Here is a 72,089-nt window from a genome sequence, read left to right on the forward strand (position 1 = left end):
CAGAGAGACCTGCCATTCTGGTGATTGAATCCACTGAGATCGCCAGTGATCCCATGGAAACTGCGGACCCTTCTGACATACCAGAGAACCTTGTGATGGGTGACGACCCCCTTCCTGCCGCAGTCATTCCAGAGTCCCCCGCTGCCGCCGCTGAAGTTACCGTTAATGAAATGATAGCTGATTCATCCACCTAGGGAATGCCCTAGTTTTCTCTTTGTATCAAATACTTGTCATTAACTTGCGACCTGGGTTCCACCCTGTTCATGTATTTTGCTGTGTGGCTACATTTTATATGTCTGTCTTTTGCCATACTTTTCCTACTTCCATTATTTCTTTTAGTATGATATTTGAATTAGTATGCTATGTTGTTCCCTCTTTATCTTTTGGTTCTATCTATCCGCTTGTATGACACCTCTCTCCTTATGCAAATCTCTCCTTATGCTATGTTATTCCCTCTTTAGTATGCTATGTATCCCTTGCATTTTGGGTCCGTGGAGGGCTCATCCTGCTCCGCGGGCTCGACCAGGCCTTGGGGCTACTCTCTTTGCCCTACTTATCTCTTGCATCTGTGATCCGCGGAGGGCTCATCCCACTTCGCGAGCTCAATCAAGCTCTCGAGGCTGTTGGGGTCACTCTTTTTGCCCCATGTATCTCTTGCATCTCGGATCCATGGAGGGCTCATCCCACTCCGCGGGATCGACAAGGCTTTGGGGCCACTCTCTTTGCCCCACTTTTCTCCTGCATATCTAATCCACAGAGGGCTCATCCCACTCCGTGGGCTCGATCAGGCTCTCGAGCCTGTTAAGGCCACTCTCCTTGTCCCATGTATCTCTCGCATCTCGGATCCGTGGAGGGCTCATCCCACTCCGTGGGCTCGACCAAGCTTTGGGGCCACTTTCTTTGCCCCACCTTTCTCTTGTATCTCTGATCTGCAAAGGGCTCATCCCACTCAGCGGGGTCGATCAGGCTCTCGAGCCTGTTAGGGCCACTCTCCTTGCCCCATGTATCTCTCGCATATCGGATCCGTAGAGGGCTCATCCCACTCTGTGGGTTCGACCAGGCTTTGGGGCCACTCTCTTTGCCCCACCTTTCTCTTGCATCTCTGTTTCGCGGAGGGCTCATCCCACTCTGCGGGCTTGATCAGGCTCTCGAGCCTGTTATGGCCACTCTCCTTGCCCCATTTATCTCTCGCATCTTGGATCCGTAGAGGGCTCGTCCCACTCCGCGGGCTCGACCAGGCTTTGGGGCCACTTTATTTGCCCCACCTTTCTCTTGCATCTCTGATCCGCGGAGGGCTCATCCCACTCCGCGGGCTCGATCAGGCTCTCGAGCCTGTTAGGGCCACTCTCCTTGCCCCATGTATCTCTCGCCTCTCTGATTCACAGTTTATATTCCTCTTTAAACACTACACATAAGAGACACATTTCCATTCACAAAAGTGTTGCGGTTTTATACATTTACATACAGCTCTAGTCCTCTGCTCTGAACTTCCTTACATTGCATGGGACTCCATTACATTCAGTTGTAGAATTTTTTTCAACATTCTTATGTTCCAAGGCTTGTCTATCGGTTTACCCTTCATGGTCTGCATCCTATAGGTACCAGAATCTCCCACTTCCACCACGGTGTACGGCCCTTCCCAGTTATGACCCAACTTCCCATCCCTATCTTTTTTTGTACTCGGAGTTACTCGGCGTAGCACCAATTCTCCTATTTTGAAACGCCGTGGTTGGACCCTTTTGTTGTATTGCCTCTGGAGCCTTCTGTGATACTCCTCTAGTCGAATGCGAGCTGAGTCTCTTTTCTCTTCTGCCAGATTCAAGTCACCTGCCAATATTCGCCAATTCGACTCCTCCTCCACAACCTTGGTTCTTGTAGCGGCCCATTATATAATATGGGACTTAGACAAAGACAAAAGGGGAAGGCAATGTAACAAGGAAGGCCGGGAAGTACGGGATCATGTCCGCGAAAACCTAGAGAGTGGACGTAACACAAGTACTACTGTAAGATGGGCCGTGGGATGAAGGGAATGGGTACGGTCTGGATTGGTGTGACCCAATAGAGGAGTGATGACCGAGTCAGCAGGACAAGGGAGGGAAGCATTTTAAGATGCTACCCTGAGGAGCAGGAGATTCGAGCCACGGAACCCTAAGAGCCGGACATGGCCGTGGTACGGCAAAGAGGAGAGCCGTCAGATGAGGAGACAGATGGATGACACATAGAGGAAGGGGGAGGGGTATAAAAAGAAGGAGATGAAGAGAGAAAAAGGAGGCCGCATTTGAGAGAGAAGAGGAAAAGAAAAGAGAGAAGAGAGAGTGAGAGATTTTAGGTTCATACATCACCTCACTTTGACCATCTCACCATGATATAGATGCTTTAAACTTTTTTTAAATTACCTCGATTAGGTGATCACCCATTTCCTTCTCTAGTAAGCTTATTGTAATCAGATGCATCTACTATTAGTCTGGATAGTGCATTTTAGTTAATATAAATGCATTAGCTTACTTGACTCCATTCTCTTCTATTTTGTGTGTTTGTGATGGAAGGGATATGATTTATGGCTCCTAACATCAGGATATTTAAATTATATGGGTACCTGACATGTGGAATGACACCACATGGCAGGTGGCACTAGTAGTTAAAAATTTAATTAGATTATATGGGGTACCTACCAAGTGCACCTGCTATGTGTTTACCTTGATATTGTTGTTTAAAAATTTAATTAGATTATAGCTACTTTTTCAGAAGACTAGTAATATGTGGTAAGGTTTGTGGTACTTAAATTAATTGGATTTCAGGTTCAGAGATCTGATATTCTCTCCACGTGGAGTGGAATACGTCTTTTGGCCACTGATCTTTCATCGAAAGACACTTCTAGCATCTCCAGGGATCATATTGTAAATGTCGAATGCCCTGGATTGATAACAATCACTGGTGGAAAATGGACTACGTACCGAAGGTGCTATATCTTTCTTTTCTGTATGGTTAGACTTAAGGTTATTTAATTAGGTTGTAGACACAAGTTCAAGATCTTTGAGATTATAATTTGGTGAGTCAATTATTATCTAATAGCATGACATAGCTAGTAAGGTGTTTATACTTGAAATTTGAGAGAAACACAACTAGTCTATACATAGCATGACATAGCCAATCTTGGTGTTGGGTGTAGACACATTCTTGTTATAATAATACTGAAAGGGATGACCAATCAAATGATCTCGACTTTTATGGTGTCCGAACATATGTTATAGAGTTACGATATATATTTGGGAAACGAGTTTGGCTTTTCAAGTTCAAGGTGGGTTTACACACCATTATATAAAGAAGAGGTTATGGCAGTGTGGGAAGTGGCAGTGCTAAAGGGTTGGTTGTTATAATTATACACATTATAATAGTTCTTTTTGTGATAAATAGGTTATTTGTTTTAATCTAGGATGTTAGTATGCATAACCAGTACAACCGTTCACCCCTCGTCGTCAACCATTGTGCTGGTTCAAAATCTTTTCTGCGTATCCAGGCTGACATGGTATAGTTAATTAAATTATTCATTTTAGATATTAGAAATAATTTTTTTGTCTTCTTCTAGTACTAACTTTGGGAGTTTGTTTGTCTTTTGAAATGAAACAGTCGGTTGATCCTGAGACTCAACAAGAGGCTGGGATGATTGCAATGGGTGTAAGTGTATTTATGTCTCTTGGTAGTGGTGCTGCATCATGTATGGTGGCCTATCTTAGTTGAATTCTTGCTTTCTTAGTTGTGTTCACTGGATTTTAATTTTGACATGACAAAACTATTATATTTTTGGTTTCACATTTTTTTTTTGGGTGATCTAATGGATAACATCTTAATGTGCAGATAATTTTACGTGAAAAGAGAAGTGGTATTATTTTTTGTGAAGAAATGGTGATAAGGAATTGCAAGAGGCTTCCAACGAATCTAAATGTTGTTGGTCAATTTTTTATTTTTTTGTGAAGACGGTTTCATTCGCAAATTATTTGAGGGATGTTTAGAATTGTGTTTGTTTAAGTTAATACTTTTATTAAGATGACTTTAGAAAAAAATTATGAAAGGGGATGATGCAACTCTCTTTTGTTTCTAATTGAGTGAATTGACACATTTTTATTTATTGAAATTTTGTTGTGTATTATATATTATTAAATAATTGATGTTCTAGTTGTTTTATTTTAGGTTTATTTGTTGAATGGTAATTGGATGGGAGGGGGGACAGGTGAAAATTGTGCAAATGGTGCAAAATTAAAGACAATATTAGTAATGAAAATAGTCTCATATCTATTACCTCTAGCGGCGATTAGAACGTTGTTTAAAACACTCAAAATTCAAATATTTTAGAGCTTTAACGATGATAAAAACGTTGCTCAAACACTCAAAATTCAAATATTTTAGACCTTTGACGACGATAACAATGTCGCTAAAAACACTAAAAATTCAAATATTTTAGACCTTTGGCGACGATAAAAACGTTGCTAATAACACCAAATTTTCAAATTTTTTGGACTTGTAGCGATGATCAAAACATTGCCAATAATATTAAAATTTTCAAAATTTTTGGGCATTTATCGACGATAGAAACGTTGCTAAGTAAGGCCTCATTATCGATGATTTGGCAAACGTTGCAAAAACATTCACCTTTTGCGATGTTATTGTATTGAGAACGCGAAAATAAATTACCGACGAAATTCGGACAATGGCAACAGTTACCATCGTCGCTGAAGGTGCCATATTTAGCGACGTGAAAAAAGCGCAGCTCTATATAATTGCCGACTATATCACTGGCTACGATATGGAAACATTCCAAAAATTGTGGCTAAATATCATGGGCAACGTTTTGTCAATATTCAGCGACGTTTATTTTTGTCGCTAAAGACCTTGTTTCTTGTAGTGAAGGTAATTCTCTAGCAGTTGGTTGAGCTGGAATTCAAACAGGGAGGCAACTTGATGCTTCTTGGAGTCAGACATGGCTCCCAAGTAGAGTTTGCTCTTTGAAAGATTAAAGAACTACCCAGCTGAAAACAGGTAGAGATAGAACATCTCTTTAAGAAGTTCAAGTCCACGAATGTCTCCATTTGCAAAGATGAATATATCTTTAGCAAAAAGAATATGCGTAGGGCTAGGGCAATTCTCAGTTGCTGTCATATGCTTAATTTTCCCCATATGGAAAAGCCAGTTTATACCTTGCTTAAAACATCTTCTACTATGTTAAAGAGGATAGGAGAGAGTGGGTCGCCTTGCCGCAAGCCTCTTCCAGCTCTGAAGAAACTATAAGGATCCCCGTTAATCATAACAGAGATATGATCACTTTTTAGAAGAGTAGAGATCCATGAGCACCAAGTATTGTTGAACCCAAACCTTGAGAGGACTTTGTAATGTGGATTTCCCATCATTGATTAGATGACACGTGTATGGGAAATGACCCACGACTATAGATGTCCAGAATAAAATGAGAACCATCGGATCAGTTCTGTTAGTAAGTGATCTCGTGTTTATCACGAGTGTTTAGTAAGCATGTGGCAGACACGTGACTAACTGCCTCTAAGCATAACAGTTCCTGAACAGAAGGAAATTGAAGAGGGTGATCTTTGATGATAATGAAGGAAATGTAATGACATATCTTTAAGAGTTACCTTTTAGATATAATCTTCCCATATACGATGGGATATTATGATCAACAAGGAAACCTACCTCTAATAAGATATGGTCTAGATTCAGATTTCCCTAAAGAGAGAATTCCTAATAGGAAGGTAGAGTCCAAAGATGGAAGGGAACTCACAAGCGGTGAGGTTAACCCTAACCCTATAACTCTCAAAGCTCTTCCTATATAAACCATAGGAATTTGCTCGTAGGAACTACGCAAAATAGAGTTTGATTCTCCTAAATAAACAAGGATATATGTAGCCAGCCACCAGGCAGTGCAACCCTAAACTCTAAATCATCTCATCCCTTCTCTATCAAGAAAAAAGCTCCTGAATCACAAGGCACATAGGAGGATCAGGGGATACTTAGAAAATCCCCTACATCTTGTCTGGAATTGATCCGATAGAAATTTCATATCCCTGCTAATATTGGTCTTGAGTGGGGGAGATTATTTAATGAGTTGGCCTACAAAGAAGTAGCGCTCATCACAACCGGTCAATTCAGGGCCGGACTCACTCTTCCCCTCCACCCACTATTAAGAGAATGTTTGATTCACTTCAATCTTGCTCTGGGTCAAGCAGCACCCCTGTTATATAGAACTGTCATGTACTCTGCCATACTGGCCAATAGACATGGATTCGTTCTGAATCATTGGGTGTTTGGGTATTTTTATGAGGTCCGCCGTATTCGGGACAAATCTTACTACTACCTCATGACCAGAGACAAGAATTCTTATATCGTCTTTTTCGAGGGAAAGTAGAGTGACGAGGGTTGGGCTGATCACCACCTTTGTGTGTTAGGTGATGTGTGGGACGTTCGTCCTCTAGATGCTCATAGTGAGCCGGTGGAGATTCCTGTTCCCAGAAAACACACTCATGCTCATAAGTTTATTTTCTCGTAAATTTTATAATCATCATAAGAGTTTTTTGACTGAGTTCTTTTACTATTCTTCCTTAGATGACTCTTCCCCCTGGAACCAATTAACTGTAACTGATGATGTTACGGTGGATTTCATCAAGAAGATGCCCAAGGATCAGAGGATGCCCTCGGTGATAGTTCTGAACCACACCCATCTTTTTGAATATTTCAACATGTCTGTTGAAGAACTGCTGGCACTTTCCCCCAGCTTTTCCCCTTTTGGGATAAATATTATGAATTTTGGGAGTACAGTACTTCCTCCTGTGGATTAGGATGCTGGACTTTTTCCTCCTCCAGTTCAGGATGAATCCTCTTTGAGTACTAGAAGAAGAGGAAACCATAAAGAGAAGAGTTCTGTGGAAACCTCCAGCGATGCTGTGACATCGGGTTCAGTTTAGGAGCCTGTTGTCAGTGATGATTGTGTGATCACTGGAAGGAGGGGCCCTGAACTACCTCATGAACTTCTGGCTACTAGCAATTTTAAGAGGGAAATACGTGCGTCCAATCTTTCAAAACTGAAGAGAGCTGATCCTGCTCTTGCTTTTGATGTTGCCCTATCTGGTAAGAAAATGAAATTTGGCCCTCTCTCTGTGAATGAAGAAACACTTTTTAAAGTTCCTGTGACTATTCCCCATTCTGGTAAGTCTTTTGAGAAAGTAGCTGTACCCTTACAAGTTCCAGACCCTCCAATAGGTTCTGAACAGGCTAGTGACTTTGTACCTTTGACTATTGATCCTTCCCTCCCCGATGACTGAAAGGGGAAGGGCGTTGCTCAAACAACTGCTGTAACTGTTGCTCTCCCCCCTCCTTGATTCGGAGATAGGAGGGGGGCGAGTAACGACATTCCCTTCTAGCCACAATCTCCAGATTCTCCTAAAAGGGAGATGATCTTGGAGATGAGGCGTTGGGGCCGAACTGATGAGCTTCCCGTCACCAACAAGCACTTGGTTAATGATGTTGATATCGCGCTTAGAGTTCTGGAAGCTGTGCGACTTCCTATTGATAAAGTTGAATACAACATGGCTGGTAGTCTGGATCTGTCATTTCACATATCTGCCGTTTATCTTGCCAAGGTAAGGATTCCTTCTCTGTACAATGTTCTGTTTCTCTCATTGTGTTGCTTACACATTCTATATTCTTTTCCAGTAAGTGAATAACTTTTTGGCCATGAAAGAACCAATCTTTGGGGCCTCATCCGGTACAACCACTGATGACATGATTACTGGTGAGCTGATCTGGGTGAAAGAAGCTGCTGAGAAAAGAGCTAAGGAGCTGCAGACCCAGGTTGACCAGCTTTTGGCAAAAGAGAAGAAATCTGATGCTGGTTTCAGAAATTTGAGATATACGATCTCCAACCTCTGAAATTCTCTAGATAAAGCCCAAAAAAGAAGCTTCTGATGCTACCTCTTGGAAAGTGAAGTTCTTAGAATTGCGCTCCCAATTCACCACCCTGGAAGCAAAGCATGACCAAGTCCAATGGGGGCTTCACCATAGGAATACAGAGATGAGAACCCTTGGCCAAGCTATTACTTATACCAATGAAGTCATGACAGGTTATGAAAGGGCTCTCAAAGAGAAGCGTCTACGTTATGAAAAGAAGGCTGGTGAGCTATTGGCAGAGACCTCTGAGTTCTATTCTAAAGTGGTGCAGGAGGTAAAAAAGAGGTCAGCTGAAAATGCCATTCGTTTTGCTCTGAGGGTACTTGATGTTTCTGAAGAGTCCTTCAATGCAGCCAAACAAGTTAAGTTTGAGGAGGCTATTGAGGCTACTGGGTATGTTTCTCAGTTGGATGATCAGGGGAGGGTGACCAACCTTTTCATCTTATTTCCTGATCTGAATCCCAGTATCTCAGCGATTCAGAATGAACTTATACCTGATGCCTCCTCATCTTCTGAAGAAGACACCGATGATGACTTGCCTCCCGTTTAGCTTCCTTTTTTGCCTGTGCCAGTTTCAGGTGAGTGTTCTGTTCATCCTTCAACCGTTCTAGCTAGTCCAACCACACAGTCAGTTCTGGAGAGTGGTCCAGGAGTTCTTAATGCTAGTGCAGCAGTAAGTATTGATGCTGAACCAAAATTTGATTCTACCCCTGCTCAATAGGCTAAGTAAAGACTTAGCTATTCAGTTTATGATTTAGAAAACATTGAAAACATTTATTTTGAAACAATTTTTCTATAGGTATGTAATATTGAGATATGTTGCTCACATTCTATTTACTTATTGAGCTCTGTAACTCTTCTAGTTTATGCATGCATTTAAAACATTCTATGTTATATAGCATATAATGACATGTACTACTATGCATATTCTACCCCTGATGCCCCCAAAGTTTATTTGGAACAACAATAAGTGACCCTAATAGGCTAAATAGGTTAAAATGATGTATGACCAGAATCTGATCAGGATATAATGAGAGCTAGCCAAGTTTAACCATAACTGAAAATTCGATCATAATAGAGACACAATATCACAGAATAGCCATGTGTCTATGCAAAGGTAACTGGGTGCCTTGAGCACAACACTGTGTTTAATAACGATAGGTCCTGTCTATTTAAAAAATAGATAGGCTATCGACAAAACAACAGTGGGGGAGTCTTCCTCAGCGTGATCATGCCGATATAATTCCAGGCCAATGATTGCGTGCTAGGATCTAGATCCAACACAGATCTTCCCAGCAACTCCCATTAGTGATGTTTTTGGAGCACAAGGAACTGGCATATAGTTCGAGCTCCTAAAAACACTATCTCTGGTTCCAAGTCAAGTTGGCATACAATTTACTAAACAATTAGTGTGGTTAGATTCCCTACAGGCTTAACCCATCGAGGATAATCTCAGTCTTAAAGAACTGGCGTACAGTTCAGGCTGCGTGGGGGATGAGAAAGGAACTAACATTCAGTTCGTCTCCCCCTAACTCAGTATCTCTATTTCCAAAGCAAATTGGCATACAATATTCTTGAATAGATAGTGAGAGAAGAATTCCTTAAAATATGCTGGTTGGTAGCCAAGTGCAGTGCGGCGCCTTCCCGCTTTTCGTCCAAGAGATCTATTTCTTTGCATAATAACTCTTCATTGTCTAGGATGTGCACAACGTCTGATTTTTGAGTGGGAGCTACCAGTTTGGGAGGTATGACAGCTTCAGTTCCGTAGGTTAGTGAAAATGGGGAATCACCAGTCGATCGTCTGGGTGTAGTTCGGTATACCCATAGGACCTTAGGTAGTTTCTCGACCCATAAACCCTTTGCGCCATCTAATTTGTACTTCATGTTATCCAAAATAACCCTATTGGAGGCTTCAGCCTGACCATTGCCTTATGGATACCTTGGAGTTGAGAAAAGATGGGTAATGTGAAACTCCTCACAGAGTTCAGCAACCAATCCGCCCACGAACTGTTGCCCATTATCTGAGATGATAACTTTGGGTATGCCAAACCTACAGATAATGTTGTTCTAAATGAACTTTTTAACGTCTTGTTCCCGAATGAAGACAAGGGGAACTGCTCCTACCCACTTGGTGAAGTAATCCGTCGCGACCAATAAGAATCTAACATTGCAGGGAGTGGGTGGCAAGGGTCCCACAATGTCAGTTCCCCACTGTGCAAATGGCCATGGACTAGCCAATGGGTGCAGCTTTATTGCTGGAGCATGGATAAACAGAGTATGTCGTTGACACTTTTCACATTTGTGGGCAAAAACTTGTGCATCCTTTTATATATAAGGCCAAAAGTAGCCTTGCCTTAGGATCTTGAGAGCGAGTGTTCTGCCCCCAACATGGTTGCCGCAAATTCATTCGTGAACGTCTCGTATGACCTATTCAGCGAGGTTTGGGGAGAGACATCAGAGATGAGGTCCCAGAAATGACTTCTTGTAAAGATCATCTTCAATGAGGGTGAATCTTTGTACCTTTGCGAGCAGACATCTTGCTGTGTTCTTATCCTCTGGGAGTGTTTTGTCCTTGAGGTAAGACTTGTATGGATCCATCCAGTTTAGTGTGGTGGCTGGAATAACATAAACTGTTGTAACAGGGAGTGCTTAGATGCTAGGTTTGTCTTAGAATTCTATAGGGATTGAGTGAGACTCGTTGTTGCCCAATATTGAGGCAACATATGCCAAAGCATCTGCGTGTCAATTTTCTGATCGAGGTAGTTGATTAAACTGAATATTCTCAAACTTGTTTTGAAGTCCCCTTACCAATTCCAAGTATTTAGCCATTCGTTCATCCCTGGCCTCATAACCTCCATCGACTTTAAACACAACTAGCTGTGAGTCACTAAAAATTGTGAGGTGTGTTAGGCCCAAGTCAAGAGCCATCATGAGGCCAGCAAGTGTCGCCTCATACTCTACCTCATTGTTAGAGGCATTCCAACCTAACATGATGGATTTCTCCAGTCACATGTTGTCAGGAGTAACTGACACATCTCCAACTCCTACGCCTCTATCGTTTGAAGATCCATCCACAAACAGTCGCCACCCAGAGCACAACTCCTAAGGGTCTGGATGGGTGTGTGGGATTTCAGGTAGGATGCTATCATCTGAACTTGGGATTGTTGAGTCGTACCCAGTGTATGTCATTGGGAAATCTCCCAAGAATTCTACTAGTGCCTGTCCCTTCTCAGAGATTCGTGGGACGTAGATAATATCATACTTTGACAGTTGCACGGACCATTTAGCTAACCTTCCTGACCTGTTTGGCCTTTACAGAACTGATCGTAATTGGTACTCTGTGATTACTCTGATAATGTGGGACTGGAAGTATGGTCATAATTTCTCCGCCACAAAAATAATGGCTAAAGCGACTCTTTCAAGCTTAGGGTACCTTGTCTCTAATGGTAGGAGCGTTCGGCTCAAGAAATAGACAGGTTTTTCAACTTTCTTTTTGTCCACACGTATCAGTATAGAACTGATAATGTAGTCAGATGAATAGAGATAAAGACCCAAAACTTCTCCCTCAACTGGTTTGGAAAGGATCGGTGGTGCCCCCAGGTATGTTTTGAGTTGATCGAATGCTTTTTGGCATTCTTCTATCCATGCAAATGAGGTATTTTTTTCGCAGTAACTGAAACAGAGGTTTGCACTTATCTGAACTCTTAGAGATGAACCTGTTCAGAGCTGCTAACCTGCCTGCAACTTTTTGAACCTCTTTCATGTTTTTGCCTCGATTCCTCGCTTGGTAACCAGGTACCCTAAAAACTTCCCTGATGAGATAGCGAAAGCACATTTTGCAGGGTTGAGTTTTATGTGATACTTTTGAAGAATGTCAAATGCATGTTGCAGGTGGGAGAGATGATCTCCATGTCTTAGGCTTTTGATCAAGAGATCGTCTACATACACCTCCACAATGTCGCCTATCAATCCTTCAAATATTTTGTTTACCAAACATTAGTACGTGGCTCCCACATTTTTTAGTCCGAACGGCATGACCTGATAACAGTACAAGCCATCATCGGTTGTGAAACTAGCATGCTTGTGGTCTTCCTCATGCAATGGGATCTGGTTATAGCCAGACGACCCATCTGTGAAAGATAACAGTTCCTGTCCAGCCGTTGTATCCACCAATTTGTCAATCCGTGGTAGAGGGTAATTGTCTTTTGGACATACGCGGTTCAGATCCATGAAGTCGATGTAGATTCTCCATGACCTATTCTTCTTACGTACTGAGACAATATTAGAAATCCAGGTGGGGAAATTGATTTCCTTGACAAAATTAGCTACCTTTAGCTTTTCAACTTTGGCTTTTAAGGCTTTGGATCTATCAATACCTATTTTTCTCGGGTTCTCCTTGATTACTACTGCATCACTGCGGACATTGAGCCAGTGACATGCCACATGGGGTTCAATTCCTGGCATTTCTTTAAATGACCAAGCAAACATGTCTTTGTGTTCTCGGAGGAAGTGTATTAGAGCCTGACACTCTTCAGAACTCAATAAGGTGTCGATGAAAGTGGTTTTTGGCGAGCTTCCTCTCACAATTTCCACTTCCTCTAACGGTTCCAGTGAGGGGGGGATCCTCCCTCTCTCTTAGGACCAGGTCCGAGAGAGGGGGATCCAACTGTAATTGTTATTTGGCGGATTGCCCCACCTCCATTGGTTCAAAAGGGAGTAGGGACTGCTTTGTCGCCAGAGTGTAGCATGTTTTGGCAGCCACCTGATCTCCTCTGATTGTCTCAATTTTCCTATTATGTAGGAATTTTAGACACTGGTGATAGGTGTTGGGAATAACGCGGAGTCTGTGTAGCTAGGTCCTGCCGAAGATCATATGATAGGGTATGTTAGCTTTTACCACAACAAAATTTATGACGAGGGTTACCGGACCAGTATCTATGGGTAGCTGGATCTCCCCAACTGTTAAAGCTTTGTCTCTACTGAATCCATACAAGTTGGAGTTAGTGGCGACCATCTCAGAATTCGGAATCTATAGTTTTTTGAATGTGTCATAGTATAACACATCTGCTGAGCTTCCCAGATCAACCAATATGCAGTGCAAATCGTAATATCTAAAAGGAAGTGTGAGAACCAATACATCCTTATGTGGACTCTGGATGCTGAGACAGTCGGCCTCAGTGAAAAGGATGAGTGGATTTTTGTAGGGTGATAACCCGTAAAAACTAGATTAGATTACTCTAACCTTATTCTTACGGTATCAATATTTTATTTCCTACTCTCACATGTATATTCATGCAATATATAGAGTACGGAATCGTTCCACTCTTAACTCTCAAGACTTAAACAAATTCAATTGAACAAACACAAAGAACAATGGTGAGAGTAATGTGTTATGTGAAATTTTTATTCTACGATTATACTACGGATTCAATTTATACTAACAAGACGCGATAATTCAAATAACAAGGTATGAACTAAAATGATTCAATGATAAGGAATTAGGGGATTTGAATCCACCTTAACTTCGACTTAATTTACTAATGACGATAAATTAAGTAATCCGAATTGAACTGCTCTAGAAACAATTGGTTCTTCCTAATCCCTAGTGTTCATGGTAAACTCTACCAACTAACATCTAGCATGTGAAGTATTCAACCCCATTCTCATGGTGGACTAATTACTTCTAGAGTTGAATGGGAAGTTACGACTATTCTACGCTAATCGAAATCAAGCTTCATCAAGGTTTTTCAACCCCCTCTAATAGAGGTTTAGCCGAGAATCATAAGACTATCATTTCTCATGGAATCTAAACAAGACATAATATAAAGATTTGAACTTTACTTGTTTAAACTCAATTCGAAACTACTTATGCAATAATTGAATTAAACTAATAATGACAAATAAGTAAATCTAAGGATTTAAGCTAATAAATAAATGAAAATGAAACTAGATTATGGAGAACTAATTAACTTTATTTATCTAATGAATAGCAATAACAATAATTTAATACTGAATTTAAGGCAAGAATAAAAACTAATTAATTAATCTAAAACTAGATCTAGAACTAAGGTTTAATGGCTACTTTTCTTATCCTAACCTAATTTATTTTCTAACCTAACTATCTACCATTAACAAAGAGTCAAGCTTTTGTTTTTATACTTTCAGATCCAAAAATCGTGCATGGGCTTGGAGCCATGTTTTGGGCCGGATAATCGGGCCCAAAACCCAATTTGTTTAGTCCAAAATGGGCTCTTCAGCTGCAATTGGCTTCGACAAACATTTCGTCCACTTTTGCTCCTCTGATTGGGTCAAAGCTTGGACCATTGAAAATCTCTTTCCGAGCCGGTTGTTTTGATGTAAGGTTGGCCCAATTCCGAGGTCTGAGTCCAAAGATATGGTCTTCGGAAGTTTTACTGACTTTGTGCACTGTTTCTGCCCGCGTGGACTTTGACTTTTCATCTTTTGACCGGGCTTTACAGAGGCTTTGTCTTCTTGAAAATTGGCCTTTAATCATAGAACTCCTTAGCAACCGACCTTTGCTCTTTTATCTCGCTAAAGTGGCACATTTTTGCACATAATGGACTTTGAAGCCTAAAATGCATAAAAACACCTAATCAGTATTAACTCTTACTTATTATTCACATAATTGGTCTAAAAGTACGATTGTTAAGGGGTTAAAACTACAGTTTTGGGCTCTTATCATAGGGTAACGCGTTGACTTGAGCACCCGTAGTCAATTCGCTATTCATGATCCTTATTTGCTTGGCAATGCACATTTGGTATCAGGCACCCTTTTTAGTGACCTTCCCACTTCGTTTGCTTGCTTTTCCTGAAATCATATTTATCTGGAGCCATCCATTGAGTGGTCCATTACAGAGGATCCCGAACCGACTTGTCGATCTCCTTGGGAACGTCTTGCATTCACCGCTTTCGTGCTTAAAAAAACTGCTTTCAAATACCCCTTTCAATCGGATCATGTAGTTCATTTTTCGAGGTCCCAAGGCTCGCATGCGTGTGACCCTTACTCTTATGGAACTCGCAATAGGTCCTATGGTCTCTGGTACCCAGGGAGCCTGGCTTGAGTGGAGCTGGCCACTTGAGGTAACTCTGGTTCTTGATCGAGTTCAGGACCTCGTCTGGCATTTTGGTAAGAGGGCAAAGTTTCTATCCATTAAGGGAAGAGCTTCTTCAGCTCCCTCCATCTGCGGCTTCTTTTGTGGTTTTCCATCTACATTACTAGCCACATTTTAGTACTGCCCTCTGGGCATTCGTCCCTTGGATGGGGATTCAGCCCTTTGGAGACCACGATGATGGTCTCTCTTTGGCTTTTAAGGTGAAGAGTTGTCATTCCCCTCGCGTGGGACCATAAGGGTTGTCCGATTAGTCTTTTTTGCTTCCTGACATCTATTCAGGACATCCTCCTCCCATCTTGTATGAGTTTCAACCCTGTCTAAGAGTTCCTCCAAATCACAGGGTGGTTTCCTGGAGAAGGACCCGAATAAGGCATTGTTTTCATCCAACCCTTGTTTGAAACCTATTATACAAGATTCTATCTAGATTGGAATTTCCATGAATCGTTGCATGTAGGACCTCAATGCCTCTCCGTCCTTTTTCTTAATGTTGAACAGTGCATTGATCTATTTTGGTTGGTGCTTGTTGCACGAGTACCTGTCTATGAAGGTCCTAAATAGTTCTTCTGAGGACTTGATCTGTCGCTCAGGTAATTTGTGGTACCATTGGAGTGTAGATCCAGACAGGGAAGCTTTGAACTCTTGACACATGACGTGGTCATACCTTTCATATTGTCCCATGGTAGCACGATATCTGAATATGTGATCCACCAAATCTAACTTGCCACTGAAGATACTGAACTTCGATTATCTGTAACCGTGGGGATAGGGCTTCCTCATTACTCGTGATGCGAAAGGAGATCTACCTGCCCCCATTATGGCGGATTGAACAAGGGAGTCTTGAATTTTCTTCCTTTGCCTGTCATCCGATGCATCTGATGGATCAGGTCATTTTTCTCAGTTTCCCATGCACTTTCTTTTTGTAGAAAGTTTTTTTGTTTTGGGTCCTTTTTCGATGTAGTCACAATCCTAGTCAGTTGATTCCGGCTTTGATGCTGTATCTGAGTCCTCATTCGACTTATTGTATTTTGACTCTGATGGTTCACATCGAACTGGATCCCCACGCCTTGAGTTCCTAGCACGACCACCTTCTGGAAGGCCATCATCATCGAGATCGATGAGTGGCTCCTTCCCCATGTCAGATTGATACAAATGTATCAGCAGCTGTAACTCTCACTCAAAGTTGATTCTTTACTGTTCCAGAGATTGTACCACCTGGCTCGCCTGAACAAACTCTGGGTTGGTGAGAACAACATTCTCACCATTTTGACGTTCTTCTTGAGCGTTGTTCCTAGGGCCTGCACCGGGAGCAACTAGTCCATCGGTGCTGGTCACAGGTCCTTGGAGGGGATTATTCGCATCATGGTGACCGACATCCTCCTCCCCTTCAGGCATCTCGTGCTTTTCTTCTCTAACAGTGACGTTACACGTGGTAGCGCCACCCTTTGTTTTCTTTGCTCCTGCTAACACAATGGTAAAAGTTTTTAATCTAAATCAGTTGTTCGAAATGAATGTTTACCTGCTTTCGTCCCCACAGGCAGCGCCACAAGATGTAGGGGATTTTCTAAGTATCCCCTGATCCTCCTCCGTACCTTGTGATTCAGGAGCTTTTTTCTTAATAGAGAAGGGATGAGATGATTTAGAGTTCAGGGTTGAACAACCTGGCGGCTGCTTACGTATCTCCTTGTTTATTTAGGAGAATCAAACCCTATTTTGTGTAGTTCCTAAGAGCGAATTCCTATGGTTTATATAGAAAGATCTTTGGGAGTCATAGGGTTAGGGTTAACCTCACCGCTTGTGAGTTCCCTTCCATCTTTGGACTCTACCTTCCTATTAGGAATCCTCTCCTTATGGAAGTCTGAATCTAGACCATATCTTATTAGAGGTAGGTTTCCTTGTTGATCATAATATCCCATCGTATATGGGAAGATTATATCTAAAAGGTAACTCTTAAAGATATGTCATTATGATTCCTTCCTTATCATCAAATATTGCCCTCTTCAATTTCCTTATGTTCAGGAACTGTCCATATCAGTTCCTAACGACTTGGAGAACTGTTATGCTTAGAGGCGGTTAGTCATGTGCCTGGCACATACTTACTAAACACTCGGGATAAACACAAGATCACTTACTCACAGAACTGATATGATAGTTAGCGTTTCATTCTGGACATCTATAGTCCTGGGTAATTTCCCATACATGTGTCATCTAATCAATGACAGGAAATCCCCCTTACAGACTTCAAGAAGGAACTCCCAACTGAGTGAGTCAAATGCTTGGGGTCGGGATATCCAATTTCATTACCACATTTCCACCCCTTTTCTTTAGGTCCAGCTCATTCATCATTTCTGAAGCCAAAGCAATGCCTGTTGTACCTGTTTGTCCTTTAATGAAGGCTAATTGCTCTCCACTTATAATGTTGCTTATGATATGCTTAATTCTTAAAGAAAGAATTTTAGTGATAATCTTGAAGAGAAAGTTACTTAAGCATATAGGTTTGAAATGGTTAACAGTAATGGAGTTGGCTATTTTTGGCAATAGGACGAGAAAACTAGAATTCATAACTTGAGGGAGAGTGTTGTCCCTAAAGAATGAAATGATAGCTTTGTTAACATCTTCCCCAATTATACTCCAGAAAGAGTGATAAAATAAACCCTGGAAGCCATATGGGCGTGGGGAACTGTTAGCATCCATGGCAAGCACAACTTCTTTGACCTCATCCATGGTGGGGATGGTAGTGAGAGTAACATTTTCCTCAGCTGTAACAAGCTTTGGAATGAGTTTTAATAGGATTGGGCTCATGTTCACTTATGAGTATTTATATTTTTCCTCATAAGCCTCCATAATGAATTTCTTAATCTCTGCCTATTGCGTCAGCGTGTTTCCTTGGGCATCTTGGATCTCCACAATTTGAGACTTACCTAATCTCATCATTGTTGTGGCGTGGAAATATGCTGAGTTTCTCTCCCCTTCTAGAGCTTCAGTAACTCTAGCTTTCTGTCTAAGTGTCATAGTTTCCACATCTTTAGCAGCTTAGATCTCCGTAGCCTTTTTCACCTCTTGGTTATGTAACTCATAGTTAAAAGGATCTTGTTCCTGCTCTTGAAGGATGTTCTCAAGCTCATCCTCAAGTGTTCTGAGATGTTGTTGCGTATTACCATAGACCCTCCAACTCCATTCCTTGAGAACTAATTTGAGTTTTTTCAACTTTTTTACCACTGCTTTAATGGGGGCATCATGCAAAGGCTCCTTCCAACTCCTTTCTACCACTTCTCTCAGATTTTCATGTTGACCCCATGCTTGCTTAAATCTGAAGGGAATGTTTGAAGGTTTTGAGTTTTTATATTCCAACCAACAATCGGACAATGATCGGAATGTCTTCTTTTCAGAATCTTACTTCGCCAACCTGCACTGACATCAATCCACCCTTGGTTTACAAGCATTCTATCAATCTTTTGGTACATTATTCTATTCCCCATTCTTTTATTGCACCAAGAGTATTTGAATCCCATAGAGGTGGTATCGAACAGAGCATTTGAGTGTATAAAAGTATTAAAGTTTGACATAGCTGCTAAGCTAGGAATACCCCATCCTTTACGCTCACTTACTGCAAACACTATATTAAAATCCCCCACAACAGCCCAAGGCTTAGCAACCAATCCTAGTTGTGTAAGCTCTGACCAGAGTGATCTTCTGATGCCATATGCACTATTGGTGTGAACAAAGGACAAAACAAGGTTTCTAGATTTCATTGTGATATGCTGTTATGAGAGAACACACAGAGTCACTGCAGTACCCTCCCTCCAACAAACCCAAATATTTCCCACTTTACTAGGAGTATCATTATGCAAAAAACATAGAGTTGAATCACAATCTACAAAGCTCTAAAGAAAGCTTAGTAGGTGGTCTTATTAGTGGCTCCGTAATACACAAGAATTATGGTTTATATTCTTTGACAATTTCCTCAAGGTACGCCCAAGGATTTTGTCTTCTTATTCCTCTCATATTCCAAAATAGTGTATTCATGATTACTAGTTATTTGGAGATTTTGGCCCTAGTAGAAGGTGGGGATAGGACCTGCACCTGCCACATAGGCTTATACCCTTGCTTGTTCTTAACTTGCTCATCTTCCTTTTCCAACTGATCCGCCCATTTTCTTGACTCCAAGAGGTTGTCCGCTTCCTCCAGTGCTTGAAATATGTTACCTTGTAGGTTTGGGTTGTGCTATTTAGGAGTATTATGTTGGCTCATGTCATCAGGTTCTCTCTGTTCATTTTCTATAGTCTCAACCATTTCCATATTATGTCTCTCATTAACATCCTTTATAGTGTGTTCCTTATTCATATCCTTTTGCGTTTCAACCATTCCAGTACTTTGGACTGGTGAAACAGATACCCCCATAAATTCAGAATTGGGCTTTATAGCTTCTGATAGGGTTATATACTAAAAGCATTACTTTTGTATTAACTCTAATTCTTTATATTTTGAATGAGAATCATATGGGCAAATGTTATGCATATTATATATGTTATGAGTTATATGCATGCGTCTAATACTTTATGTTATAGATGATATGGTGTGTGGTGACACACAGAAGATCATATCATCAGTACCTTATAAAGTATAAGTAAACGTTCACAACCTAGATGGATTTGGACAAACCATTGGTATGGTTGTAGTATAATCTGGTATTAGTCTATCTTGACTACATGATTACACTAGTACACTTTGTGTGTATTGAACATGACCAAGTGAGGTTGTTTCTCTTTATACTGACTATATAAGAGAACAAACACCTCTGTTATTATGGATGCTTGTCCTCTTAATCCAGATATAATAACGGGCACTTACGTGCAGTGTACATTTCTTTAAATTATCAATGAGTGAGATTCATTTGTGAATCAACAAACTCAATAGATTGGGTAATGACATTGTATGTAAGGTATGCTGATGATTATAGAAGGAATCTATGACCTGTAAGAAGTCGGGTTGATGATGTCCCCTTGAGGAGCTCATAAGGATTTTCATGTAAACCCTATAGGTGGATTTAATCCGACATGACAATAAGGTTGATTGGTACTACTCAAGGACATAAGAAGTTGATTAATATAGTTGTCAGTAACTTGACTTAATTAACGGAAATGTGATATCTTAACACGGAGAGATCAACGAGCATATAATATGGAGCCCATAACCATAATACACATAATTTGGGATTAGGGCGGTAGTGTAACAATGGCCTTTAGTGGAATAAGCCATTTGTTGACGGACTTGGGCTGTGTGTTCTGGGTGAACATGGGAAGCCCAAACCCGTCAGGAGACCTAACCCTAATTTCTCCTCATGGTCCCTGTTGTAGCCTATATAAAGAAACCCTTTTCTCTTGGCTGAATTATTAAGTGATTGCTAAAGAGAGGCAAAGAGAGAAAGAAAGGGCTGGTAGATCGTTGCCCACACAACGTACATTCCAAGGATAGGAATACAATAAAAGATCAAGAGGTTGTTGATTCATAGAATTCGTATTCTCAGAGATATCACAGCTGTTCAAAGGTATGATTCCTAAACAAAATCGTGAACACCCTTATTCCGCTGCGCATTGGTTTTCACGGTTTGTAGTCGATGACTTGAAACCATAACGGTTCCTACAGCTTCCCCCCACAGTTACGCCATTTTCATTGTCAGTTCCCAATTCCGCTTGAACATGGTTCTTCTTCATCCTACTGCCTCCCGAAACCACCACTATCTCCCCTGGCCTTGCTGGTTTGAGACTACTGTGGTTATAGTTTCACTTCTATTGCCCTCTGCCATTTCAGCTTCTTGCTTCCTTGGCACATGCTCTTCCATAATCAATAGCTGAGTTTCAGAGTTAGGAACGTCCACATTCACTGTTCTGTTCTTTTTCTTCCATTTATTCTTTTGGTTTCTTGTCATGGTTTTCTCTCTCATCCCTTGTCCTTTTTCACCCACAGACTGAGTTACCACTATTTTTCCTGTTTGAGCCATATCCTTTTTCAAAAATCTACAGTTACTACCGTGTGGCTAACTCCTTTGCAATGGGTGCAATAGTTAGGAAGTTTTCCTAAGCGAATTTCTTGCCAGAAGGCAACTCCATGTTTCTTTGATTCCACCCAGATCTTATTTGGGATTTGTTTGGAGAGATCAATGTCAATTAAGACACTCGCAAAGTACCCAAGATTTCTCATTGTTGTGGTTTCATCCACATGCATTGGATGACCTACACTACACCATTTTGGCTAAAAAACGACATCAGTCTCGGGGCAAAAACCACGGTTAATGGCCCTTGTTCTATCATGAGTGTTTTTTGCCGTCATTGATGGACTCATTGGCCGTTGTATTCTGTTTGCTGCGAGTGGGCTTTCCCTGGGCTCATTCCCACCCTCATACCCAATGAAAAAGTACAACAAACAGAAAAATTTAGTTCTCAACGCCGCCACTGTTTCTCTCCGCCTCAACTCCACACCAAAGGCCACAACTATATCTCAACTCCACACCCAGGCCAGATTTACCACGTTTCTCAGGTACTCCCTCTATTTCCTTACCTCATCTATTTATCTATTCAGGGAGTTCGAGGGTATTAATCGATTATTCGTGTTTTTGTGTAAAATTTTCCTTTTGTTTCATCAATTTGAGTTTACAAAGTTCAACTTTACTGAACTTTGAGTTAAATTCAATTTCACGTTGTTTTTTTGTTAACTAATAGAGGTATGAATTATGATATGAGAAATTAGTAAGACAATCTTGTTTCTTCTTCACTTTTATTATTGTAGCTGAGGATTTAAAGGTCGAATTCAATGTTTGTGATGTTTTGGTTCTCAGAATTTTGGTTCAAGATTGGAATTCAGGAGACAAGTTCCAATATCTCCCATCTTCTTCAAGGTTTGATTTGTTTTTTCCTGAATTTTTTCTGGTAAATTTAGCTTCAAAAGTCCAGTTTCGAAATTTCAGTTTACTTGTTTGGTTAATTTATAGAAAAATTATAACCCTTTGTATTCTCTCAACTGTAGCCAACACTTTGTTTATCTGATATTGCGAATTTAAGCTCAAAGTTAGATGGTTTAAATTTGAAAGTTTTGCTTGCTATTCGTATCTATGTAATAGAAGGTATTCAATGTTTTGCTTTCTTGTAATTGTGCATGTTTTTTGTATGGATATACCAGTTTCCAATTTAAACTATTAGTTATAATATCTTTTTCTGATTTTGGTTGAAATTTGAAAGTTCTAATCCGTATGTGATTAAAGTTATTTTTTCTTTTATATATTTGATTAAAAGTTATTCAATTAGTATATTCATTAGTAGTTAGAGAAGTTCTTTCATTTTTACGTTAAGGCTAGTAGTTTATATCCTTATGTTTTTTTGTGAATATTACTTGGAACTTGAGTTTTTTGTAGAATTCATGAAGGTTCCATGTATTGAGCGGCATAAGTATTAGTGCAATTTCTCATATTGAATAACTATTATTATCTAACTATATATTCATTTGAACATAATCTGATGAGAACTCAGTAACTTTGCTTTGAAGAAAAAGGGAGTTTGATTCTTGTGACTAGGCTAGTCTGAAACAATTAACAAATGAGTTTGGTGTCTTCAAGACCACTCTTATGGTTGCAGCTCATATTGGGTTTGTAATGCGGAGAAATGATTTGGATAGGTATATAGTTAAGTAGTTGAAATGTATGTGTGAAAGATTTGGATGGGTTTTAAATGGTGGAATTGTGATTCAAATAGTGAAGGAAGGCGATAGTAACTCGGCCAATAATTCCTTATCATATTGGGAGGCGGGAGCTTGACATTGTGATATGGAATGAGCACATCTCATTTACTACTTCAAAGGTTGGGTCACTTGTTGATGTGCGAGTAGCGAAGATCCATATGGGCTTTGTATTTTCTATTATCTCCTTCAGGTTGGTGAAACACATAACTAACAGTTTAATACTAGTTTTGGTTTTTTGCTTGACATGGCATTGTTGTTGTACAAGAACACAAGGTGTGAGTAAGGGCGTGTACACATCTCAAGCAGAAAGTCGGAAGGATTTTGGCCATGACATTATAGGAAATTAAGAAGCACTTTCTTATCTTTGCACATCTAACACCTTATGATTTGTATTTATCGATTCCTTACTCCTTGCTTCATCAAATTTGAATAATGTTAAGCTTTAGTATTCTAAAGACAGTTGTAGTTGCACATTTAGCTTGTACTCTCTACTTTGGCACTATTTCACTAATAATTAGTTTTTCATTTATGGTGTTTATCTCTAATCCTTTGTTTGCTATTATTTTCAGCTCATGTACACTTGTACAGATTCAGGACCTTGACAGGTAAACATAACCAGCTGATGGGTCCCAATCAATGTAAATCATTAGTTTTATTCTATTTTTTTTATTGAAAAATTAACAAAAGTCAGCCAAAGAGAGAGATGGGCGTCATTTTTTTTTTCTTGTTAATTATGTAGATTCCCATGGAGATCAGATCACTTGTTGTTAGATTTGAACCTCTAAGATCAGATGGCTCCCTTCATTTGGTAATAATATGGTGGACATTTGAACCTCTGATTTTGTTCTTTCAATGTTTGTACATTCATTTATAAAAGTCTGACAGCACTTTGTACACTCTTCTATTCAATCTTTTGGCAGATGTATGCAGAGTTGCAGTATCTCTCACCTTTTTTACCTACACATGAAGCACACTTTCTTTACTATCATAGGCCAAGAAACTCAGCCAAGAACTTGGACTTAAAACTCGTCAAGTTAAGTTATGGTTCCAAAATCGACAAACTCGGATGAAGGTGGGTGTTCTTAGCTTTCATTTCTACTTTCTTTATTATGCACGTTTTCCAAGAAACAATAGTATCCATGCGTACCAAAAATAAACTTATGGACGGATAAGAATTGAGAAAAAGCTAAGCTCATTACCTTGGCTCAACTATTTGGTTGATTCTCATTAATGACCAATTCTTGTGCCTCTTCCTGTTTAACGATTACTTAATGTGATAACACAATATAAGCTTTGCTGTTACTTTAAATTTCACAACATTTTTTATCTTGTTATGTTTGATGTTTATTTAGGCACAACAAGATAGAAGCTAGAATGTGATACTCAAAGCCGAAAATGGGAACCTAAAAAATGAGGACTTTAGGCTACAAGCCTCGTTGAGGAGCATATCCTGTCCTAACTGTGGAGGTTCGATGTCATTCAATGTCATTCAATGAACAACATCTTTGGTTTGAAAATGTCTGACTCAAAGAAGAGGTATTATTTATTCCTTTGCTCAATATTTCTGTTTATAAATATATTGCTAGCTAGGCGATTCAAGTGACAATGAATGGTAAGTACATTTTAGTCTTATTGCACCACACTTTGGCTTTGTTCTGGGCTCAAAATTGTTAATTACAGAAAGAATTTGGAAGGTGAAACGCTTTAGTATGGAAAGGTTTAGTTTAGTTACTCTTGTTGATGCATTCTTAGATGTTGTAAGTTCTCAATCTCAAAGAAATGTACATTTAAAGTTGTATAATACGTGATACTTTCTAGATAGATTGTTAAGTTCATAGTCTTTAGTGTTGAACAAATTTCACACTAAAAGTAAGTTGCCTTTTTTTTGTAATCTTTTTGTTTTATGTCATATTCTTTCTTGTTCGATTTTGTTGGATTAAATATGTCTACTATATATGAAGAGCAACATGATGTTATATCCAAAGTAGGATCGTGATTCTCCGACTCCAATAGTTGAAATTCAGTCTACCTATGTCTTGCATGGCCTATGATTAGACATGTACTTCTATTTTCAGAACAAATGGATGGATCTTTTCCCTTCCATTATCTCATTAGCAAAGACTGCTCAGACTATAACATCTAGCATATCATGTCATCCGTGGTGGTGGTGTGTTCATTCTTTGATCCAAGGAAACCAATAAGGGGGTAGGTGCTAGCTCATGCTGCCACAATTAGGTTAATGCTTAGAAAGGGCAAGGGTGAACAACGTATTTGCAAGGTGTTCAACTCTCCAAATCTGCCCGAGTCGAAGCTATATCCTCAGACCTGCATCATCATATGCTTACCATCATGACCAGACCAACATGAACACCAAGTGAAACTATTAATTGAAATCATAGTACTTGGTGGCGTCCATGGCTGTGGTGATCCTCTCTCCTTGTTATTTGAGTATTTGAAGGCTTTATATTAAATGTTACTTTGCTGAAATTGGAGTTAGATAGTTTGTTATATGTATCAGACGGGAGTTCTCTTGCTGGGTTCCCTCGAGTCCATCTCTATATCATGTGAGTCGCAAAATGTTTGTTGTAGAGTTCTTGTGTTTTGGAAGACTGCTTGGTGATTGTGAGGGTTATTGCAAAATGCATACTACAACATGGTGGACGAGATTCAAGACCTTGGTGACGTTGAAGTGGGTGGTATCATTCGATGGTGAAAAGTTTATACTCATGTAATTTAAATTTATTTGTTGTATGAAAGACACTTGTATATACAAATGTTTTACTTGAGTTTGACTTTGGTGAAAGTCGAAGTATTAAATGAATCTTTTGTGCTTTTGTTCAGTACTTGTATTCCATTTTAATTTTATACAGTTACAATGCACAGTTCATATTATGGTTAAAATGACTATCGGGGGAATGCAGGTACTAAAATGAGCACCAAAAAACATATATGATTATTAATAAACAACGGCCATAGGATGTCGTTAATGTACATTTTAAGATGGGACGAACTTATAGAAAACAAGTGTCAATAGCCATTGTTTAAAAAACAAGTGTTAAAAGCCGTCGTTGTATTATTGGATAAACAAGTGCCCCGGGCCGTCGTTTTTCAAAAACCACAGCCATTTTTATGACGGCCCTAACAACGGATTAAAGCACACGTTTTTGTCCTAAAATGACAGATAAGGGCCATCGTTTATTGACTGATTTTTTGTAGTGCTAGAGTTTTGCCCATTGCCAGCAAGTTCTTGACTTCTCAATATTCTAGACTCAAACCAGGAAATCTAACCCAAACCATCGCATGGGATTGGGTTTCCTTCTCTGTTGAGAAATTTGGGGTCCATTTACTCAAATGCAGAACTTGAGAATCGAACAGCTAAGATCCTTGCTCCCAAAGTTTTATGTAATCCTCTTCCTTGTCAAAGTTAAACATCAAGTACCCCCTTCCCAAGGGTGTTACTAAGCATTCACCCGACAGTGCCCATTTTTCTACAACCAAAGCTTTCACCTTGATCAAATCTATTTTAACCAAGTCGAGCCTTCCAACTAGTGTTTTTAAGCAGTACTGAATACCTCTGTCAACTTCCTCTTCAATCAGACAAATTGTTGGGTACTCACCTTGCATTCCTGGAGTTGGAAGTGAAGAGGCATCTATACTCCTACCATACTTTGGTTTTGCCGCAGTCGCAACATACGACTTCCTTGTTGATTCCTCCCTGTGTCTAGGAGTATGCCCAAGACTTTTTGGTACTGTTACCACCTCTATGGCTGCATTTTTAGTACCTTGTTGTGATAAAGCTTCAACACTATTCTCGTTGATAGATGAGTGATTTGTTAGTGGTTGTGGCTTACTATAAGATTTGCTTGGATTCTCAAACTTGTAAAGATCCATGTTTGATATTTCTTTTTCAGAACTCGCACTGTAGACAATGTAGGATTTTACCCAAAGAGGAATGGAACGTGAGGATTTGGAAATTCTCCAAGCTTCAAAATTCACACTGTTTATCAGTGGAGGATTTTACCCAAAGGGAAGGAAAAAATAGCACCAAACTTTTCAGAACGCGCACTGTTAAACAATGGAGGATTTTACCTGAAATGGAAGAAATTATGAGGATTTAGAGGATAATAATTTCTCACGAAGGTTTTTTTAACTAAAAGTGGCAAAATAATAGAGTACATGATCATTTGAACAACTTATGTTATTTCACACCTAGTCACCCAATACATGGTCCCCATTAATTCGTGTTGTTCATACCCAGTCACCCAATACATGGTTAAAATCAATTCCCAGCTTTAACTGGGCTTGAAAAAGCCTTTTCTTCTTGATTCTTGGGTTTTAAACATAGAACTCTTCTAGCAATCATCTTGACTCGTTTTCCATGCAAAATGACGTCTTTAAGCACATAAACAGCTTCAAGACCTGAAATACACAAAAACATGTAAACAATACTAACTCTTATTTATTATAAACATAATTGGCCTAAGTCAAATACTATTAAGGGGTTTAAACCACACTTTTGGGTGCTTATCACACCACCCCAAAACATCATTTTTCTTGTCCTCAAGCAAAGATGAGAAAATAAAAATAGATAAGTGGCAAAAAATGTGGTCTTAACCAATCTCGTTTCGCATTTGCGATTGCATTGACCATATACAATAAGTCCTTAAACCACAAGAAATTCCCTAGTGGATGAGTTATAGTCTCGTGAGAGTTTTCCAGAGAAAATACTCACAAACTTCATTTATACTACAACGACTAAATAATAAAAACAATGTCCCCTAAATTTATCTCAGAATCTATACATCTCACTAGCATTTAAACAAGGATCATCAATCTAAATCCTAAATTAATACATGCATAATAATCAAATCATCTTAAGATAAACAACTATACAATGAACTATCCTATGAAATGCAAAGCACGTCTTTTTCTGAAACTTTTGGAACATCGTCTTTAAGTAGGTTCTCACAAGGAATGTATCAAGACACATAACACTGATTTTTCCACTCAAGTTTGCTAACTCTAGTGTCCAGTGGGCACACATTTCCTCATTATCTCAATGACAATCCAAGGAAGCTGAGGTCGATCAAACACATCTACCACTTACTATCACACCAACCTATTCCTAATTGAGCTAGAGGTCTTTATTAGGTGATACGGGGAGTAGGTGTTGGTTAAATAAGGAAGAAAATGGATAATCAAAAAGACAAGTCTGAGAAAATAGAGTCTTCAAAACTTTATTCTTACTTTGCTTCCACACTTTGTTTCCATCCTTAGCCCTTTTGTTTTGGCGTTTGACTCCTTTGATTCTAACTTTTTATTTTATTTTTCTTTTCTTTGGATGAAAACTTTCTTTTATTTTCTTTTTCTATTTCTTTTTCTTTTAAATAAACTAACTAATTTTTGTTTACATAGGGTCTTCTCTTCTCTTTTCTTCACTCATCCTATTTCTCAGATTTATCCAGATAGGTAGACTAATTTTATTTTTTTATTTTGTTTTATTGGGTAAAGGATTTGCGGTTCGTGAAAATGCTAATGAATGGCTTAGTGGGGCGACTAGCAGAAAATATACTTAGGTTAGAATTTCTGGCTATATCGATCCAAAGAGGGCCTAAATTCTCGTTTAGGATATGGTATGATGATCAAGCAAGTGGATGTGTGATTTCTCTACTTAGATTTGACTTCTCCCTTGTGTCATCACTAAGATATTTCACTCTTATGAAGCTTTTTAGGCTAGATGCTCACAGAATATGTATTAAGTACTTTAACCTAGGCCTCAGAAAAATACTGCCAAGTACAATCATAGATGCTCATGCAAGATGTTCAAGAAAAGATGCAATGACTATTACCTACATATTAATCTAAGTTTCAAAAATTAATCTTAATTCAAGTACTATGTGAGATTTCAAGACTAATATCATCATGGAGAGGGGAACAATACTATTATCACTAGGTGTATAGTATAAACTATATTTATGATTTTTAATATTTTATAAATAAAAGTGCGTAATATACAACCTAATATGTGCTTACACATTTACAACATGTTTCTATACCTGATCAGTCCCCAAATGTGTGTTTTATTCATTTTACATTATTGCAATTATGCCCTTCTTATTCTCAATGAACAGATAACTTATGGCTTTTACAGTCTTTTGCACGTTATAAGCCATTTATCATAAAAGATGCATTCTAGCACCTAACTATACGTTATTGATGCTTCTTATGAGGATTCAAGATGCTATGGAAAGTCCAAGGAAAAGTCAAAGTCAATGGTCCAAGTCAACTCTTAAGGACTCAAAGCTAAAAGTTATGGACTCAAGGACTTAAAACTAAATCAAGAATTCAAATATATGGGCTTGAGTTAAAAGCCCACAAAGCTTAATCTTATCCTCAAGAAAGGGCAAATATATAATTGGTGTCCTATATAAACCAAAGAGATGTAGAGAATTAGATATCCAATGTTTTTAGGGTCCAAACCATTTGGTTTGATTAGGAGTAGTGTAACCTAAATTTACATTTAAGTCATTTAATTACAAGTATTTTTTATTTTCTTTTATTTGCTTTATTTCAACTTTGATTGTTGTTTTTCAAGTTACTAAATCAAATTTCATTTGAGTATTTCTTGTTTGCAACATTTAATCAAGTTCTCTTTCACTACAAGTATTTCAATCTAAGTCCTTATTTGCTTTCTCTACTTTATGTTCTTCATATTCTTCAAGTTAATCTCTTCATCCCATCATTCAATCAAAACTCTTTCCATTAAAAGTTGTTTGTTTTATGCTATTTAATCTACAAAATGTTTTCTTCCTTATTTGCTTTCTTTACTTCATGTCCTTCATGTTATTCAAAGTAGAGAGTGTTTTCACCATTTAAACATCAAGAACAAGTTAAAGAAAGAGTAGAAAGATTCATATTATGTTTTCTCGATGCATTCCATGGGAGTGCATCAAAAAGGTAACCGGACAACTCTACTTGGAGTGTGTGGTTGTAAGTGTCGGAGCCTTGAGTCCACACATACCTTGCATAATCTTTGTTAGCACTTTTATTCGTAGTTTGAGTAGTGTACCCCTATGGAGCAAGTATACATTTTTTATTTCTTTATTTTACATTCTTTTTAAAATAGTTTTCTTTTTATGTCATTTACTTTACATTTCCTGCTTTCTATATTTCCAAGTTTTCTATCTTACATAAGTTCTTTCTTTTAGTCTTCACTATTGACGCTTGAGTAGTCTTTCCTTTATAAAGAATAGATGTGAAACAAAGTAGAGGTGAGATGGTGATTGCGTGAAGGTGACTTATGGTTGTTTAGCATGCTTTGTCTTATATAGGCATGCCAAACCATGGGATGATTGGTAACTGTATCCCTTTATTTTTGAAAACTTTTCCTTCTGTGGGTGATTTCTAATTGTTTCAAGTTTCATCTTACAATCTAGTTGGAATGATTTTAACTAGGGCTAACTAGAGAGTAGGAGAGGAGAGACAAGATTATCTAGAAATAGAGCTAGTCTTTTTCACTAGATTTGCCTACTTGCAAAACAAAAGGTGGAAGATCAAGGGAGGCCAAACCATGGGATGGTTCGCAATTTGAGCCACCTAATTTAAAAAATCTTTTCCTTCTATTGGGTGGATCACTCTCCTCATAGTGATTTTTCTTAGTAGTTTTCTCTTTTTCTGTTATTGTTTTAAGTAATTTAGGAACAAAAAGCCAAAAAGAAAAACCCTTCTCTCACCCTTTCATAAAAGTTCTTGTTTTTCCTGTGCTTATAATATAGTTTCTCGATACATCAATAGTTATGTGATTTTCCAAAAACAAAAAGGGCAATGGATTCTACATAGACCAATCCTTAGAAGTACGCAATCTCCATTCTTCTAAGGGCGGTTTGAGGATCAGTTATGTGTTACTAAGGGTTGCCCATATCACCATGATATGCATACGAGACATCTTACGTCTTGCACAGTAAATCCTCCAACACACATAACTGAAGCCACAGTCTGACTGGATTAGGTTAAAAAATAGTTGACATTAAAGTTGCCTAAGATTACCTGTTATGGTTTGTTTTCAAACTTAGCTTTAGAAATCACAGCTTTTGTACGAGTTATCCTTTTAACATCTCTACATAGTTTTCAAAACTTGAGGATATAAAAATTAAAATCTTACGCCCCAGAGTAACCAAAATGATACTGGATAACCGTAACATATGATTTTATCTTCTTTTAAAAACCCTCTATATGGTTAGAGATACCTTTTGAGAAAAATAGGATTAAAAAAATAAATAAATAAATAAATCATGGTAGAATAATTACGTAGCTTACTATTTAGATAAACCATGTATTTCTTGTTCTATATCTATCAACCCACGCTCCAAACTTGTTTGAGGGTGGTATATTCTTATCACGAAGAACAAAGTACAGGTTACTGCCATTTTTGCTCATGTTCTTATGGTAATCTCTTTCCTTTTCTTCATACTTTGAGGACAAAGCATATTTCTGTTTGGGGGTGGTATAGTAACATTCTGCAAAAACTAGGCATTAATTATATAGCATTTCTTACATTAGATATATTAAGATATATTTCTATATTTCTTTCTTTCTGTTTAGTAAATTTTTTTTCGAAAATACCAAAAATATTTTTTTGTTTAGTACTAAAAGTCTTGTTTTCCTTTTTCTATGATGAACAAATGGTTTAGAAGTCTCATTATAGCAATAAAGTAAGGATTCATTCTTCGAACTTAGACTAATATACATATAATAGTTTCTGCATCTTTTCATGAATGGCATGCATCAACATTATTGATTGTATATAGCAGTTAGTTTTCGAAGCAGAGGTTAGAATAATTAAGTTCCATATATCCTGTGAGAATCTAGCCAAAAGCCTCATCTGAATGATTATTAAGTGATGATGATAAGAGCCCAAAACTGTAGTTTTAACCCCTTAACAATCATACTTTTAGACCAATTATGTGAGTAATAATTAAGAGTTAATACAAATTACGTGTTTTTATGTGTTTTAGGCTTCAAAGTCAATTATGTGCAAAAATGTGCCACTTTGATGAGATAAAGGAGCAATGGTTGGTTGTTAAGGAGTTCTGTGATTAAAGGCCAAGATTCAAGAAGACAAAGCCTTTGTAAAGCCCGGTCAAAAGGTGAAAAGTCAAAGTCCACGTGGGCAGAAATAGTGCACAAAGTCTGTAGAACTTTCGAAGACCGTATCTTTGGACTCAGACTTTGGAATTGGGCCTACCTTATGTCAAAACGACCGGCTCGGGAAGAGCTTTCCAATGGTTCACGCTTTGGCCCAATTAGAGGAGCAAAAGTGGACTAAAAGTCTGTTGAAGCCGAATCCAGCTGAAGAGCCCTTTTTGGACTGAAGAAATTGGGTTTTGGGCCCGATTTTCCGGCCCAAAACATGGCTCCAAGCCCATGCACGATTTTGGATCTGATTTCCTCCTTATCAACAAAGAAGACTTAACTCTTAAGATATCTAGTAGCTTAGGATAGAAAGTAGCCATTAGAATAGCTTCTAGATCTAGTTTTAATGGTTTTTAATTAAGTTTAGTTTCATTTCATTCCTTGTTTTAGATTAAACCTTTAAAATATTATTATTGCTTGATTAGATAAATAAAGTAGTTTATTATTGATCAAATTCGATTTTGTCATTTAAATTTGTTAGATCTAATTTCATTTATTGTTTGTTATTCATTTTGTAGTTATTGATTTCGGGTTGGATTATTGTTTAGTTAAAATTCATAAAGTTAGAATATTTATATTATGTCATATTCAATTTCATATCGAAAAATGATTACGTAATGATTCTTGGCTAACCCTCCATTTTAGGGGGTTGAGAAGCCTTGATGAAAGCTTGATTCTAATTATCGTAGAGTCGTCGTAATTTCTATTCCACTCTAGAAACGATTAATTCACCATGAGAATGGGTTTAATCGTTCACATGCTAGTTATGAATTGGTAGAAGTGCCATGTGTAATTAGGGATTAGGAAGATCCAATTGTTCTGCGTAGCAATTCAATTCGGATTACGACGATTCGTCGTTAGTAAGTTAAGTTGAGTTAAGGTGAAATCAATCCCCCACAATTCCTTATCATAGAATCAATGCAAAGATTCGTAGTTAATTAGTCGTGATCTTGTGGGTAGTTGCATCGTAGTTTATAATTCATAAATCTCTCATTAGACTTTAGTTAAGATTGATTAGACTTAGAAAACATTACATGTGAAAGAACTAGGAGTGGAACGAATCATCTACTCCACTATATCTCAATAGGATTGAGAGTAGAAATCTTTGATAAATTAGGCACGAGTTTAGTTCTAGTTTTACTAGCGGAAAGAGTTCTCGCGAGCTTTATTCATTGGTAAAACTAGCGTTTTACATTATATCAAATACTTCAGAAGGACAAACCATTTGACACCTTCATTTTCAGAATGGAGACAGTCCCTACCTACACCATGAATGAGTTTTGTGCTATACCCACATTCTCATTTTTTCCATGCTTTCCTTCTATAACTTATCCATATCCACCATATCTTCCACAACCATTCACTTTTCCACACTTATTCACTAGGACACCCTCTCGTTCAAAGATGAAAAAGAAGGTGCATGCTAGGTTACGTTATAGGTCTATCCGACTTCGCTTTCATTTCACTAGGTTGCGTCATAAGAAATCTTGGTGCTTGATTGTGTTTGGGTATGTTTTTTGTGATATTTATTTATGGAATGATCCACAACTATTTCGGTTGTTGATATATGATAAACTGCATGTTCATACATATGTTTAGATAAAGTCTCGAGTATCTGACTATAAACGACTCAATTTTTGTGTTTGGTGCATTTCCTTTCATTTCCATATATTGGTGAGTGCACCATTCAAGTAACCAGGCCCTCCCTATGGAGTGTGTGGCTGTAAGTACCGGATCCTAAGTCCACGTTTAACATAATTCATGTTTTCCACTCTTGCATGTTTTCTCGGATTTTTGAGTCATGTTTCTCTATGGGGTGAATTATGTTCTTATTGCTTATTGTTTTTCATTATAAAAGTAAAAAAATATTAAATAATAAACATAGTAATCTAGGAAGTCTTGGGAATCTAACTTTAAAAAACCCACTTTTAAAAAACAAATTTTCTAAATTCTGTTGTAAAAAAATTTGTTTGGGGGTGGGGTGTTCGTGTTTCCATCCTAGAATGTTTTATGTCCCATTAGAGTTGCTTAGGCCGTTTAATTGTATTCCGATTCGGGTTGACATAATCTATGAATTTAGAGTTCATTCGTTCGCATAACTTACGTCATGCAAGTACTTTGAGGCATTTTCCACTATCTTATATGTCATCCACGGTCAGAATAGAGTGTTTTATAGATCATTGGATTGGAAATTCTCTCCTGATCATTTCCATATCTCATTCGAAAAAATCGGACCGGTAACGAAACGGCAATGTTAGTTTGAAGTCGCACTAAAAATCGACAAAAGTCAAAAAATCAAATTTGGGCTTGGGCCCAAAACTCGCGTGCACGGCAGCGCACCTGCGCCCCTTTGTTTAACTCCAAAGTCGCGATCTTCATCCTTCCAAACCGCCATTAACCAAAAAAAAAAAAAAAAAACCAAAACTTCAGACCCTAAACCAAAAATAAAAATTAAAAAGAAAACTAACTACACCCACGCCAAACATCTAAACCCACTCCAAATCTTCTCAAAACCGTCCCATCACCTCCATCAATTTACAAAACCAAAAACCACATGCCTGGAGCTGTTGCGCCACCACACCACCACCACCACCGTTTTTTAGTGAGGTTGTCCCTCATTGCTTCCCCCTACCTTATTCAAACCCACAAACCTTATCAAAACTTCCAGTGGCTCAACAACGCCGGATTTTGCCAGAGCAAGCATTTACTGGCGACCACTTCGTGCCGTTTTACGGTGACGAAATGGTTAGTAGAGATTGGAATAGCTTGTGGTACTCGACCGACGACTTTTACCACGAAGAGTTAGTCCGACGGTTTTACAAACACGAGGGAGTTGGAGGGGAATAGAATTTTTGTTACGGTGGCAAAGAGGAGGAAAGAAGTATCTATTGGGTTGTTGGCTGAGATTCTAGGCATTCCGCCTAGAATCCATCTTGATGCCACGTTACAAGAGTCCCAATATACTGGGGTAGAGCCTTTGATGCACGCGACCGTTATCGAAGGAACTACAATGCGAAGCTCTTCGATTGTGTTCGCCAAGCATCCCTCGAACCAACCCGGTAGCCGCATTTCGATGGATTGGTAGGAATGTCATAGGGAAGGAGAAGGTCAGCGACATCGGTCTGAACTGCCTTCACGTTCTATGGATACTCCAGGAGCATAAGTATGAGTTATGTATTTTGGAGTTTTTACTTAACATGATTAGGGGAGTGGGGAAGTCTATTGCACCTCTCCCTATTTTGATAACCAAGATCATGCTGAAGTTGAGAGCGACTCCGACGTCTGATAGGATTTGCCTCACCCTACACCGAAATCCTCGTATTTATAAGGAGTGTATCCAACGAGTTTGGAGGTTACCTGAGGATAGGGTAGTCGATGAGAATGACTCAGAGAATGAGAATGACTCGGAGAATGAGGATGACATGGCATGTTTTGATGCCGATGCCTTGGAGAGGTTGATAAGAGCCCAAAACTGTAGTTTTAACCCCTTAATAATCATACTGTTAGACCAATTATGTGAATAATAAGTAAGAGTTAACACTGATTACGCGTTTTTATGCATTTCAGGCTTCAAAGTCCATTATGTGCGGAAATGTGCCACTTTAGCGAGATAAAGGAGCAAAAGTCAGCAGAACTTCCGAATGCCATATCTTTGGACTCAGACCTCGGAATTGGGCCTACTTTATGTCAAAACGACCGGCTCGGAAAGAGCTTTGCAATGGTCTAAGCCTTGACCCAATCAGAGGAGCAGAAGTGGACGAAAAGTCTGTTGAAGCCAACTGCAGCTGAAGAGGCCTTTTTGGACTGAAAGAATTAGGTTTTGGGCCTGATTCTCCGCCCAAAACATGGCTCCAAGCCCATGCACGATTTTTGATCTGAATGTATAAAACAAAAGCTTAGTTCATTGTTAATGGTAGATAGGGAGGTTAGAAAATAAATTAGATTAGTTAGCCTCCATTAAACCTTAGTTCTAGATCTAGTTTTTATATTAAAGTAATTAGTTTTATTCTTGTTTTAAATTTAGTATTGAATGATTGTTCTCCCTTGAATTAGATAATAAAATAGTTGTTCTTGATTCAATTTCGATTTGTCAATTACAATTGTTAGATCTAATTTCATTTACTACTTGTTATTCAATGCTTAGTTGTTAATTAGATTTTTGTTATTGTTTAATTTAGATTAGTTAAATTTCATAAAGTTAGAATCTTTATATTATGTTTAGTTTAGATTCAATGGGAAATGTTAGTTTAATGAATCAAGGCTAAAACCTCCATTAGAAGCCTTGATGAAAACTTAGTTGTTAGTGTAGAATTGTTTGTAGATTCTATTCCACTCTAGAAAGTCGTGCTTCGCCATGAGAATGGGTAGACGACTTCACATGCTAGTTAGTACTCGGTAGAAATGCCATGAACACTAGGGATTAGAACTCAATTTCTTGCCGTAAGAACGCGTTGAGAATCGAGATACAAGAATCTATACTAGGTTATTAAGTTGGATTCGAGGTGGATTCAATTCCCCTCTAATCCTTTATCTAGATTCAAAAACAAGCATATTTCCATAGTATTCGTAGTTAAATTCAACGTAGACTCATTTTAGTTTCATCGTATTATAACACCCTTCGTAAAGCTCTCATTGACTTAAGAGCGACTAGTTAGACTTAGAAAACATCCATGCTAGGGAACTAGGAGTGGAACGAACTTCGTACTCCATTTAGTGCAATTCGCATTGAGAGTAGAAGCTTTGATAATTGAGAGTAAAAGAATAGTTCTAGTTTACTTACGTTGTGAATTCATCACTCATTTCGTAGGTAGACTATTATTTTTACATTTATCAAATGGCGCCGCTGCCGGGGATAAGTAAAAGGATAAGTTTAGTTTACTTACGTTTGGATTCATCGTTCATTTCGTAGGTAAACTACTCATTTTACATTTATCAAATGGCGCCGCTGCCATCTTAGTTGCACTTTAGCATTGTTTTCATAGTAGAATTAGTCATTTTTAAGTCCCATTAAACCCACCCACCCTTGTTTGATTCATACTGTGGTTATTCGTTTCAGCGTCGAAAAATTCCGGAAAATAAAATACATACCGGGCCCAAGAAGAGCGACCGACCAGCTAAGTTAATCGAATTTTTTCTTCTTAAATCGAAGCCCAAGCCGAAGAGAGTGCGACCAGCTAAGTTATTGGAATTTTCTTCTTACACTGAAGCCACTTCAATGAGAGCCGCGACCAGCTAAGTTACTGGAATTTCAATTTTTACCGAAGCGCCACGCCAGACAAGACACTACGCCAGCAGCTGAAAATTCGATTTCCACAGTTTGATTCAACTTCGAGTTGTCAAGTTTTTCAGTGTTCTAATCTCTTATATATACTGAACACGCCAGAACAAGACGCTTATTCAAACGCCAGAGCAAGGAGGCATTCAGGTACTCCTTCTTCCACTCCTCGATCTTCTCGTCGAGGAGTTTTAATTCTAGTATAATCGGGCTTGTTTTTGCGAAATAAATACAACACGCCTATCTAGAATTTCACACACTACACCTGATATTATGGTCAAGAAAGAGAGACTCCTCTCTCGACTTTTATAAAGCTTTGAGCGATAGCCCTAAATCTTGCATCGTCTAGCAGAATCTAACGGGGATTTTCGAATTCCCCAAACATATTTAATTGCGTTACCGCTTTCCATGGTCTAGACCATGAAAACCTTACCAACACACGCTGTAGGATTGAACAAGTCCTTACAACATTCCATCATCCTACCGCTGGTACGAACAGATTAAACCGAGGGTATTTCCCTTCACCTTAGTGATAAAGGCGTCTTTGGTTAACGCCCAAAGCCTTTAATTCGTGGACTCGTGGGCCAAACTTGTTCAAATTGTTTATGGAACATTTTACCCACCCCTAAAGACGGATGAGATGCTTTCCAAGATTCATTTTTCCGACAAAAATCCTCATGAATCATTTTCTCGAGGCTTGGAATCGCTTCACCGATCCGCTTATAGAGTGTCCACACCATAACTTAGCTAAAGACACGTTAGTTCGCGGCCTTTTCAAAGGACTTCTACACCACCATAAAGAAGTCCTTGACATAATGAATGGGGGTAGTTTCCTAAGTAAAGGAGCCAATGAGGCTTACAAATTTTAGAGGATCAAACTAAGCTTAAATAACAACCGGGGGTAGTGACGATTACTCCGGCTCGCTAGTTCTTCTTCCACGCTAAGGCTACCAAGATGTTTGAGGTTAAACCCGATCTAGAACTTAAAAATTTAATCGAATCTCTAACTAAAAAGGTTGAGGCCATTTCTGTACAACAAAAGCCTATCCCCGTCATGAATGTAAATTCAAATCCATGTAGTTTCGTTGAGTCCCGAAAGATCCCGACTCCCATCGTCCTATAGCCTATGAACATTCTTGTTCTATTAATAGTGAACCTAACGCCCGCTTGAGACAAAATCCCAACTTCGGTTGGAGAAATAACCAACAAGTCACACCTCCGTGGTACAATAATCAATATGTTAGGCCAACACACGCTTATAACCAAGCTCCTCCAGACAAGGACATGGTCGTGGTAATTATAATAATTATAACAACCAAGCACAACCTCGACAAGGTCAAGCACAAGGTCAATATAGTTATAATAATTATAATGCTAATAGAGGTATCGTTCCGGTAAATAATAACTATCACAATCCGCCTATAAATAATCAACGCGACATAGTTCCAGTCACACCACCCGTGACTATTACACCCACACAACCGGATCGTCTTGACACCTTCATACAAGTGAGCCAACAACTTTTCCAAACCATGGCTCAATCTAACCAACACATTCTACAATCTGTTAATAATTTAAACCAACAGTTAGCCCAAGAGAAAGCCCAACCAAAAGGCGTGTTTCTAGGCCAAGCGATACCCAACCCTAGAACAGCAAACACAGCCTTTGAGGTAAACGGTAATACTAGTACGGAAACTACAAACGTAGGTGAGCTAAATGCCATCACCACTCTCCGCCTCGGAAGAGTGGTTGATAACAAAGTAACTATGCCTATAGTTACCCCATCAAGATTCCCTACAACGGATATCGAACTAGATACCGAAATAGAAACCAAAGAGCCTACAACCGTAGAGGTACCGGTTAAACCACAACCTAAGAAACAAAAAACCAAGGTTAAACATCCCGTTGATTCATATGCTAATTATAGAGAGAAAACACCGCTTCCCCAAAAAATTAGCCATGTTAACTAGGGATACAAATTATGAGGAGATTAGGAACGTTTTCAAAAATCTAACTATAAACCTTCCCTTTCTCGGCTATTAAAAAGCTACCACACCATGCTAAGTTTCTTAAGGAGTTGTGTACTACTAGGCGTAAGACCAATATACCAAAAGACGCCTTTTTAACAGAACAATTCCCAATGCTATCTGAAAATAATGGAATTGTTAAGTACAAGGACCCCCGGTCAGTCCCTATCAGTACAATGCACCTTAGGAGATTCTCACACGACGACCGCTCTATTAGACCTGGGGGCTAGTGTTAACTTACTCCCATTTTATTTGTATAAACAAATAGGTCTAGAGGAGATGCAACCTACTAAAATGACGCGTTGCAATTAGTCGACCGGTCTATTAAGTATCCTAAGGGTGTGGTTGAGAACGTGCTGGTTAAAGTCCAAAATTTTTACTACCCAGCCGACTTCGTTATCCTCGACACAGAAGTCACTAACGACTCTGTACCTATCATTTTAGGGCGTCCTTTCTTGGCTACGCCAACGCCATAAACATAAACCGCCGCGATAGTTCGATGTCCTTGTCCTTTGGCCATCTTTCTCGTTGAGGTAAATGTTTTCAAAACGAGGACACAAAAGATCCCGATTCACCTACAAATGGAGAGGTTAGCATGATCGAGCTTAGCTCAAGATTACTTCAAAACATGTTTCCGAGAAAAAATTTTAACAAATTCCTTTCCTTCGAAATTCCGACTTTAACAATGACTCCCTGGTAGTAGACGAAATCGAAGAAGAATTCCTGCAACTCTTTTGCACCACTTCTTTACCACTTCGTGAGTCCCCCCTTGCCAACAACCATTCATCCCTTGATGCTATGACGGAAGATGAATTTTTCAATCTTTATCCCAGTGATCCTTTTGACCCACCTATTGAGGAATGTCTTGCATATATCAAGATTTCGATGATATGGACTTGAGAGCTTAGCTGAGAATCATTCACCTTCCATCACCAATATTCCCCACCCTCCACCTTTTCAAAGGAACCTCGAGTTTGCACTCGATCCTTTAGTTTCTCCCGTGGCTTCATGATTTTTAAATCCACCTAGTAAACAAATACTTCCCAAGGATAAACCACTTGACACTTTCATTTTCGTGACTTGAGATAGTCCCCTAACTACACCATGAATGAGTTTTGTGCTAAACCCACATCCTCATTTTTTCCATGCTTTTTCTCTAAAACTTATCCTAATCCACCATATCTTCCACAACCATTCACTTTTCCACATTTATTCACTAGGACACCCTCTCGCTCAAAGATGAAACCTAAGGTGTATGCTTTCGGTTATGTTATAGGTCTATCCGCTTCGCTTCATTCCACTAGGGTCGTGGTCCTAGGAAATCTTGGTGCTTGATTGTGTTTGGATATGTTTGCTGTGATATTTATTTATGGAATGATCCACAACTATTTCGGTTGTTGATATATGATAAACCGCATGTTCATACATATGTTTAGATAAAGTCTCGAAAGTATCCGATCAGAAATCGACTCAATTTCTGTGTTTGGTGCACTTCCTTTCATTTCAATATATTATTGAGTGCACCATTCAGGTAACCGGCCCCTCCCTATGGAGTGTGTGGCTGTAAGTACCGGATCCTAAGTCCACGCTTTCACATAATTCACGCTTTTCCACTCTTGCATGTTTTCTCGGTTTTTGAGTCATGTTTTTCTATGGTGTGAATTATGTCTTTACTGCTTATTGTTTTCCTTTATATTAAACCTAATTCATAAAAAGTAAAAAAAGTTTAAAGATATATAAAAATAGTAATCTAGCACGCCTCTGGGAATCTGACTTTAAAAGACCCATCGTTTTAAAACAAATTTTACAAACCCGTTTTCAAAAATTTGTTTGGGGGGGGTTTTGGTTTTTCCATTCTTGATCACTCAAATTCCTATTCTTACCCCCACCTCGGTCCCTTGAAGAGTAGCTAGATTTCTACTTGTTTGTTGTTTTGATGTTGTCTTTTATTATTTTTAGTAGATAGGATGTTACGTTGTTAAATTGCGTAGTTAATTTTGACTTTTGTAGTGAAATGTTGTTTGAATGACAATATGAATATAATGTCGTTATTTTCATTGTGCGTGATTAGTTAATGTTGATCCCACCTTCCCAAACTGTTTGGGGTGGTGTTATCTATTCCAAAGATGATTTTATATAAACTTCATTCATTCTACACTCACAACCCACACTACACCTACCTTCCATCACTCACCTTTCACTCCCACGCTTCGCCTCATTTTTCAATTTTCAGAACTCCGAAAAGACTTCAAGGCTTCTACAGGAGCGCGACTTTCAAGGCCTGTATATTTTTGTTCTGAATTTTGCTCGAGCGCCACGCTTCAAGCCGAGCCGACCATCCTCATCTATCGGACCCTGAGCCGCCGGCTTCAAGTTGAAGCGACCAGCTAAAACACCGGAATTCTAAAATTTCGGAGCGACTCGCGCTATAATGAGCCCAGCACTCGACTTCCGTGGACCAGAAAAAAAATTCCAGTTTTCTACGGGTAGTTTCCAGATCATTCATAGCTATTCCAGAGCATAATTTTGAGATGACATCTCCTATAATAATACCAGAACAGTCTTTCAAAGATTTGTTCCAAAGCACTACTTATGGTGCTTGGTTTCGCGAGGTGATCACACACGTAGGCTAGGAACCGCTTATGGGTCTTGCTAGCAATTGTTCTTGGACTTGCCATGCCCATCAAAATACAAGACCCATGATGCTATTGGGTAGATAATATGTATGTCCCGGAGTGGAGGTAAGTTTTAGTTTACATTGTGTCCGCTTATGTCCCAAGCAATTTCATTCATTAACCCCATAATGGGTGGAACTCTTATAGAGTTCAAGGCCAGTTTTGTATTTCCTATATTAGTATGTTCTAACCTTGTTTTGCAGATGTTCCACAATTTCAAGCGTTTCCATGGTATTTTCCTACCCTCTTTATTTAAATGCTTTGAGGACAAAGCATGCTTTTGTTTGGGGGCATAGAAACACGTGTAATTAAGACATCCGCTAGGATATAAATATATAATATGCATTTGTTTTCTAGTAAAAATTTTCAAAAATTTAAAAAATATAAATAAATAAGTTATGCTATACACTTAGGAATATTGGTATTGTTTATTTCTCCATGCTTTTAACAATCTAGAAGTCTCACATAGTCAATGCATCGAATAATTGTTAGAAACGTGGGTTAATACGTAGGTAATAATCTTTGCATCTATCTATAAATATATTACATGAGTATCTATGATTGTTAGCAAGATAAGTTTCAAATCTAGGCTAGAGTACTTATTCTACAAATCCTGTGAGAATATAGCCTAAAGCCTTATATGAAGCTGAAACATTTGAGAAATGACACAAGGGAGAAGTAAAATCCGGATAGAGAAATCACACGCCCACTTGCTTGATCACTAAACCATATCCTAAGTGAGAATTTAGGCCGCTTTTGGATCGATATAGCCAGAAATTCAAACCTATGAATTATTTTCCGCTAGTAAGCCACTCGAGAGCTTTTTCTTTAGCCTTCCATACACCACAATTCCTTTACAAAAACAAAAACAAAAAAAAAAAAAAAAAAGAGAATAAATCAACCTACCCAATTTAGAATAAGTCTGAGAATAGAATGAGTGAAGAAAGAAGAAGAGAAAAACCTGTGTAAACAAAAATTAGCAGTTGCTTCAGAAAAAGAAAAGAAGTTTCCATCCAAAGAAAAGAAAAATAAAAATAAAAATAAAATAATAATAAAAACTCCAAAAAATAGAATAAAAGGGAGTCAAAAGCCAAAGAAAAGAAAAAAAAAATATGGCTAAGGATGGAAACAAATTGTAGAAGCAAAAGTAAATAACAAGGTTTTCTAGTTACATAATATGAAGACTCTATTATCTCAGACTTGTCCTTTAGAATATCCATTTCCTTCCTTCTTAAACCATCTCCTAATCCCCGTAACACCTAATAAAGACCTCTAGCTCAATTAGGAATAGGTTAGTGTGATAGTAAGTGGCGATGTGTTTGATCGACCCCGCTTCCTTTGTTGTCATTACCGATTGTAAGGTAAAGTGTGCCCACTGTACAATGGAGTAGCTTAAACTTGAGTGGAAAAATCAGAGTGTTGTTTCTTGACTATTATTGTGAGAACCTACTTAAGGACGCTTATTCCGAAGTTCTCGAAAACAAACCTCGCTAAACATTTGATAGTACTACTCATTGTATATATGTTTATTGTAGATGATTGATTATTATGCATATATTAACTTAGGGTTTTGATCTGGTTATTCTTATTCAATTGCTAGAGATGTATAGATAGTTGAGCATGAATAAGGAAACAATAGTTTTATTTTCTTAGTCGTTGTAGTATAGATGAAGTTTGTGAGTACCTTCAATCGAAAAACTCTCACGAGGCTATAACTCGTCCACTAGGGAATTCCTAGTGGTTTAAGGCCTTGTTGCATATGGTCAATGCAATCGCACTCAGCGAAACGAGAATAGTTAGAACTCCATTTTTGGTCACTTATTCTAATTTCTCATCTTTGCTTGAGGACAAGCAAAATGCTGTTTGGGGGTGGTTTGATAAGAGCCCAAAACTGTAGTTTTAACCCCTTAATAATCATACTGTTAGACCAATTATGTGAATAATAAGTAAGAGTTAACACTGATTACGCGTTTTTATGCATTTCAGGCTTCAAAGTCCATTATGTGCGGAAATGTGCCACTTTAGCGAGATAAAGGAGCAAAAGTCAGCAGAACTTCCGAATGCCATATCTTTGGACTCAGACCTCGGAATTGGGCCTACTTTATGTCAAAACGACCGGCTCGGAAAGAGCTTTGCAATGGTCTAAGCCTTGACCCAATCAGAGGAGCAGAAGTGGACGAAAAGTCTGTTGAAGCCAACTGCAGCTGAAGAGGCCTTTTGATCGAAAGAATTGGGTTTTGGGCACGATTCTTCGCCCAAAAACATGGCTCCAAGCCCATGCACGATTTTTGGATCTGAAATGTATAAAACAAAAGCTTAGTTCATTGTTAATGGTAGATAGGGAGGTTAGAAAATAAATTAGATTAGTTAGCCTCCATTAAACCTTAGTTCTAGATCTAGTTTTTATATTAAAGTAATTAGTTTTATTCTTGTTTTAAATTTAGTATTGAATGATTGTTCTCCTTGAATTAGATAATAAAATAGTTGTTCTTGATTCAATTTCGATTTGTCAATTACAATTGTTAGATCTAATTTCATTTACTACTTGTTATTCAATGCTTAGTTGTTAATTAGATTTTTGTTATTGTTTAATTTAGATTAGTTAAATTTCATAAAGTTAGAATCTTTATATTATGTTTAGTTTAGATTCAATGGGAAATGTTAGTTTAATGAATCAAGGCTAAAACCTCCATTAGAGGGGTGATGAAGCCTTGATGAAAACTTAGTTGTTAGTGTAGAATTGTTTGTAGATTCTATTCCACTCTAGAAAGTCGTGTTTAAGCCATGAGAATGGGTAGACGACTTCACATGCTAGTTAGTACTCGGTAGAAATGCCATGAACACTAGGGATTAGAACTCGAATTTCTTGCCGTGAAGAACGGAGAATCGAGATACAAGAATCTATACTAGGTTATTAAGTTGGATTCGAGGTGGATTCAATTCCCTCTAATCCTTTATCTAGATTCAAAAACAAGCATATTTCCATAGTATTCAGAGTTAAATTCAACGTAGACTCATTTTAGTTTCATCGTATTATAACACCCCTTCAGAAAAGCTCTCATTGACTTAAGAGCGACTAGTTAGACTTAGAAAACATCCATGCTAGGGAACTAGGAGTGGAACGAACTTCGTACTCCATTTAGTGCAATTCGCATTGAGAGTAGAAGCTTTGATAATTGAGAGTAAAAGAATAGTTCTAGTTTACTTACGTTGTGAATTCATCACTCATTTCGTAGGTAGACTATTATTTTTACATTTATCAGAGGTGTACGTCAGATGCAGAACGCATGGCTGTGATCCATCGTGGCATGCGTTCCCTTAATGCTATTTGCGAAGACCTCCGGACTCGACAGGCGACTATGCATCATAACTTCGAGATTCGTACCCAGCGCGAGGATGAGCGGTGGGAACAGATGAGGGCTAAGCTGGAATCTTAGCGCCAATTCTGCACCGATATGCTTGCACGCTTCCCACCCCATGGGAGTTCTTCTGAGGATACAGCTGTGAGGCATGAGCGTGGTCGCCGGAAGACGCAGAGAAATGACCCATCGGGAGCTCAGGAGCCACCTCGTGAGCGTGTGCCCTCCGCTACCAGTAGCGACGTGTTTAGGGATTGTATAGATTGATATTTGATGTTGTTATTTATTATTGTTGTTATTTATTTTTAATGTAAGTTTTAAATTTCGTAGATTTGAATTTTGTAGTGAAATGTACTTTGAATGAAAAAAATTAATATAATGTGGTTATTTTCATTGTGCGTGGTTGTTTCATATTGATCCCACCTTCCCAAATTGTTTTGGATCGATATAGCCAAATAAACGTTAAAAACCCAAAAGATAGTTTTCCTCTAGTTACCCCCTTGAGCCTTCACCAATTTCTTAAAACTTTTTTTTTTCTTTGCCATCAATCCTTGAACCATTACTACACACAATAAAAAGCATACCCAGCTGATGAGTTGTGAATTGGATGAACAGTAAAAAGAGAAGAGAAGGCCTTGTACAAAAATAGAATAGTTAGAAGCTTCAAAAGGAAAAGAAAGAAAAGATTCAAAAATAGAGATCTCCCAAAAGTTCAAAATCAAATGGAGTCGATTTCAAAAGAAACAAAAGCAAAGTTAGAACTCCCAAAAATCAAAATCATATGGAGTCACAAAGCCAAAGGGCTAAAGAATGAATCACAAATGAGGAAGCAAAAGAACAAAACGAGGTTCTTCTTTAGTTACAAATATCCTAAAGACCTAATTTCTCAACTTATCAGAGTTTTTTTCCCTTCCATTTATTTCTAAACCACTACCATAGCCCCGTAATTCCTAATAAAAGACCTTTAACTCAACTAGGAATAGGAGGTGTGATAGTAAGTGGATATTGTGATCAATCAACCCAAATTTCTTTTGACGGCATTCGTGTATATGAGGAATATAAGTGCCCTTTGCACTTGAGAAAATGAAACTTGAGTGAATATATCAGAGAGTTGTGATTGCAACACACCCTTGTGAGAACCCACCTTAAGGATGCTCTCCAAAAGTTTCAAAAACGACTCTGCTTTTGCATTTCACTGCTCATGTTTTGCACGTTTATCTTTAGATGATTAAATTACTGTGTATATATTATTTTGAGTTCAAAAGTGCTTTTTTTTATTCCCCTGTTAACGAGATGTATAGAATTTTGAGAATAACAAGGAAACAAGACTTTTTATACTAGATAGAGGAAGTTTGTGAGTACCTTATATTGAAAACTCTCACGAGGCTTAAGCTCATCCACTAGAGAATTCCTAGTGGTTTAAGGCTTTGTTGCATATGGTCAATGCAATCGCACTCCACAGAAAGAGACTAGTATAATAAATCACACATTTGTGATCTTAGTTTTTTCTCTCTCATCTTTGCTTAAGGACAAGCAAAATGCTGTTTAGGGGTAGTTGATCAATCCCCAAATGTGTATTTTATTCCCTTTATATTATTGCAATTATACCCTTTTTATGCTCAATGTACAGACAACTTATGGCTTTTACTGCTTTTTGTAGGTTACAAGCCATTTATCATGAAAGATGCATTCTAACACCTAAATATACATTATTGACACTTCTTATGAGGATTAAAGATGCTATGGAAAGTCCAAGGAAAAGTCAAAGTCAACAGTCCAAGTCAACTGTTAAAGTCAACTCTTAAGGACTCAAAGCTAAAAGCTGAAGACTCTAGGACTCAAAGCTAAAAGCTATGGACTCATGGACTTAAAGCCAGAATAATAATTCAAATATATGGGCTTGAGTCAAAAGCCCACAAAGCTTAATCTTATCCTCAAGAAGGGGCAAATATATAATTGGTGTCCTATATAAACCAAATAGATGTAGAAAATTAGATATCCAATGTTTTTAGGGCCCAAACCATTTGGTTTGATTATGAGTAGTGTAACCTAAATTTACATTTAAGTCATTTAATTTCAAGTCTTTTTATTTAATTTTATATGTTTTATTTCAATTTCCATTGCTGTTCTTTAAGTTACTAAATCAAGTTTCATTTGAGTATTTATTGTTTGCAACATCTAATCAAGTTCTCTTTCACTACAAGTATTTCAATCTAAGTCCTTATTTGCTTTCTCTACTTTATGTTCCTCATATTCTTCAAGTTATTCTCTTCATCCCATCATTCCATCAAAACCCTTTCCATTAAAAGTTGTTTGTTTTATACTATTTAATCTACAAAATGTTTTCTTCCTTATTTGCTTTCTTTACTTCATGTCCTTCATGCTCTTCAAAGTAGAGAGTGTTTTCACCATTTAAACATCAAGAACAAGTTAAAGAAAGAGTAGAAAAGTTTAGAAAGAGGTTTTCCAACCATCAAAACCATTCATCATAACAAATGATCTAAGATGAACAACAAAACCCAATCCCACTTTCTCAACATGTCACTACCACCCCCAAACAAAATTAGGTTTTGTCCCCAAAGTATGAAATGAAAATAAAAGATAGAGAGTACCATAGAAATGTGCTTGCAAATGGGAGCACCTGAAAAAAGAATGTAAATCTATACTAATATAAAGAAATAAAAACATACGCAACTCCTATATGAGTTCCACCCGTTATGGGATAACATGAAATAATAAATAGCGTTTGGGACATAAACGAACTCTAACATAAATAAAATAATACCATACATTCACAATTCAAGCATGTGCATATCGCGGCTCCTATGGGATTAGCTTCCGAAATTCCGTGAAATAGGGAAATTTTTCAAAATTAAGGTACCTAATTACATTATGCATCCCATTTAAATCAACAAAGTCCATGGGTTATATATTTCAATATTTATACATGCAATTTTAATATGTGAATGTACAATTTTCTAAAATTAAATATACCACCCTCAAACAATTTAGGAGAAAGAGGTTCATGAAATAATTCAATAACATAATTAAATTATCTAACTAACTAACCTAGAATTCAACTGGAGTAAACATGACATGCAAAGGGTGGCAAAGAGTTTTGAAATGAAAGACCAAAATACGCCACCTCCAAATAAAATTTGAAAACTCTTTTTAAGTTTGAAAATTTTTGTTTAGCCTCTACTCCATTAAGGTGGTATTTTACAAAAAACTTAGGTCTTTTAAAGTCAGATTCCCTAGACTTACTAATATATGTTTATGTTTTTAATTTTTTTGTTTTTTTAATTTTTATATGTTTGATTTTTGGAAAAACAAAATTATAAGAAAGAAATAAAAATGAAACTCACTCCATAGAGAAACACTACTCAAACAACGAGAAAAGTGCAAGAGATGATTGCATGAGTTACATGAAATGTGGACTAAGGATCCGACACTTACAACCACTCACTCCCAAAGGAGGGTTCGGTTACCTTAATGATGCACTCCCATAAAATAAGATTAGAATGGAGTGCACCGCAGAGTACAATGAGTCTTTTATAGTTAGATACTCGACACTTTATCTAAAATATGTATTAACATGTAGTTTACCATATATTAACAACCGAAATAGTTGTGGATCTTTCCATAAAAAACTAACACGGAATGTACCCCCAAACAGAATTAGGCACCATGATTTTCTAGGACGTTGCTTAGCGGAATGAGAGTGAAGTCTAATGGACCTAGAACCTAATCGAGCATGCAATTTTTTCCTTTTTCCTCCAACGAAAGGGTCTCCAAGCAAAATATCATAAGAAAAAGAATGGTTGTGGAAAATACTTGGAATGTGAATAAGTGTTAGAAGGAAGGGGTGGAAAGAATGAGGATGTGGGTTTAGCACAAAACTTATTCATGGTGTAGGTTTGAACTGTCTCATATCTAGAAATGAAGGTATGAGGTGGCTCTTCCTTGGGTATTATGTCCTTACCAGATGGGTTTAGGAAGGCATGAAGCATAGGATAAGCAAGAAGGTTAGGTGCAAACTCAAGGTTCCTTTGAAAAGGTAGAGGGCGGGGAATCAAAGCGGTGGTAAATGATTGGATTTTATAAGGGATTAGCTCAAGTGGATGATGGTCGGGTGGTGCTCTAGGTAATTCTGGAGTGGGTGGATCATCACAGGCTCTTAGAAACTCGTTAAATTCGTCATCTAGGTTGTTCGTATCCACATAATTGTGGTATTCATCTACATCTTTGAGGAATTCATCTATCTCGTCTATTATGAGATTGAATCTATCTCCCATATGGTCGGAAGGTAGGGTGGAAAATTCTCCTCTATTTCAGTTATGTTCAAGGAGTAGAAATTGTGATCTTTGTCTTCTTCCATAAGAGGGGTATCTACTAGGGTGGGGACGAATTCGGCTGCACTAACGTGAGATACAAAACTCTAAATGGACTTCACTTCTCCTTTTACATGCAAACCTAGTTGTCCATGCTTGAGTCTAAACATGTTAACTTCCACAGAAAAATTTGCAAAGAAAAGAGTCATTGATCCATCCCGGAAATTGATTTGGGCATTGGCAATTGCCAAGAAAGAATGCCCTAGAATGATGAGAATAGAATCAAGAGAAACTTCTGTGTCAAGAATAACAAAGTCGGCTGAGTAGTAAAAATCCTAAACTTTAACGAGAATATTTTCAACTACACCCTTGGGATACTTAATAGAATGATCGGCTAACTGCAAAGTCATTTTGGTTGGTTTAAGTTCATGGAGACGTAGCTGTTTATATAAATAAAAAGGGAGTAAGTTAACACTTGCCCCTAGGGTCTAATAGTGTAGTTGTTATGAAGTTATCTCCCAAGGTGCATTGTACAGTAGGATAACGAGGGTCCTTGTACTTAACGATTCTGTTATGCTCAGATAAAGAGGGATATTATTCAGTTATGAAGGCTTCTTTAGGTTTGTTTGTTTTCCTTTTCGTGGTGCACAACTCTTTATAAACTTAGCGTGTCTAGGTAGACTTTTTATAACATCTCGAAAAGGTAGGTTTATAGTTAAATTTTTAAACACTTCCCTAATCTCATCAAAATTCTCATCCTTTTTAGACACAACTAGTCTCTGGGGAAATGGTGTTTTTTCTCTATACTTAGCATAAGGATCAACAATATTATTAACTTTGTCTTTATCTTTAGCATGAGGGTGAACATATTTATGAACCGTTATTTTATCTTCTGGTGGATTCCCTTTTGGTTATGGTTTAACTAGTACTTCTATAGTTGTAGGGTGTTCAATTTCTATGACAGTATTTGGTATGGTTTCATTTTCAACTTCCGTTTGCGGGAAATCTTCAGGCATAGTCACTTTGTTATCAACTACTCACCCAGAACGAAGGGTAGTGATGACCTGTAGGTCCCCTTGGTTTATATTACCATTACATTGAATACTGTTTACTTCAAAGGCAGTATTTGAATTCTTAGGATTGGACACTGCTTGACTTGGAAACACGCCTATTTGGTTATTATTTTGGTTAGGAGAAATGTGAACAACCTTTTGGTACAAAGACTACATCATTTGCATAATTTATTGTAGCATGTTAGAGTTTTGATCATGCTGATCTTTCATCAAGTTGGAGTTTTGTTGCATAATTTTATTTTGTTGTTGCAGCAAAGTCACTACTACTTCCTTTGCAAATGGTTTAACTGGGTGAGTGGCCATAGGAGGAGTGGTCGGAACTAAGGCTTGTTGAGTGTTCATGTCTTTAGGTTAATAGTTCTGGGTCACGGGCACTAAACTTCTGTTTTGGTCACCTAAATCTCCTTGCCTTAGATGTTGGTTAAATTGGTGGAAGTTTGTAGTGGGCCTAACATTTTGATAATTAAAACATGGAGGTGTAGGTTGTTGTTGTTGATTATAATTAGTGTTCTGCATCCATTGTTTGTTAGGGTTGGTGAAAGCGTAATTATCAACTGGTTGTGGTGAAGGTGAACCGTAAAGTAAGGGACAAAAGGTATTGGTATGGTTGGGATTAAAACAGACATTACATGGACCAGTGTTTGTGTTCATAATCGGATTGGGTTTCGGTTCTTGTTTATTAACAAAGAGGTCATCGACCTTTCGAGTGAGGGATTCAATGAGGGATATTAACTCAGGGTTGGGTGTAGCCTCAACTATGTTGGTTGCCTTAGCTGTTGATAAACAAGTATTGGAGCGGGAGTACTCACTACCTCCCCAGTTGCTTCTCTTAGTTGATTGATCTTCTAAGAAGATATACGCATCAGATGCGTTTTTACTTAAGAAATTTCCTCTATTCATGATGTCTAGAGTCTCCTTGTGGCATTGAGATAAACCCTTGAAAAAGGCACGAACAAGTGTGTCTTTTCCCAGGTTATGATGGGCACATTCTATTAGGAGATCCATAAAATGACTCCAAGCCTCTGAAAAAGATTCATGCGGGTTTTGGTGGAAGAAATGGATCTTTTGAAGCATTTCACCTCTTTTGGAGATCTTGAGAATTGTTCCATGAATAACCCAACTAGTTTTTCACATGTGTCCACAGAGTTCGGCTTTTGTGCTTTTAGCCAAACAGCCGCTTTGTCAGCTAGGGTGAAAGGAAACACCCTAAGTTTTATTTGTTCATGACCTACTTCAGGATGATGGAAGGTGGTTAGTACTTGTTGTATCCTATGTAAGTGGTGATAGGGTTTCTTATGGTCTAACCCATGAAAAATAGGTAGTAAGTTAAAGATATTAGGGGGGGATTCTAAAATCTCTTGTTGTATCTACAAGAATGATGTAGGACTCAGGTCCATCGTTCAAAGCCTTGTAAAAATCAGAGAGGGGTCTCTCTGTCTCTGGAGTCATTGCTACAGATGTGGTGTGTGAATTTCTAGATAGGCGTGTGGTATTGCATCTATGGTAAACAAGTAAAGTAGGTTTATGCGTACTAGATCTTAATCTCATGCAAATTGAAGACTAATATGCAAACAACCTTTTTAAGCATGCAAAATAGCTTGATTATTACTAGAAATTAGTCTACTTACAGCAGATGTGAGGATGTAAAGAGGTGTTACCTAGAGCGTCCTTGCTACGTGTATGAATAGCGCCTTCAATAGCCTTGAAACACGTTTTTTTGCTACTGGAACACTTATACGAGTATTGGATGTGGTGATGTACTAATTTCACTACTAAAATCTTTCCAAACTAATAGCCAGGCCACCTAAGAATTGAGATAGGTTGTCCGTGCGTGCATGTTTCTTAATTAAATAACCCCAATCTTTTAAGTTTTCTAGACACCGTATAGTATGGATTTTTTTTATTAAGAAATACTATAGTGCGTGGGCATACGAGTCCTTCTACTACCCTGCAAATTTCGTGAAATAGTTTTCGATACACAATACAAACAAAGAAATGGTTAACCAATCAAAACCGAGTAAAAAATTGCCATATTTTAGTGGAGACTCCTAATAGATCACGTTCATTCCTATAAAAAATTTACAGTAATTGGAATTCTACAAACCCTCCTTACCAGCTGTTGTTCTAGATATTAAGTGTTGCAAAACTGCAGAAATACACTGGAAACAATCCACTAGTTAGGTTGTCAAAAAAAGTAAAAAACTCTTCAAATTTTTTCTTCAAACTCCTAACTTATGGTAGATACTCCTGTAAAAATATTAGAATTTTTGGAACTGCATAAGTAACCCTACTTGTCTGTTTTTCCAGAAACTTACGGCTTGGAAGCTTAAATGCAGCACTATAAAGATGGTATTAGTTCACTAGATAAAACAACTAGGAAAAATCTGAAACTTTTCCAGTAAATCAATAACACCTTAAGGATTATTCCTGCAAAAGTTCAGAATTTTCTGAAGTTTACAAATATTTGAACTGCAGTGTTATTCACTGTGACTCTGCAGTCACAAGGGATTGTGAGGGGTGCTCTGCATAAGACAAATGGGAGCGTGGGTGCCCCCTAATTTTAACTAATGAAATTGAACTTTTGATAGATAACTTCCATAGATGTCTGGAAAACTTTTCTTTAGTCTTATGCCCCAACCGGGAGTCTGAAAATAATCATAGTAAGAATATCTAGTTAGAAATTAATGAAAACGTGAAAAACAATAACGAAAAATTAAAAGGGTGGGTAGGTTGAGAATGGGGGTTTGCCTTTTAGATTCAACCAATTGAATTCTTGTCTTAAATGAGTTTAAGACGCTAGCGGCGCCATTTGATATACATAAAAACAGTTAAATAATAAATATTAATGCTAAATAACACTAACACGTAATATTACCATTCTTATGTTATCAATTCTATTTCCTACTCTAAAATAATAATGAAGCAATATAGATAAGAGTATGGATTCGTTCCACTCTTAAACTACCAAGACTCAATAGGATTCAACTAATTAAATCAAGAGGAAAGTGGTGAGAGTAATAATTATGTTAATAATAAACTAACTATGATTATGGTATTAATTAAAACATAAACTAATAGAAATAGGGTTTTGATGGAAAAGAAGATTATAGAGGAAGTAATAAATCCACATATGCAATTTTATTCATAATTCAATTAGTTCATATATTAAAGTCATCATCTTTATCAAATTCCGCAATGCAATGAAATAAAGATTCCTACTTTGTAAGATCCCTAATCAACTATTACTATCTTTAGTTAATAATTAATTAACATGAGAGAATAGCACTTCTATCAATCTCTTGTATAAAATTACTAAACTCTAGTTCAAAACTAACAATTTTTATCTCTAAAAATATGAAAGCTTCAAACTTTAAACGCATAAACACAAATAACCAACAAAATCATAAACAATCCTCACACAAATAACCATGATTTATTGGACTAAAATTACTTAAACAATAAAGGGAAACATAATAAAAGAACTTGAAGTAAGAGGAGAATTGAATATGATAACTAAAGCTTTTTATTGAAAGGTTTAATGGAGGCTACAAGAATAAACAATAATTACTTAACTAAACCTAAACTAAAGAAAGGGGAGAAAGAGAGACATAATTAAAACTAAACTAATGAGGGAATAGTCAAGTTTTGTTTAACCTTAATCCACTTTATATAGAGGAAAGGAATAGGGCTACATTTTCATGCATAGGCCTAGAGGTTAGACTTTGGGCCTCTAATGTGAGCCCAAAGTCCATTAGAAATTCTGCTAGAATTATTTCAGTGCTATTTTTGACTACTTTTATAGCTCTGATTGGAGCAAGGTCAGGTCCATTGGAAAGCTAATTTTGAGTTGGTCGTTTCAACATAAAGTAGGTCTAATTCTAAGGTCCAAATCCAAAAATATGCCCTTTTGAAGTTCTAATGGCTTTTTGTCATTTTTCTACCCGAATTGACTAACTTCCTAACTTTGACTGGGCTTGAAAAAGCTTTTTCTTCTTGATTCTTGGGCCTTAAACATTGAACTCTTTTAGCAATCATCTTGACTCGTTTTTCATGCAAAATGCCGTCTTTAAAGACATAAACAGCTTCAAGACCTGAAATACACAAAAACATATAAACAATACTAACTCTTATTTATTATAAACATAATTGACCTAAGTAGAATGCTATTAAGGGGTTTAAACTATACTTTTGGGTGCTTATCAATATACAGGTAAGAAATTGAAGACATTTGGTGGGATTTGAAAATCACGATCAATGTCTGCAAGTTTGATACAGAAAGAAGGTCCTTCCTTTAAGGTAGTATAGAAGTCTGTAAGGGGCTTCTTGACTAGAAGAGTCTTATCAGCCATAATTATGGGAGTTAATTGCAATGGATACGTTTGTTGAGGTTTGGTGAAGGAGGAAGAGTTTGGCTGAGGATATAACTTACATAATTGCCGATCGTATTTTCTTCTACGATATGTGTGTTCAAGTTCCTTACTATTATCAGGCCTTAATCTCATGTAAGCATAAAATTAGCTAAGGCATACAAGGAATGAATTTTAACATGTGATTTAGCAATGACATGAGGAGGGAGATGAATAACGTAAGTATGAGCTTCCGCTAATGATAACAGGTAAGCAAAGATTATGTTGGCATAGACTAGGGCAGGGATCGGGTCGAGTTTGGGTCGGATATGGCTATATCCGAATCCGAATCCGAATAGTTTTATAATATCCGAACTCGAACTCGAACCCGATTATATCGAAAATTTAATATCCGAATCCAACTAACCCGATCGGATAACACTAAAAATTCAAAAAAAACCCAAAAAATATATCCGAACCTGAATCTGACAGACCCGAACCCGACCCGAATAAGTAAACGGATATAAAAATTGACCTGAACTCGAACTATTTGGGTTCGGGTCGGGTCGGATTCGGGTCAAATCCAACCTGACTCCCTGCCCTAGCATAGACAAACAGCCAGGTCACTAGAGAGAATTGAGGGAGGTTTTTCGTGCAAGCACGTTCCTTAGTTAGAGAACCTCAATCTCGCAAGTTTCCTAAACACTGTTTGAATATATATATTTTTTTAATCTACTATTCCCGTATTATACAACAAATACGGCAACACTATGCAATACAAAACATAATTTATACAGTGTACACAAATACTTAGCATGTAAACAACTTATAATCAACAAATTGTAGCATGCGTCGTAAAAACAAATCTCATATTTCTAATATGCTAGAAAACTCAAATTATAATCATGCTATATATGAAAACTCACTAAACATAAGTCTATTTACACAATATATACAGCACTAATTGACACTTGTTTTGTATAATGATTCGATTTTGTCAATAGTCATTGAGATTGTGAATGTCAAATAGAGAGCAGTTTTGCCCCGAAGGGATTAGAAACAACTTACCCAACTCAGATTTTACCTTTAGCTTGTTGGAATGTTCTCCTCTTCCTTGATAAAATCAAATGCTTATATGAAACATTCCACACAAACATATATATACCAAACAATCAAATCATGCAAGAAAATACTAGAATATACAAGTTATCATATGCATATGAGAACTAAATAGGTTATACCATGCTAGGAACCTAAAAGCATCCCGCAAATCCACCTTATAGAATCGATTACGGAAATTCCTCGAAAGTGAATTGAGGTCCAGGAACAGGTCGCACTACCTCAGATAGGCAGTGACATATTATACCACAAGAGGGTCTGTTGTTCAAAATTGGGAGTCTAGTTCCCCAACACAATAGTGCACGCGATAGGTTATGGGCACACAGTAATTGCGCGCCCAACACATACTGTTAAAATTGGGGGACTCGCGCACGCCACCTAATTAGTTGCATCCTGTGGCTTTATTTTGAGATCAGGGTTTGTATTGTTTACAACAATCTTATGTTGAAGTCCTGATCATGTAGCCAGCTCCATCCTTGTGAACCTGTTACCAAAAAAAAGAACAAATTCACTAAAGAGTTTGAGAAAATTTAGAGAAAATATGTGGAAATGCGAGGATGGAAGGTATTCCCCCCTTTGAGATAGCCAAGCGCTGTATTTGTGCTCGTACGTTGTTAAGCTGGCAGCGGTGCCATTTAATAAATGTGTTTTTTTATGTTATTCTAACTCACACTTAAGTTAAGTACCTTACTTAGAAATTCACATTGATGCACAATTTGAGTAAAGGTTCCGTCCTATGCCTAAACACTAGAGCACATATGACAAAGATGCTAAAACAATTTGAAGGGATTCCATAGTGAGAAGGATTTTTAATTTGATTAGAAGTTTTATACTACACTATACTTAATCTTACTTTAAATTTACGCACAAATAACAATTTAATTCTAAAATTATGAAAGATGATAGAAAAGAGAGAAAAGGTGTGGAGGATTAAATCCACTCATGTGAAAATCAATTACTATCTCTAAGGACTTTATCACTGCATCTCTAATCCTTTTTAGGTTCATAGACAAACCCAAAGACGAATTTTAGTTTCGATCTCTAACACGATGAACTCAATTATGAGAATAACCTATTAGCATGAGGAATTGAAGAGATATTTCATCTCTGAAATATCCATTCAATTCCTAGCCTTACTCTACACCAGCCATCCAAAGTTCAAGGATTGTTTCTACTAGGAAGTAGTGCACGCGACTAGCTCCAGTGTCACCTAGGTCATGCGGGCTACTCTATCTTGAGTTCCAAACTCCAAAATTGGTCGTTCATTGTCATTTTGTGACAGGATGTAAACTAAAGCTTGTTCTACCTAAACCAATGACTCAGGCCTCAATAAATCGAACTTGTTCCTCATATGAGCATCATTAACCCTCCATAAGGGAGGGTTTAGCTAATGATCTTAGGAATCAATAACTACAGAAATAAAAGAAAAGAAAGAAGAAGAAGAAGAAGAAGAAGAAGAAGTTTTATTCTCTATGGAGAGAACTCCATTAACAACTACAAAGTTTTTCTCAAAAACAAAAACATAAAAACCAAAAATGATATGTTTGAAAAAAACTAACTTATGAATCAAAAAATGGAATGAGTGTAAATCACAAGTGCTCTACTTTGGTAGTGCTCCACTTTGTCTACCTTAATGCTCAAATAATGAAGAAACCACTAAGTGATGGGCCCACGTGTTTTGACCAATGGTGGATCCATATGGCCCTGCTAATTTTACAACTTCCCGTCTTTGCGTAGAGCTCACCGCACTGATTGTTTTGACAATTCACGTGCCGAATTCGGAATCTAGAATCAGAAGATATGATCGTCATAAGTTCCACGACCTTTCTGCATCGTTGTCTTGATTTGACCTGAAAATGGTTGATGTTGAGTACACGGGCTTTATTCTGGCCTTTTTGAGCTTCAAATGGGCAGAGAGAGAATACTTCAAGTTTAAGCAAATTCCGTATAACATTTTCATGCTAAAATACATGTTTTGCTAGAATTTCGTCATTAACTGCCGAAACCTATGAAATCACACAAATACAATTAATTTACATTTATTAAACACATAATCAACCGATATGTTGTCTCTACGAGGTTTATAACACAGTTTTGGGTGCTTATCAATGCCATCCACAAAAAATCAAGTCGTAAGTAAATTTGTATAAACTTGAAAGTAAATCAAGTCATGAGATGGAGGCCATTGTATAAACTGTTGTTTAAAAAAATGTTGTATATATGTGGATGGTTATATGAACTCCACCTTATAGTGACTCCAAAGTGACTTCACTCCTAAAAGTGGACTTACAAGATGAATTGATCGATGACTAATTTTTTGTGGGGATATACATCACATGATGGAGAACACCCCCACAAAAAATCAGCTCAATTGAATATGTTTAACTTTGACAAAAGTTGTTATGAAGTTAAAAAATGTGGGCCATTGGATAATTTTGTTTAACATTCTAAACAATTTTTGACAAGGTTATACATCTTCGAATGAACTAATTTTTTGTGAAGATAATAGCGATTGTGTGGAGAACATCTCCACAAAAAATTAGCTTCTAATTCATTGTTTATAGTGGTTGATAATTGTTCAAGTGAGTAGTTGTGGTTCGCCAATGGAAAAAGTTCTAATGATTGTAGGAAGGATGTTTGATGGAAAAAAAAGGGAGTGGGTTCATCTTTTGGTTTTTCTTCTTCTACTACTACTTTGAAATGAGAAAAACTTGATTGAATAAAGTTTGATTGAAGGAAACAAATGACTAACAAAGAAATAAGAACTTCTATTAAGAAAGCTTCAAACTTTAAAGTAACAACAATGGAAAACAAGAAAAAGGAAATAAAAACTTATTATCTAATCCTACTCCTATTCTAACCCCTAAAGCACGGATGCACCTACTAATGGGTTGTGTACGCATCGGACGCGAACACGGAGGTGGCATGGACGCGCGTTGGACGCGGTCAACATGGTCAAGATGCAGTCAACTAAACCGGACACGGGTCAAGATGCAATCAGGATGCGGTCAACATGGTTAGGACGCGGATTTTAACCCAAAAAAATAAAAAATAAAAAATCAAAATAATATTAAAAAACTCAATTTTTTTATTTTTTGTTTTGTTAAGACTTATGATATGTTTTTAAAGTTTGATTAGGAAATATTAAATTTAATTTTGTGGCTAGTTATCTATAATAGTTTTTAATTTATGAATGTTGATACATTTAATTTAGTTTTTAATGTTTAATTTATATAAAATAAAATTATAAATATTAATTAATTTCCATGTCATTTGTCGCGTCCTCGTCCTACCTTTTTAAGATATAACCGAGTCGCAGCATCTGTGTCCGGGTCTGCGTCCATGCAACATAGATTCTAACCCTAAAGTACTCCTAATCCTAAGTTTTTTTCTCTCTCTCTTCATCTTTTTTCTTTTTGTAAAGAACTTTACATGATTACATGATTATCCTCCACTACTCTTGTGACAACTCATCTTTGTCTTCTTTTGCTTTCTTCTTGGCCAAGTTTAGATATATAAGAGCAAGCGATTTGGGATTTTCAAGCTAAGCCAAATTCAATAACTTGAATTTTTAGAATGAGTTAAGTCTAAGTCTTTTATAGTTTTCTAGAATAAGTCCTTTGGTATTGAGATTTAGGCTTGAGTCCTTAAGTCTTGAATGTTGACTTTGACTTTGACCATTGACTTTAACTTTTGGGCATCTTTTCCAATAAGTTTGTCCTCCCATAAGATATGCTAAATAAGTTCCTTTTTGCACTAGAATTCATCTTTTGAGATATTTCGTCCTAAACAGGCTTGTAACATGAAAAAACAATAATACAAACACGAGTTTTCTATATTATTGATCATATAATTTGACTAAATTGAAGCATTATAAGGGGATATAAACACATATTTAAGTGTTTATCAACTACTCCCAAATAACATTTTACTTGTTCTCAAGCAAATATGAGAAATTAAAACATTAGAAGTCAAATATGTGACTATTATACTAATCTTGTTTCGTAGAGTGCAATTGCATTGACCATATGCAACAGAGCCTTAAACCACTAGAAATTCCCTAGTTGATGATCTTAAATCTCATAAGAGTTTTCCAGAGAAGATACTCACAAACTTTCTTTATCTAGTACAAAGGGTATTATCTCATTATTTATTCTCAAAAGTCTATACATCTCATTAGCGGGGAAATAAAGACAAATTCCTTTGAACTTAGGATAACAAATGTATAGTACTTTAATTATTTAAAGATAAACGCGCATACATAAGCAATGCAATGCAAAACCATAATCATTTACAAAACATTTGGATAGGGCCGACTCTGAGATTGTGGAGGCCCTAGGCAATCTCTAGCTTAAATAACAAAAAAGCCTAGACAATTTTCTTTTTTTGCACCATTTTATATATCTTGTGATACATATAATTTTTGGAAGGGTATTTAGACTTTGGTCCTAACAATAGTAGGTTTATTAGGGTTTGGTCCAAAAAAGCTTGAATATTAGGGTTTAGTCCTAGTTTTGGTTGTTGACTGTCAGTCAACTAAGTTGACTGTGGTTAATCTATTTGTATTTTTGAAATAACAATAATACCCCTTGCGTGCAACATCACCGAATATATAAGTTAGACTTTGATACTAGAAATAAGGTCATCTTCTAGGACTTGGTCCCTACTGTTATTTGACAAATTAGAGTTTAGTCATACTTGTCAAACATTAAAGAATGGGCCAAAACACTTCTGCTCTCTACAATCTGGAAGGAAAATTAAACTTTTATATTCACCAAATGAGGGACGAAATTGCTTTCAATGAGGTTGATTTGAAATTGCTTTACTATGATTGACACTTTGACAGAGGGGTACTACGAGCAGCTTGAATTGGTTGATTGAGGAGTTGTTGAAGATTATGTTTTGCCTTAACATATGTTGTATTCTCTTGATACAAAAGCCATCCAATATTCCAATGCTTATAGAGTTCTCTAAGGCACACGACAAGCTGTGAAATGATTATTTGGCACTAAGAGACATTCACAAATCACAATTGACTATTTAATTCAAGGCTTTAGATCAATCTACAACGCATTCAGAAATTGCTCGCCTCCATCCAAAGAAGAATCTCATATTTTATAAAACAAAATGTTAGTCAAAATAAAATAAATGATTAGAGACTTTACTTCACACCGTTAAGAAAAATAAGAAACAGGTGAAAAGCCATGACCCTTGTACAATGGCTACAGAGATCAAAATCCAAAAATTTAGTTAGCACACAAACTTCCAGTTGGTGGTGTGGAGTGAAAAAGAAAATACACTGAAGAGAGGCTAAACACGTAATACCGAGCTTCCCGCTTCAACCAAATTTGAAGCCACCAGGTGGAGGTGGTTTGTCAGATCCAAAGTTAAAGCCTTGTGGTGTGCCATCTACACCATCTTGAAAATTTTGTTCTTCCTCTTCATCCTCAAGCCAGTACTTCTCCAGTAACTTCACAGCCTTTCGTAGATCTCATTGTTGTCATGGCTCTGCAGATTTTCTATCTTATCTAATCCCCTACAGTCGTCAACCATCTGTGCAAATTTGTTCACCCCACCGCTTTCACCCATCTCCTTATCAATTTCGTCTAGTCCTGGTAAACACGGAGAGAGCTTTGCTTTTTTCATAGTAGTCAAGTCATATTAGCGCCTTTAGTTGTTTAGGCCCCTATTTCGGCCCATTCTTTAATGGTTGACAAGTAGGACTAAACTCTAATTTGTCAAATAACAGTAGGGACCAAGTTTTAGAAGATGACCTTATTTTTTTGTATCAAAGTCTAACTTATATATTCACGTGATGTTGCACGCGAGGGGTATTATTGCCATTTCAAAAATACAAACAAATTGACCACAGTCAACTCAGTTGACTGACAGTCAACAACCAAAACTAGGACTATACCCTAATAATTCAAGCTTTTCTAGACCAAACCCTAATAATCCAACTATTGTTAGGACCAAAGTCTAAAAAACCCTTTTTGGAAATTATAACATAAGCAGTTGTGTGGTGTAGTGGTTGTGTATTGAAGTAGAAGTATTATGGTTGTAGTTGTGGGTATTGGGTTGAAGTTCATCCTAAATCTTAAGTTGAAAAGAATGGTTTGATGGTTAAAAACAAGAACTTCTAACTTCTTCTATTCATGTTTTTTATTCTAAAATGGTTGAAAACAAATTGTCCAGGAAGATAAAAACATTGAAAACATTAAAGTTGGTTACTTTGATTAAAAATTTGAAAGCAAAAGGGGAGGAAAAGAGATGACTTGATTAACAAGTCACACTCATTTGATTGATTCAAATGAGCGTAACTTTTTTTTGCTATATAATGAAATGACAAGGGAAAGTGTAGGAAATAAGTTTGATTAATAGCAATAATGAAAACGAGTATGTAAATACAATGAAAGTCTTAAAGTATAGAAAGCAATAAGTTGAACAAATGAAAATAACAAGACAAGAAATAAAAATTGCAATAAAATAAATCTATCTTAAAAAATATGAGTAAATTGATCTCAATTATTGGTTTGTCAAGCCAAGAATTGGATAATTATTTCTCTCTACACTTTTGCTTATATACCCCTACTTTTACAATTACAGATTTGTCTTCTTCCTCTAGATGTAGGACACCTCATACACTTGATTTTCCTTTTTCTTTATGCTTTATCTTTTCTTCTTGAGCAAGCTAGGGTTAAGCAAGGCTACTTTTGAGATAAGACATCATCTTCAGTCTTTTGAGCTAAGGACATAATCTTCAGTCTTTTGAGTTTTAGTCAAGTTTAATGTTCGAAGAACAAATCCTTACTCTATTGCTATTGATAAGCACCCAAAAGTGTAGTTTAAACCCCTTAATAGTATTCTATTTAGGCCAATTATGTTTATAATAAATAAGAGTTAGTAATGTTTACGTGTTTTTGTGTATTCCAGGTCTTGAAGCTGTTTATGTGCTTAAAGATGTCATTTTGTATGGAAAATAAGTTAAGATGATTGCTAGAAGAGTTCTATGTTAAAGTCTTTTCAAGCCCAGTCAAAGCTGGGAAGTCAAAGTCAATTCAGGTAGAAAAAGAACATAAAAGTCAACAGAACTTCAAATGGGCGTATCTTTGGACTCGGGACTCAGAATTAGGCCTACTTTATGTCCAAATGACCGGCTCATAATAAGCTTTCCAATAGACCCGCTATTATTCAAATCAAAGCTGTAAAAGTGGATGAAAAGGGCACTGAAGTAATTTACAGTAGTTGTGCCCTTTTTAGACTTAACCTAATAGACTCTGGGATCACATTAGAGGCCCAAAGTCTAGCATCTAGGCCCATGCATGCAAATATAACCCTAACCCTCTCCTATATAAAGAGGGTTAAGGCTAAACTTATTCTCTCTTTCCTCCCCTAAGTCTCTAATTAGTTTAGTGTAGTGTAGTTTAGTTTAGGGTTAGAATTAGGTTAGCATTGTAGCCTCCATTAAAACCTTATGAAATAAAGATTTAGTTTTTCAATTAAATTAATGTCTCTATTTTATTATATCTTACTTTTATTGCTTTAGTATAATGATTCCGATGACACAAGGCTAAACCTCCATTAGAGGGGGTTTATGAAGCCATGTCAGGATGATTGATTAATTAGAATGGTTGTTGTTTAGAATACAGTTTCAAGTTTGATTCTCATGGTTGTTTAGAGATAAAAACCATAAGAGTTGAATTAGAGTTTAGAGCCACCACCAAAGAGATTTGTGGTGGAGCTAAACTCTCATGCTAGTGAAGCCTTGATCCGAGAGGACTTGGTGTTCCCTAGGGATCAAGAAAGACAATTCGATAACTAACTAATAGTCAATCAAATTGCATGGTGGATTAAGTCTTCTATAATTATCTTTCTCACCTTTAAATCTACTGTTTTTAATCTTATATTTACTGTTTTCATATTATAAATTGCTCTCTCATTAGTGATTACTTTAATTAGACTAAATTCGTTACAAGTACGTGCAAGCAAGAGTGGTTCGAACACGACTACTACCATATAAAAACTACTTTTGAGAGTATTATTATGATTGATTAGAATAAATTTAGCATGTTAAAACTATTGTTTTCACATCTAATTTATTTCTCTTATCAAATGGCGCCGCTTGCTATCTTGCTTTGTTACGTATTGCGTGTTTAGAATAGCAAAACTGTTTTCACTATTCACAAACACAAACATTGAAAACACTGTTCGCAATTTCTTCAATTTTTTTTGCTACTATCTGAGTGTATACAAGTTGTGCAACCAACTCTCTACCCTCCCATGACTTGACCTTAAAAAAAATCAAACCCTAGTTTTAACTCACGAGTCCGAGCGCGCCATAGATTTGCCTTTACACAGCACGCCCCGTGCATTACATCCTAGGCGCTACCTGCACCCAATTTGACCTATTCTTAAGTGTGCCCCGCTCTCCTTTAAATTTATGAAAAAAAAAGTACCAAAATGCGACACGCGCCCAATTTAGACTATTTTTTAGCGTGCACATGCCATAAGTTAAGTAGACTAAATTTATTTTTTTATATTAATTGCAATATTGCCTCACAAGTACAGTACAACACTCATATGCCCAACCACTCCTCTAATTGCATAAAAAAAAAATCTCATTCTAAACGGTGTCTAGAAAACTGAAATAATTTGGGGTTCTCTAATTAAAGAACGTGTGCCCTCAAATTCCTAAATGACCTGGATGTTGGTTTCATAAAAAATACAAAAAAAAAATATTGTTAAATTAATAAGCCCACACACTACCAAAGCCCGTTTCACAGGCCTGACATCCAGGCCCAACACGAAGACCATAGTAAAAAGCATTTTCCTAATTCTTAAAACTTTAAAAACTAATAAGGTTAATCTTTTTATAGGACTTCACAACCCACATTGTGTACCAGGACCAGTACTCGCATAATTGTTCAAGTAACGTAGACGTGCTTCAAGGCTATTGAAGACGCTATTTATTCGCATAGCAAGGACGCTCCAGGTAACACCTCTATACATCTTCGAATTTACTGTCAGAGAATTCTATTTCTAGTAATAATCAGGCTATTTTTTTGCATGCTCGTTAGGACTTGCCTATTAGACTTAAAACTTGTATGAGATTAAGATCTGGTACGCATAAACCTGCTATATTAGTTTATCGTAGATGCAGAAATAATTGCCTATCTAGAAATTCACCAATCACCACACACACACCACATACACCCACCAACACTACATCTGTAGCAATGGGTGAAGAAATAGCAGAGAGACTTCTCTCTGATTTTTATAAGGCTTTAAATGATGGACCTGAGTCCTGCATAATTCTTGCAGATACTATAGGAGATTTTAGAATCCCCCCTAATATATTTAATATGCTACCTATTTTCCATGGCTTAGACCATGAGAAGCCTTATCAACACTTACGTAGGATACAACAAGTTATTATTACATTCCATCATCCTAACGTAACACCTGAACAAATAAAGCTAAGGGTGTTTCCTTTCACCCTAGCTGACAAAGCAGCAGCTTGGCTAACAGCACAAAAGCCAAACTCTGTCGATACATGGGAAAAACTAGTTGAATTATTTATGGAACAATTTTACTCGCCACAGAAGACTGATGAAATGCTATCACATATTCATTTATTTTGCTAAAAGCCTCAAGAATCCTTTCCTAAGGCTTGGAATCATTTCATTGATCTTCTAGTAGAATGTCCCCATAAAAATCTTGGTAAAGACACACTAGTTCGTGCCTTCTTCAAAGGCCTATCCCAATACCATAAGGAGACTTTAGACATCATGAATGGAGGGAATTTCTTAACTAAAGGAGCCACAGATGCTTATAACTTTTTAGATACTCAATCCAAGAAAAGTAACAATTGGGGAGGTAACGATTACTCCCGCTCTACTTCATTTTCTTCAACAGTTAAGGCAACTAGTATTTTTGAGGTAAAACAAGATCCTGAACTTAGAACTTTAATTGAATCCCTCCTCGCAAGGTCAATGCCCTCTCTGCAATAAACAAGAAGCGAAACCCACTCCTGTCATGAACATAAACTCTCCTCGTTGTAATTTATATTTTAGTTTTGAACATTCCAACTTCTATTGTCATCTTGTCTATGAACAACCACCACCACAGCCAACCAATGTCTGCGCTTTTAATAACAACCCTAACACACAATGGAGGCAAAACATTAATTATAATCCACAACAACAAGCTACACCTCCAGGTTTTAATAAAACTGTTAGGGCCACTACAACTTCCACCAATTTAACTAACATCTAGGACAAGGGCAATTAGGTGACCAGAATAGATGTTTAGCGCCCATGACCTAGAACTATCAACATCTAGACATTAACGCTCAACAAGCCTTAGTTCTAGTTACTCCTCCTATGACCACTCCACCAGTTAAACCATCTACAGAGGATGTAGTAGTGACCTTGCTGGAAAAAAAAATCAAATTATGCAACAAAACTCCAACTTGATGAAAGATCGACATTATCAAAACACTAGCATGCTACAACAAATGATGCAAATGATGCAGTCTTTGTGCCAAAAGGTTATTGACATGTCTCCTAGCCAAAATAATAACCAACAAGGCGTGTTTTCAGGTTAAGTTGTGCCTAATCCTAAGTCAAGAAACATTACCTTCGAAGTAAATAGTATTTAATGTAATGGTAATATAAACTAAAGGGACCTATAGGCAGTCACTACCCTTTGTTTGGGTAAAGTAGTTGATAACCAAGTGACTATGCCTAAAGATCATCCGCAAACTAAGAATGAAACCATACCAAATACTGTCATAGAAACTGAAGACCCTACAGCTATAAAAGTACCAGTTAAACCACAACTAAAAGGGAAAAGCTTACAAGACCCCATAATAGAAATTGTTGATCCTACACATATAGAGGTTCCAATATGGAAACCTAGTTAGAAAACGACAAAAGATAAAAACAAGATTAATACTTATGTTGACCCATATGCTAAGTATAGGGAAAAACCACCATTTCCCCAGAGACTAGTTGTGTCTAAAATGGACGAAAATTTTGATGAGATTAGGGAAGTATTTAAAAATCTGACTATAAACCTGCCTTTTCTTGATGTTATAAAGAGGGATATTCTTCAAAACTGACAATTTTGCCTTGTAACTCTCACGAACAATCCCCTGACGCCTTTTCTTTTCTCTATCATTTTTATGTTTAGGTTTCCCCTCTTTGAAATAATAGTACTCCTTCCTAGTTATTTCATTACCTTATTTATCATTCTTAGTAGAATTACTTTGTATACTAAACCTATCAACTTTTGCATAATTATTGTAAAATTCATAAGTTTCATCCATAGACTTAAAATTTTGTCCTATTTTTTATTTTCAATCTTCTTTTACTTAAAACTAGTCTGATATAAACCATATCAGATTGTTCTTCTTCATCTGAGTCCAAATGTTCAAACTCCATATTCATTCAATAGATGCTACACATAACAATTTCAAAATATGAGCAAAATTATAATTAGTTGGCATTTAATAATAATTCTCAAGAAATTAAATGTATATAAATTGAACATACCACCGCAATATGTTGAAAATAGAATATAATTAATTAATATTTAATAATAAAAATTTGAGAAAAAGAAACGGGTAAAAAATTGAGGGTACTAGTGTACTGATGCTGAAAAGCAAGTGTAGTGTAGCGTTGGCTATTTTGTTCCACGTTGGAACAGTCTTAAAAAGTGAAAAAGGTGTGGTGGTGATATTGAGGTGAAAGAATATAAAGGTGGGGTGGGTCGGAAGTTGGAAAGTGTGGAGAAAATAATTAAAAGAGAGAGAGAGAGAGTGTGTGTGGGGTCGAACAAAATCAATAAAGTGGAGAGAGACACTACTAAAAAAATGATATATTATGACGCTTGTTTTTTATCTATCTTGATGGCTTTATTAAAAACCGTCAAGATAGGTGTTTTAGTAATATTTTTATGACAGCTATTGCAACATTATGTCGTGTATGACACAAACGTCAAGAAAATATAATAATTTTATAACGGCTAGTGCAACATTATGTCGTGTATGACACAAGCGTAAAAAAAATGTAATAATTTTATGACGGCTATTGCAACATTATGTTGTGTATGACACAAACGTCAAAAAAATATAATAATTTTATGATGACTTTTGCAACATTATGTCGTGTATGACACAAGCGTCAAAAAAATATAATAATTTTATGACAACTGTTGCAACATTATATCATGTATGACACAAACGTCAAAAAAATATTATGGTGTTTAATAAAATGGTCAAATTAGCAATAGAATAAACCGTCAACCTTCTCACAATTTTTGGGCACTAGGTTGGACCATTTTGGCTTTGAATTAAACCGTTAACAACTTAACAAAAAAAAAAATAGCAAAATCAAGTAACTCACTAAGAAAAATTGAATCGTCAATACACTATTACACTCCAGAGTTTCCTCACCCATCTTCTTAATTTTTCAATCTTTTAATTTTTATTAGAGAAAAAAGAAAAAACACGAAAGTGCGTTTTCTTCCTGGAAACCTTGGTCATCTTCTTCGTCCTCTCCAATTGGAACACACATTAGCACTTGCACCTCTCTATTTCCTTCTCTGAAATCTAGGACATCTCGCCGAATCTTTATTTGCCTCTCATCTGGCCATGGAGAAAAAGGCACCTCCTTTTCTCTCAGATTCCAGTTTTACTTGGTTATCTCACTGAGTTTTTGTTATGGTTTTTGACAGATTGAAACGGAAAGTAGTGGAAGGCGTTGGGTTGATCAAGGTATGGCTCCATGTCTTAATTTCTCTGGTGTAATCCTATTTCCTTTTTCATTTCGTTTCCTGCTAATAGGTGTGAGTTTTTTATGTTTTGGATTTGATTTCCCTAATTTTGTTCATTGTATTCATCTGTCAATTGTTAATTCTTTGTAGTTGGTTGAAATTATTTCAATACTTGGGGGTTCTATTTTGTGGGAAGTAGATGTTTGATAAAATGCTTAGCTTGGGTTTTTTCAGTTACCATAATCTGGTTACATCAGAAGATTACTAGGTGAGTGAGTCTCATTTGCCTGCTTAACCTTGATCGCGATATGCCTAAGATTTTGTAAAACCTAGTCTGATGTGCAGAACTCTTTTAGTTATGGATTACTCTTCAAGTATTTATAGGATGCCTTACTAAGTTACAAGTCTATATATTGTTCCTAACTTTGAGACTGGCAACTTTTTTGTTGACTAAGTATTACTGAATTTGGATGATCAGTTCATTCAACACACCAAAGCCAAATCATGTGAGGGACTCTGGATTATCTAATACCAGATATGGTACAATAATAGAGAATATGACCCTTGCTTTTTCTTTAATGAATTCCTTATTGGACAATACCATTTTAGACTATATTTCCAACCTAACGAAGTGGCCTGGCGGCAAGATATTTGAATTTAACTAGCGGTATGTTCTTGGTCTTGTGGAAATGTGGTCTACTGATTATGTCTTGTTGCTTGTTACCTGTTATATTGATTCCATGAAACAAAGAGAAAATATTATGGTCAATGTGCGGTTTGTTTTGGTGTGGAGGTTGTACCTTGTTCCGTCCTATTCTAATTTCAATCAAAGTCCGTTCTTGACTTAAGAAGCTCTCTATAATGTAATTTCTAATAGTACATTTGTCTTAATTCAATGCCTACTTAATTAAGTATATAGTTAATAGAATTCTATTTATTCATACTTAGATGATATTATATTAACTTAATGGTCTTGATGTTGTTTTTACATGCATTACAGAAGTTAAGACCATCTGAATTGGTTGGTTTAACTTCCCACCTAAGGAGAAATATACAGGTTAGTTACCACATATTACCATAACTTTTTTGACCAGGATAATGTGTACTACACAAATATAGTGGTCTTCAAATTCATCTCTATGCTACTGTGAGGTACTTACGTTGTAATCTTTGCTTGGTTTTTACTTGTTTCAATATAGTAGTCTAGTACATTTATGAGTATATATTTACACACAGAATTTCAGTGACAATCATAATATAAATGTGATGAACAGGCCAAGGAAGATTACAATTGATTATGGCCTCTCAATTATTAGCATGTGTGCTGACATCTTTTTCTTGTCTTCTTTCTCAGTTGCATGTACTACCAACTATGAATATGCTAATAAGGTTAGTTTTGTACTTTTAAATATTATTGTCATTTCATGGAAAGAAAGTTGTTATATTTTATGTCATGCTATGCTTCCTTCTTTTTTTCTTGAGATTATGAGTTTGATGTGACTGTAGCAGGGGAATTGAGACTATGTATGCTAGTTACAATTTTACATTCTATCTATTTTGTATTGTCTAAACATGCATGTCCTACAATATGAAATCATGGCCTGTCTTATAGAAGCTTATGCCTAACTTAATTGAAGTCATAACTTTACTGATAAATTGAGGTTAAGCCTATGTTTTTATGCCACATGATAACTTGCAAATAACTCATTTTAGATACCATGCACCATGAACATGCCCTGTGCTTTAATTGGTGAACCGGTAGACTTTTTTTCTCTAGCACTTGCTTATTAGCAGGGATTCATTTCTGGGTACCTCTTGCTATTTCTCATATTTTCTCCCGGCACCCGGTTCTTTTCTTTTTCACTCAGATGTGTCGTTCATTGAAGTGTAGTTTATATGGTATTAGAATAGGCATGAAGAAAAATATTTCACGAGATAGAGTTGATCGGAGAAATAAACGTCCTGTTACTGACTCCAACATTTATGTCAAGGCGCATGATCAAGATGATTACACACTATTTCAGTATAAATTTCTTTGTTGGCAGTAACAGTGGTGTTTTCTTTCAGCCGCTGCAACTCATTTGAAGACTTCCATATTACTAGAGGAACTATGATTATTTAATAATCAGGTGTATGGTGTTGCTCATAGACTTCTAATGGGGAGTAGGGAAAATGTATGGATTCAAACTTAAAACTTTCTTTGATGAAGCGAAACGCATGAATGCTTCAACAGCATCTGCATTTTACAATGCACCAACTCTTGCATGTTCAAACGATTGACTTAAAATTGCACAGAATACCATATGACTTGGTCTCCAACTCGGTTACAAAGTGACCGACATAAAGGTCCTTGTCTTATGACCAGTAGCTAGGTTTATACATTTGAGTGGATTTATTAGTTAGTTGCCTACTTGCTGCCCCATAAGGTGATCCAGCTAGTGGTTAGAAATACTCTTTAGCACCCTAGTATTGTTGTCGCAATTGTTTAGCAATTCCATTGAGTTAGTGTTATCACTTTCATCTTGTCAGAAATAATGTTTTATTTCATTTTATTGTTTTCTTTGAATGATACTCTTCTTATTTTCTTTTTGGACTTTGATTTTTTGTGGGTTAAGTTTGGACAAGGTTCAATGAATGAAACTCAAACCATGTAAACCGTTCTTTTTGAGACATATTTTTTGGATATGTTTGGTTAAATGTGTGTAATTTTTTGAGATGGTGGAATGTAATAGATTTTTTTTGTGAATAGATCACGAACTGGCTAGTTTGTTACATTCGTGATCATGTTATGTTGTTTGCAGTGGAGTTTGATTGTATATGCTAAATGATTTATTTAATTTTCTGGGTATAAAATAATTTTTAATAATTTTTTTTTTCATAAAATGTATATTTTTATGACGGCTTTGCCAAAACCATTACAAATTGAACAAGTTTCTTGATGGTTTTTGTTGAAAATTATGACAGTTGTACTAAAATTAATGATGGTTACTATGTAACACTCAATATTTCATTGCCTATTATGACGGTTTTAGCCCTATTTTTTACATAAAATCTTTGAAGTACATAATGGTTTTTGTAAAACCGTCATAAATTTAATGACAGTT

General features: G+C 37.0%; 1 long non-coding RNA gene across 7 annotated transcripts; it reads left to right on the forward strand.

Annotated features, from left to right (window-relative positions):
* Nucleotides 1-21,470: 21,470 nt before the first annotated feature.
* Nucleotides 21,471-23,877, forward strand: LOC147510447 (uncharacterized). 7 transcript variants are annotated; one of them, XR_015216793.1, is made up of 5 exons: nucleotides 21,471-21,617; nucleotides 21,867-21,975; nucleotides 23,381-23,449; nucleotides 23,551-23,630; nucleotides 23,732-23,877. It is a non-coding gene; the product is annotated as an uncharacterized LOC147510447 (long non-coding RNA). The 7 variants fall into 7 exon arrangements; XR_015216792.1 differs by having other exon boundaries at nucleotides 23,551-23,619; XR_015216791.1 differs by having other exon boundaries at nucleotides 23,381-23,416; nucleotides 23,551-23,619.
* The last annotated feature ends 48,212 nt before the right edge of the window (nucleotides 23,878-72,089 follow it).

This window comes from Coptis chinensis, chromosome 3 (genome assembly GCF_015680905.1).
Source record: "Coptis chinensis isolate HL-2020 chromosome 3, ASM1568090v1, whole genome shotgun sequence".
NCBI classification, from domain to species: domain Eukaryota; kingdom Viridiplantae; phylum Streptophyta; class Magnoliopsida; order Ranunculales; family Ranunculaceae; genus Coptis; species Coptis chinensis.